This window comes from Ascaphus truei, chromosome 15, assembly GCF_040206685.1.
Source record: "Ascaphus truei isolate aAscTru1 chromosome 15, aAscTru1.hap1, whole genome shotgun sequence".
NCBI classification, from domain to species: Eukaryota; Metazoa; Chordata; class Amphibia; order Anura; family Ascaphidae; genus Ascaphus; species Ascaphus truei.
Genome location: NC_134497.1, coordinates 44,034,048 through 44,106,136, shown reverse-complemented (window position 1 = coordinate 44,106,136; position 72,089 = coordinate 44,034,048). Strand labels below are relative to the sequence as shown.

Genomic DNA, 72,089 nt, shown 5'->3' with positions numbered 1-72,089 from the left:
TTATCGGTTATAATGGTTTTGAGAAGATCATCTTTTTTCAAGCTGTCCCAATGTTTTCTAATATTCTCTTGATTGTATTTACTTCACTGCTGAAGCTGGTGACAAAAGGTACAAAGGTCTCTTGTTCATTTGACTTACAGTTCTTTTTCCTGTAAGTTAGCATATCCAATCTGTTGTTTTTTTTCCACCCTATGCATAGCTTCATCAATGATATTACTGTCATATTTCCTTTCTAGGAATGTTTCTTTTAGTGAACTTGCCTGTGTATATATATGCCTCATTTTCTGTACACTTTAGCTTAAGTTTTATAAATTCACCATACAGAATATTATTAAGTCATTGTTGGTTATGACTGCTAGTTACTAATAAAACATTATTGCAACTAACTGTCTTAAAGAAGGTTTGGGCGAGTACGGCATTATCCTAAATTCTGATTTCTATATCGAGGACTTCTATTTTTTCTTTACTGTATTTGTATGTGAACTTTGAATTGCATTGATTGTTGCTAATTATTTGCAAAACATTTTTTAGTTCACTTTCAGGGCCCTTCCAAATGATAATCACATCATCGATGTATCATTTCCAGAGTACCAGGTTCGTGCCATAGATGTTATTAGACCAAATATGTTGGTCTTAACACCAACCCATAAATAGGTTGGTGCGAACCTGGTTACCCATGGCGTTTCCATGAATCTGGAGATAATATTCTCCTTCATACCAGAATGTGTTATTATGAGGTTTGGCAAAATCCTTTCTGGGTTTTCAGGTACCAGTTCTGGATTTTGCTCTTGCTTTCCATCTGTGGCTGAATCGTCCATCTTTGTCTCTGGCGAATTCCTTTAAAAGAACAGCCCTGTGAGCAGGAAGTTGCCAAGCAAAGTTCCAGTTAATTCTGAGTTCATGCAACGCGCTTATATCTATTGTCTTCCACGTTACCAGACCCAGCTCACATATCTCGACTATCCTTGTCTTCAGCCTCCCTCAACCTCTGCATCCATACCGACTACGCAACTCTGCTGCCAGCCCTGACCTTCGGCATATGACGCACTACTCTATCTGTCCCTCGGCTAAGGCCGGTTCTTTTACCTTCCTACCTCAGCCCTGCGAATCCGCTTCCTGCTTGAAACGAGCAACGTTACATTTTGCTCGGCCCAAATATGGGCGCCGCTGAGGTAGGACGAGCCGTTACCCTGCAAGGGCAGTACTTGGGGGATCATAAGCAACACCTCGATGTGTGATGTGGTGCAGGACTTAGTCACCCTCATAGGCACTCATTAACGTGACTTGAATTCATATTTCTTGGATTCGCCAACTACTACAGAAGGTTCGTTAAAAACGTCTCAAAGGTGGTGGGTCCCATTACAGCTCTTACGAAACAGGGGGCGAATACCAAGAAGTTGACACCTGAAGAAGTACAGGCCTTTGAGAGCCTGAAATCTGCTTTCTCGTCAGCCCTGGTCCTGTTTCATCCCAATCCCACTAAGCCTTTCATACTGGAAGTGGACGCATCAGATGTGGCGGCCGGGGCCATCCTATCCCAACGGCAGGAGATTCAAGGGAGACAACACCCCTGTGCCTTCTTTTCTAAGAAGTTCTCATCTGCCTAGAAAAATTACGATGTTGGGAACCTGGAATTACTTGCCGTAAAATTAGCTCTTCAAGAGTGGCTACATTTTCTGTAAAGTACCACGCAGCCCATCACTATATTAATGGATAACAAGAATTTGTAGTACATTGAAGGTGCAAAGAGACTCGGGACTCGACAGGCGAGATGGGCTCTCTTTTTACCAAAGCTTCAATTTCATTATCTCCTTTCGACCAGAATCCAAAAATGTCAAAGCGGACGCACTGTCTCAACAATTCTCTTCGGAAGACTCTGACGAAAGGGATCATGGGTCCATCATTACACCATCTCAGATTATTTGAGCAGTGTCATCCGCTCTATTACAACGGATTTCGCAAGCACAGGAGGAGAATCCTAAGCCTACATCCTTGTGTAAATCCAAGTTGTTTGTACCCCCCCCAGTTTCATAGTGAGGCATTGCAGTGGGGTCATCAATCCAAGGTGGCTGGTTATCCGGAGTGAGGAAGACCTCGGATTTCATAGAATGCCTCTTCTGGTGGGCAAATATTCATAAAGATGTTAAAGACTTTGTAGTCACTTGTGCTTCTGCGCTCAAACAAAGGACTCAAACATGGACTCTGCCGGGTGGGTTACTTCATCCTCTGCCGGGTCCTACCAGTCCATGGACCCACCTGTCCATGGACTTTATCGTAGAGTTACTGCCATCTAAGGGAATAACAAGGCAGACTCATTTTGTACCAATCAGGAAGCTACCTACTGCCTTCAAACTTTCTGAAATTTTCACCAAGGAGATATTTCGCCTTCATGGTATTCCGACTGAGATAGTCTATGACCGTGGCTCCCAGTTTATTGCCAAATTCTGGAGAGCATTCTGAAAATCAATGGGGATCTCACTCCACTTCTCGTCGTCATACCACCCTCAGTCCAATGGCATCACGGAGAGGACCAATCAATCCTTGGAGCAATTTCCACGTTGCTTCGTCTCTGAAAGTCAGGATAACTGGGTGGATCTTCTTCCTTGGGCAGAATTTGCACTGAACTCATTGAAACACGACTCTACATAAGAGTCCCCGTTCTTCTGTGCCTACGGGTACCATCCTTCTGCCCTCCAATCGTCTGTCTCCCATTCTGGAGTTCCTGCGGCGGATGACAAGGTCCAGGAGTTACAGTCTCTGTGGAGGAGGATTCATGCCAACCTAACTAAAGCCTCCCTTCAGCAGAAGGATCATGAGGATAAGTGTCGGCAGCCAGCTCTGCAGTTCCAGGTTGGAGACCACGTCTGGCTATATGCCAGGAACATCCGTCTGAAGATTCATTCCCTGGAGCCGATATCCCTCTGCATTTAAAGGTCCCGATCACGTGACCGCGGCATGTAAACAAAGCAGAGGCATACCGGCACCCCATAAAGGGGCCTGTATCTCGGGAAGCAGGGGGTCCCCAGACCTAAAACCAAAGCGGTTCAGCTCCGGAGACCCCCTGCACATCTACACTATGAATAAAAATGTATTTTAAATTTATTTATTTATATTCATGTATTTATTTATTTATTTAGATTTATTTATTAATTGTGCTGCTGCTGTGTGTCAATTTTTTTTATTGTGGGTAGCGGGGGTGGGTGAAGGGGGTATTGGCCCCAACGGTGGTTGTTAAGGGCTTGCGGGGGTAGCGGGTGCACTTAACCCCTTCACGACCGTAGCGGCTATTTTGCACATTATTGTACTGTAGGTGTTGGGGGGGGGGGGGCGGGGTGTATGTATTGAATGTATAGGCCAGGTTTATTTTTTTTACATTCAGGGTTTGTTCCGTGGTTTTGCGTGAGACCTCTAGAGACCACCTGTGGTTTTCTCGGGTATCAGGCTGGTGGTTCCACGGGTGACACATGCGGGGATGAAGCTGTGTGGTCCCACTTCTGTGGGGGCACCGCCGACCCGTAGGTGCGGGGATGAAGATGTGTGGTCCCACTTCTGTGGGGGCACTGCGGACCCGTAGTGAGCACCCGTGAGTTCCCCAGACCCCCGTGGGAACAACCCGAGGCCCCGCAGACACCTGTGGGTCTGACCCGGGGCTCCCAGACATCCTTGGGCCTACCGTGGGGACCCAATTGTGGCCCACGGTGACTCAAGGAGACCACCTGGGGGCCATGGTGCTGGCGGGACCCACCAGAAGGCCTCCAGAACCTTTTTGAAAAGGGCTGCTGGTAACCTGAAGGTCTGTCAGGTGCCCCGCCAGCCCACCGGGGACTCGCGTGGGGCTGCGTTATGAACCCTGTTTGTAAAAGGATAAATATTGTATTTATGGGGGGGCACAGGGGGTGGGTAATGTATTTAATAAATATAATGATGTTTATTGTGGGTCACTGTATTGTTTTTATTGTGGGTACTGGGGGTGGGGGAGGGGGTTTCCCCAACGGTATGTGGGTAGGCCTCCCTTGTGGGTAGTGGGTGAGGGGGGTTAGGCCTCACGGGGTGGGGGGTTAGTGTGGGAGGGTATGTAGGCGTCCCGAGTGGTGGGTGAGGGTGGGTTAACCCCTTAATGACTGTAGCAGTTAATAACCGCTATGGTGATTAAGGGGTTAGGGGACATTACTTTGGATGTTTTAATTTTTGTATCTGTTTTGCAGAAGCGGAGGGGCCATGGCCAGGATGGGGGGGGGGGTAACGGTATGTGGGTAGTGGGTGAGGGTGGTTAGACCTCACAGTATGCACATCGGGGGTCCCCCCCCCACATTTACATAAACTGCACTCACAGCAACACAGGCAGGGAGATTTAACAGACACATTAGGGGGAGGAGGCTTTATACAGATTACACTCAAGGCAGGGTGATTTAACAGAAACATTAGGGGGAGGGGGCCTTACACAGATTACACTCAAGGCAGGGAGATACAGGGGATGTACTGTACTGTATGTTGTTTATTGCAGTGCTTCAATGTGTGTACAGTATAATGTTTTTTACAATTAGATAGATGTAATCCTTGGTATTGTAAGGGTTAGCCTTGGTTTTAAATTTTGTTTTCTGGTTGGCACTTATATATTGATTTTTGTTTACTTGATTGGTTAAAATAGTTTACTTGTTTGGAGGTACAGTATTTGTATTTTGCTTGCAATGATATTGTTCACATTCATTTGCAGAATGTATATGGTGCATAGATTTTATGCATCATAAATACAATGTAAATGCAATATATTGATTGGAATGTGATCTACTCGTCACCTAGTCCCGCCCCCAACCCCACTCCTAGTCCCGCCCCCAACCCTAGTCCCGCCCCCAACCCTAGTCCCGCCCCCAACCCTGCTTTAAAATAAAATATATAAATAAAATACATTTAATAAATTCCTAGCCAGAACAACATTCGTTTTTGACATAAATGTCTTTATTGTATTACATTATACTACAATTAGTCCTTGTTACGTGTGTGTGTGTGTAAATGTCGATCTAGCAATAAAAGCCAGGTGTGAATGACTAGTTTCCTGAACCCCTTAACCAATGTCTGGACGTCCCCGCTTCACAATATCTAAAGCAGCAATCCCACCAGGGATCTTACCTGATCCGCAGTTCCTCAATGTCCAGGTACCCTCATTCCCGCAATGTTAGGTGTTCCCTACCTGTCTTCTGGGTTAGGGGGGGTTCCGATGTATTCTGTGTGAAGCTTGAGTCAGATCTAGAAGAAAGCAGTATAGGTTATTTTGGTGTAGTATAAAGCAGTTAAGATATATAGGGTAAATAAGAGATCCAGAAATAGAGTGTGAGAGACACAGGGAGAGGGTGAGAGAGACAGAGGGGGCTTGAGAGAGATAGGGTGTGTGAGAGAGAGAGAGAGAGAGAGAGGGGGGGTGTGAGAGAGAGAGGGGGTGTGAGAGAGAGGGGGTGTGAGAGAGAGGGGGTGAGAGAGAGAGGGGGTGAGAGAGAGAGAGAGAGAGAGAGAGGGTGTGAGAGAGAGGGTGTGGGGGAGAGAGAGAGGGTGTGGGGGAGAGAGAGAGGGTGTGGGGGAGAGAGAGGGTGTGAGAGAGAGAGAGAGGGGGTGTGAGAGAGAGAGGGGGTGAGAGAGAGAGGGTGTGAGAGAGAGAGGGTGTGAGAGAGAGGGTATGAGAGAGAGGGTGTGTGAGAGAGGGTGTGAGAGAGTGTGAGAGAGAGTGTGAGAGAGGGTGTGGGGGAGAGAGAGGGTGTGGGGGAGAGAGAGAGGGTGTGGGGGAGAGAGAGGGTGTGGGGGAGAGAGGGTGTGAGAGAGAGAGGGTGTGAGAGAGAGAGAGAGAGAGAGAGAGAGAGAGAGAGGGGGTGAGACAGAGAGGGTGTGAGAGAGAGGGTGTGAGAGAGAGGGTGTGAGAGAGAGAGGGTGTGAGAGAGAGAGGGTGTGAGAGGGTGCGAGAGAGAGAGCGTGGAGACGGGGCGAGAGAGAGAGGGCAACGGGGATGGGGTGACTGGGGTAACTGGGTGACTGGGTGGGGTGACGGGGTGACTGGGTGGGGTGATGGGGTGACTGGGTGGGGTGACTGGGTGGGGTGACTGGGTGACTGGGTGGGGTGGCGGGGTGACTGGGTGGGGTGACGGGGCGGGTGATGGGGTGACTGGGTGGGGTGACTGGGGTGGGGTGACTGGGTGGGGTGACACTTCTGGTATCCTACACACACACCCATGCATACACATACTCTCCCATGCATGCACGCGCAGACACACAGACACACACACATACACACTCACTCTCTCCCCTGCATACATACACACACACACACACACACACACACACACACACACACACACACACACACACACACACACACACAACTCTCCCATACATGCATGCATGCATACACAAACACACACACACCAATGCATACACACACATGCATGCATACACACACACACACACGACAGGGGGAAGAGGAAAGGCAGCGGGACCGAGCGCCACCACTGCCCTGCTCGCCACCGCCCCCTGTGACCATCTCCAGCCCCACGCGGGACGCCGGGACAGCCCGAGAAGGGGGGGACACCCCCACTGCGATCTGCTGCCCCGCGCGGGACGCCGTGACAGCCCTAGAAGGGGGGGGACACCCCCACTGCGATCTGCTGCCCCACGTGGGACGCCATGACAGCCCGAGAAAGGGGGGACCCCCCCACCGCGATCTGCTGCCCCACGCGGGACGCCGTGACAGCCCGAGAAGGGGGGGACACCCCCACTGCAATCTCCTAGCGGGAGAAGGAGCGGGAACAGGGAGAGAAGTGGGAACAGGGAGAGAAGTTGGAACAGGGAGAGAAGTGGGAACAGGGAGAGAAGGGGGAACAGGGAGAGAAGGGGGAACCGGGAGAGAAGGGAGAGAAGGGGGAACAGGGAGAGAAGGGGGAACACCTGCCTCGCGCGGGGAGTAAGGGGGCTTGCAGGGAAGGGGAGAAGGGGGCTTGCAGGGAAGCAGCAGTGGGGCCGCAAGTCAGAGGATTGGAGAGTACTTACTTACTCTCCAAGTGCTCCGGCCGGAAAGAATGGCTGCTCGTTGGGGGCTGGCTCATATAGAGCCTGGCCGCGCGCCCACAAAGCCTGGGAGCGCGCGCCAATCAGCAGTCAGGTAGGGGAGTTTTTTTTTTCAGCTCGAGCAGGGGAAAATTTCAGCGCGAACGGGGGAAATTTAAAAATAAAACACGTGTGGTGTGCTGCTTACAGTGTTCGACAATTGTATACATTTACACGCTCGGGGCGGGTGGATTTAACCCCCAGGCGAGTAAACATTGGCCCAAGCAGCACACCACACGTGTTTTATTTTTAAATTTCCCCCGTTCGCGCTGAAATTTTCCCCTGCTCAAGCATATATATATTTATTTATATTCATGTATTTATTTATTTATTTATATTTATTTATTAATTGTGGGGCTGCTGTGCGTGAATTTTTTTTATTGTGGGTAGCGGGGGTGGGTAAAGTTAATACCGCTACGGTCGTGAAGGGGTTAAGTGCACCCGCTACCCCCCGCAAACCCTAAACAACCACCGTTGGGGATAATACCCCCTTCACCCACCCCCGCTACCCACAATAAAAAAAACTCACACACAGCAGCAGCACAATTAATAAATAAATCTAAATAAATAAATAAATACATGAATATAAATAAATAAATTTAAAATACATTTTTATTCATAGTGTAGATGTGCAGGGGGTCTCCGGAGCTGAACCGCTTTGGTTTTAGGTCTGGGGACCCCCTGCTTCCCGAGATACAGGCCCCTTTATGGGGTGCCAGTATCCCTCTACTTTGTTTACATGCCGCGGTCACGTGATCGGGACCTTTAAATGCAGAGGGATACCGGCACCTCATAAAGGGGCCTGTATCTCGGGGAGCAGGGGGCCCCCGGACCTGAAACCAACGCGGTTCATCTCCGGAGACCCCCTGCACATCTACACTATGAATAAAAATGTATATTAAATTTATTTATTTATGTTCATGTATTTATTTATTTATTTAGATTTATTTATTTTTTGGGCGGCTGCTGTGTGTGAATTTTTTTTATTGTGGGTAGCAGGGGTGGGTGAAGGGGGTATTAGCCCCAACGGTGGTTGTTTAGGGTTTGCGGGGGGTAGCGGGTGCACTTAACCCCTTCACCCGGGCATGACCCCTGGCTGGGAACGCGGCATGCTCCGGGTGAACAGCGTCGCATTCCAGGAACAAGCCAGGGACAAACCGGTGATTTGTTAGAATAAAGTGTGCCGCAACAGTATTATTTGTGATCTTAACTCGATGCCCAGGACATACTTGAAAACGAGAGGTAACCCTCCATGTATTACTTCCTGGTAAAACATTTTATAAATTAATAAATATCTGCTTCTGCTCCGTCTATATATACCGTACCTTTCATTTTCCCGCCCAAACTTCCTAGCCACGCCCTCCCTCTTGTATGTCCAATCACAGCACCCTACCCACCATCTGCTATTCAGACAATCACTGACAACTGTTCCACATCTGTCTGGTAACACAAAGCTCACTTTCCCGGCAAAACGGAATTAGCCCAAATAAAAAAACGGAGGTGAACGAGGGTCTTCCAGTCTCGTGCCCCCCGCAGTCCCGTGCCTCCCCCCACAGTCCTGTGCCTCCCCTCGGCTAAATGCTTTTCATTCTGGGTTAGAGTTACAAATATAAAATAAAGTTGGGTGTGTGTCTCCTGGACTCTGATCATAGATTTCGGCATCAGATTCCCATATGAACACCTCCCTCAGCCTGGCAATGTGCTTGTGGGGAGGTAACGCCAGCGCATGTGTGACAGGAATCTCTGCCATAGAGGTGTGCAAGTGTAACCATCAGTGGGAAAGGTCCATGTGTTACATACTACATGATGAGGTTGAAAAAAAGACTTGCGTCCATCAAATTCAAACTATGCTAAATTTAGACAACAGATACTTTATCCTATATCTATACTTACAGTATTATGAGGATTCGTCATCCTGGTGGTTGCAAACCGTCTCCTCACCCCAACAAGCCTTCCGTGATGGACACTCAGGATGCGCGGTCTTGTGGTCCCAGTACACGCGCGGACCTTGCGTGGCCTGATTTCCCGTCTGCAGATTCTGACCCAGGGCCCCGCTCTGACGCACGTCGGGTGCGTTCGGCCAGCCTCCCTGCTGACGCGCGGTATAAGCCCGCCCCCGCTCTGGTGTTGGACACGACCGGCGTGGGAGTGACACGCGCTCTAGGCTCCGCCCCCCGGACCTCCGTGACACACAAGCAGTTCCGCCCCCATCCCCGATTAGGCTGTGTCATAGGGTACACCTGTGTGCACCAGCAGCCTATCGGTGGTTACTTCCTGGTTCCGCCCTGGCTGGCTATTGGAAGTCCTGCCTTTATAGACCTTCAGTCTGCTCTCAATCCTTGCTGAGCATAGTCTAGTGTGACGCCGTGCCTTGCTGCATTCCAGTACCTGTGACCTTGCCTTGCCGTTAACCTCTTGTTGCCTACCTAGCTTGTCTTTTGGATTCCGCACCTCTCCTCTCCTGATCCGGCTTCGTACGACCATTCTCCTGTCTCCAGTCCTGACCTTGGCTAAGTACTCCACAAACAATCCGATACTCTCCTATCCTGAACCTGGCTACGTAACCCGACTATCCGATATTCTCCAACCCTGAACTTTGCTACGCACTCCGACGATCCGCAACTCTCCACTCCAGACCTGGAAAGTACTAACTCTAATCTCCTATCTATAACCCTGACCTGGCTTGAATGACTTCTCTACATCCTAGGCGCGCCCGCGTGGCTGTAGGTCGGCGTTAACCAATTCCCTACCTCAGTACTGCGGTCACGCTTCGTTTGTGGTGAGCTACGCGTTACAACTATATTGATCCAGAGGAAGCAAACAAAAAAACAACAGTGACATATCATCCAATGATACTGTATCTCATAAGGGGAAAAATAAATTCCTTCCTGACTCCAAGAATTGGCAATCAGATTACTTCCTGGATCAACATCCTTCCCATGTTTACTTATTGTCACGGTTGTGCTCGCCACAAACCTGGGTCGGACCGCGTGGCTGAGGTGGGGTTGTAAAAGCACCGACCTTAGACCGCGCAGGCTGATCCGGATTGCGCAGTTCGTAGTTGTATGTAGCAGGGTCAGGACTGGAGAAGGCAGCATCGTCAGTGGACAAGCCAGGGTCAGAACTGGAGACATCAGGGTAAATGTTGTTCAAGCAGAAGTTCGGCAACAGGTAGTCAGGAGTTCCCCGCTTCAGCTTAGGAGCGTGAGTGCGGGAGTAGACTCTGCGCGTGCGGCGACAATGGCCCATGGTACTGGTCTCAGGAAATGTTAGGTAGACCGGAGTGGGCACACCGCCTGGCAGCAGTGGTAGATCAGTGCTTCAGCGCAAGAGTCCTGAGCGGGCTGGAGAATCCTCCGCTTCAGCGCAGGAACCAGGACACGGCCTTTGCAATAGAGAATGAGCAGCAGGCCCCGGGAACCAGGGAGCTGAAGACAACACTGGGGAAACCTCCGCTTCAGCACAGGAGACAGGAACAGACCGCTGCGTGACACTAGCAGCCGGTCTCAGGAAACAAGAAGCTGAAGTCAACAAGGATAGTACTCCGCTTCAGCACAGGAGACAGGAACTGAACTCTGCGTGAACTAGGGAATAGAACTAGAGAGATTAGAACACAACAGAGCCAAGCCATAGGGCTTGTGGCAGAACACTTGTGAAAACCAGGAAGGGTTATGCTCGGCAGAGAAGGATTGTGGGGATGCAGTACTTAAAGGCCAGCAGGCCAATCCTTGGAAGATGGTGTGAAAGCACTGCTCCAATGAGTGAGTACAAGGCTAGGTTGCAGTGATAGCTTGCACAGCTGCAGTAGATACCAGAGGGAGTGTTCCAGGACTGCACAGGTCTGTGAGGCAAGGTAAGCAGTAAACTGAGGTGTGGATTCCTTACACTTATTTGGTATATCCCCGTATACATTTCCTTTCTAAAAAGATATCCATCCTTTTTTTTTTTAACAAATTTATTGTATCTGCCATGACAGTCTCCATGGGTAATGAATTCCACATTTTAACTGCCCTTAATGAAAAGAACCCTTTCCTTTGTTGCTGTCGAAATCTCCTTTCCTCCAACCTAAAGGGATGCCCCCGAGTCCCTTGTACTGTCCTTGTGAATAGTTCTTTTGGAAGATCCTTGTACTGTCCCCGAATATATGTTTACAGTTATCATATCCCCTCTTAGACATCTAATTTCTAATGTAAATAAATCTAATGTAAATAAATTTAGCTAGCCTCTCCTCATAAGTTAGATTGTAACTTCACTCTCTATACTGTAGTTCCATAATGACTTTTCTAAAGAGTGGTGCCCAAAATTGTACTCCATATTCAAGGTGTGGTCTTACTACTGCTTTATAATAGGGCATAATTGTGTTTACTCCCATTCCATCCATTGCCCGTTTAATGCAAGATAAGATCTTGTTTACCTTTGCAGCTACTGCATGACTTCGGGCACTATTGCTAAGCCTGCTATCTACAAGCACTCCTATATCCGTCTCCATCAAGGATTCCCCTAATTTATCCCCATATAATTTGTAAACTGCCTGTTTATTCTTGCTTCCCAAATGCATAACCTTACATTTATCTGTATTAAACCTCATCTGCTAGCCCAACTTTCCAGTCTCTCCAAGTCCTTCTGGAGAGAAATTACATCCTGCTCTGATTCTACTACCTTACACAATGTAGTATCATCAGCAAAGATGGAGACTTTGCTCTCGATGCCAACCTCAAGGTCATTAACAAACAAGTTAAAAAGCAGGGGTCAAAGTACCGATCACTGAGGTACTCCACTCACGACTTTAGCCCAACCTGAAAAAGTTCTATCCTTCAACCAGTTTTCAATCCAGGTGCATATATTATTACTGAGTCCAATTTGCTTTATTTTGTACACCAACCTCTTGTGTGGAACTGTAGAAAAAGCCTTTGCAAAATCTAAGTACACCACATCAACTGCATTATCCTGGTCTAAATTCCTACTTACCTCCTCAAAGAAACAAATAAGGTTAGTTTGGTATGATCTATCCTTCATAAATCGATGCTAACTATTACTAATAATTTTGCTTTCCATTAGGTATTACTGAATATTATCCTGTATTAAACCTTAAAGTAGCTTCCACACTGTTGAAGTCAGGTTTACCGGTGTAAGGATCCGTGAGTCTAGCTACCCTCGGCGCGCTTGCTGCTTACCTCAGCCCACTATCGGGTACTCCGCTTCTCCCGTGGCGCATTACCTGGGCCATCTACCAGCCGCCGGACTACAGACATGCGCGAGAATTAATGCAGACTCCTCTGATCCGCTTCCGCGTTGCGACCGCGCGGGGGCGTCATCAGCACACCACGTACGCGCGCTCTACACGTACAGGTAACGCATCACCAATCTCTGTCAGTAAACCTTCCCACACCTGTCTCCTGTACCTCTTAAGCCAATCTCAGCAGGTGTTCCTGATGCGCCACCTCTAGCTTTGTCCTCATTGGTCCCAGTATGTCTTATATGCTCAGCCGGCCCACTGGCTCATCAGCTGAGGATAAACCTTCCTACGTGCGAAGTGTTCACTGCTGTCTTGCCTCCACAGTTTTGTCGTGCTTACTGATCTTCGTTCCTGACCTTATAGCACTCTACCAGTTTAGGGATGCCTTGTGGAAAAGCTACAAAGTAATTGGCACTACCAAGGATCTCAATCACTACAGATGCCTGCGGAACATGTGCACAAGGCAAACAAGTCATGCAAAAGCACAATATTACCCTGACAATCTCCACCAGAATACATCAAACCCAGCGAACTTCTGGAAGGTTATCAACAATATATTCCAGCCTTCTAACCATCAACAACCAAGTAATATCACTAAGGGGGATATTACTCTGACAAACCCCACTGACATTGCAAATGCATTCAATGATTACTTTGTGGGGTGTGCTACTAACTTATTAGCGAAACGCAACCCAAACCACAAACCTGAATCTCTTCCTGGGAGTACCCATATAGCCCCACCCCCTCCCAACACTGCCCACAATTTTCAATTTGGCCCAGTATCCGAAGAGGAGATTACACAAGCTCTCCTCAAATTAAAACTAAGCAGCCAATGTGGACCTGATTTACTACAATCTAGGTTCCTAAGACTTAGTGCCACAGCCATTGCCAAACCAATTGCTTCCATAGTCAACTCTATCCTGTCTGCAGGCCATATCCCTAAGACCTGGAAAACTGCCAGAGTTGTCCCAATCTTCAAAAGCGGGGACAAAAACACTGTCTCAAACTACAGGCCAATCTCCCTTCTCCCAATCCTATCCAAAGTCATGGAAAAATGTGTCCACTCCCAATTAAGCGATTTCTACACCAAGACAAATTTCCCTAGCCAATTTCAATCTGGGTTTCGTCCCAAACACTCCACCGTAACTACCTGCTAAAAGTTTGCAATGAAATCCAGTGTGGAATGGAACGGGGACAACTCACTGGTGCAATATTCCTAGATTTTGCAAAGGCTTTTGATACTGTTGATCATGCTATCCTGCTTAACAAACTCCAGAGCTCTGAAATAGGGAAGTATGCTTTAAACTGGTTTCAGTCCCACCTATCAGGTATATCCCAACATGTTTCCATCTCAGGCTCTAACAATGATATTTGGAACTAAGACTGCATTTTTAAAGCTTCCAGTGACTGAGCTCCAGATCAGAACCAATGAGAACACCACCCTAACTCCTGTTACTAGTTTTAAATACCTGGGCATATGGTTTGACTCTACCTTACTGTAATATTTGGAATGCACATTGATACCATGGCATCCAAAACCTATGCCAAATTAGGTGTACTTTACAGGAACAAATCCTCCCTAAGTCTGCTGGTCAGAAAGCATATTGCTCAGCAGATGCTAATGCCAATTATCAACTATGGAGACATAGTATATGGCTCAGCACCCCAAACCCACCTTAGCAAACTTGACACCCTCTACAATTCAATATACCGTTTTGTTCTCCAATGCAATTACAACACACATCACTGCGAAATGCTCAAAGAACTAGATTGGTCATCACTCGAGTCAAAGCGCAAAGTTCACCTTTCCTGTCTTGCCTTAAATACTTTCTGGGCAAGCTACCCGTCTATCTGAACAAGCTCCTCACCCCTACCACATGCAGCACTCATCATCTGAGATCTGACTCCAAAAGACTGTTCATGGTCCCAAGGCTCAACAAAGTATCCGGCCGTTCCTCCTCTTATCAGTGCACCCCTAAACTGGAACAACCTACCGGAGACTCTCGCATCCACCACCAGTTTAAGTTCTTTCACAACTAAGGCTGTCTCACATTTTAATCTGGTCTGTAACTGTTTCATAAGCTTATAATATATATATATTTTCTTTAACGGTGCATGTAATGTCTTGTATATAATGTATACCTTGTTCATTTATGTAACTGTATTTGTAACCATGTATTATTTGTCTTAACTTTATGCCCAGGACATACTTGAAAACGAGAGGTAACTCTCAACTACTTCCTGGTAAAACACTTTATAAATAAATAAATAAATCCTCCGGACTCCGCTCTTCTGTTCCCCTGACCTCGGCTACCTACGACGATTCGCACCTCTCCATCCCGACCTTGGCAAAGTACCACGATGATCCGCTTCTTTCCAATCCAGACCACGGCTAAGTACCTCCTACGATCCGCTCCTCTCCAACACCGACCTCGGCAAGTATTACTGACCATCCAGACCTCTCCTACCCCGACCCGGCTACCTCGACCAATCTACACTCCAGACCCGCCCACGCGGCTGTGGGTTGGTGTAATATCTAATCCCCACCTCAGCCTCGCAGTCACGCCTTGTTTGGGGTTAGCACTCCGTTACAACCGGTCTGCAATTCCCCAGTTGTGATCTAGCTCCCTTTTAAAATATAGGCACATCTGCTTTATGCCAATCTTGTGGTACTGAGCATGTGGAAATGGAGTCTTTGAATATTAAATGTAATGGTTTGGCTATTAATGAACTTAATCCTTGAGAACTTTTGGATGTATGCCATCGGGGCCAGGTGCCTTATTTACTTTAATATTATTACGCAACCTATGAACTTCTTCGTCAATTAACCAATTGTTCATTAATATAGAGGTTGTGGCTTCCTCCGGTGGCGCTACAATTGAAATTGATTCTTCCCTGGTAAACACTGAGGCAAAGAATCTGTTTAATACCTCTGCTTTTTCCTTAACTCCAATAATCTGCCTGCCCATATAACACTGAAAGGGTCATATATTCTTTTCTCATATTTTTTTTATTATGGTACTTAAAGAACTTTTTAGGGTTTATCTTACTTTCTATTGCAATCCTTTTTTCATTATCCATTTTTGCTAATTTGATTGCCCGTTTGCAATTTTTGATACATTCCTTATAATTCTGATATGATGCCTCCGTCCCTTCTGACTTCAAGAATCTAAATGCCTGCCTCTTCTTTTCCATTTTCTCCCCTACCTGTTTATTTAGCCACGTTGGTTTTGATTTATTTCTTTTATACTTATTACCCAATGGTATACAGTGATGAGTGTGCTTAATCCCACTCCCAGTCATCCATGGGTGTCAATCCAAGTTCATCCCCCTCCTCCGGTGACACGAGCTGAAGGTGGCACAGCAGGAGGGGGATCCTGGCTGACCCCCGATTCCCCGAAGACAGCTGAATCCGGTGTGGTAGAACCACCAAAACACAAATCCCCAGGACTACCTTCCAATTGAGAGGGGTATTGGAAGGCACTCCAACGTCTATGTCCAGGGCCTCATGCTGTATAGCACTCTGGCCTCCCTAGCAGGAGTTTCCTCCCGCTCCCCCACACCCTGCACGGTGCTTGCAATGGGGGTAGGGTGTGCTTGGGGGGAGACAGCAACAACAGAGGGTGGCTGTACCAGGGTGGCCATACAAGAGTGGCGTTTTTCTTCTCTCTGTTTTTATTTATTTATAAAATATTTTACCAGGAAGTAATACATTGAGAGTTACCTCTCGTTTTCAAGTATGTCCTGGGCACAGAGTAAAACAAATAATACATGGTTACAAGTACAGTTACATAAATGAACAGGGTATACATTATATACAAGACATTGCATGCACAGTTAAAGAAAATATATATTATGAGGTAATGAAACAGTTACAGACCAGGTTAAAATGTGAGACAGCCTTAGATTTGAAAGAACTTAAACTGGTGGTGGATGTGAGGGTCTCTGATAGGTTGTTCCAGTTTTGGGGTGCACGGTAGGAGAAGGAGGAACGTCCGGATACTTTGTTGAGCCTTGGGACCATAAACAGTCTTTTGGAGTCTGATCTCAGGTGATAAGTGCTGCAAGTGGTAGGGGTGAGGAGCTTGTTCAGGTAGCTGGGTAGCTTGCCCATGAAGAATTTAAAGGCAAAACAGGAAAGGTGAACTTTGCGCCTAGACTCTAGTGTTGACCAATCTAGTTCTTTGAGCATTTCGCAGTGATTTTTATGGGGAGAGGTCCAGAAGTTGCTGCCAGAGCAGGGGCAGTGACCTCTCCTAAGGCCTTAGGGGGAAGCTGAGTCCTCAAGGGCCCGCTGTGGTGGGCACAGTGGTACAGGGTGTTTTGGCAGAGGGAGGAGTGGGTGCAGGAGCTGGGCCAGATCTTTTGTTCCCTTTGGGACAGCTCCTGCGAGCGTGCCTCAGCTCCTTGCACAAATAGCACCTAACCTCCTCCGTGCCATAATACACCGTGTACATGATGCCCTCGTAGGGCACCCCAAAAGACCCCTATGCATACTCTGTGCTCCCTGGCAGCAGCAGTTGCATCTGCTGCCAAAAGGAGAGCACGTGCCTCAGCGCCCTATCGCTGCAGCCCAAATGTATTTTAGTTATGGGAGACAATGTCTCCCAGAGCTAGCAGGTGCGGATGCATGAGGCAGTCTGGGAGGAAAGGGGGCACATTAGAAAGTATGATTCTAGTGCTGAACCCTTCCAGGGGTTCAATGGGGAAGTAGGTCCCTCCTACTGCAATGCCCCTCTGCACCAGGGTGTGGGTGGCAGCCAGCATACGTAGGAAGAATACGCACTTCCCGTACATCTGGCTGGCTGCCACCACTGCAGAGGGACACACTACATCCGCCACAGCCCTAATATAAGCCTCAATGCCCTGGCTAGGTGATATAGGGCACCTCACCCCATGCTTCCCGCTTAGACATGGTGTGGCCCCAGCGTTGTTGTTGCTGGGGTTAATGCCTGCAGCTGCCACCTGCGCCCATGATGTAACTGGGGCTGCAGGGGTTAAGCGACCAGCAGGAGCTGAGGGAGTTGCAGCCAGGGCACTGGATGTATACAGAAAGGATGGGGGAGCACAGTTGTGGGAAACAGGCAGTGTAATGAGTCTAGTAATAGAGCGGTTATACCCTGAGCGAACGTAATAGCTCAGGTGGCAGATGACCAATTGAAAGGGCGAATATACATAAATATGTATATGTGGGTGAGAAGGTAAAAAATTGTAATATATAACTTACACGGCCTTGTGTAAGCTCAGTCTCATCAAGGTTTCTTTGGGGATCCCGTGCTCTTGCAATGATCCTTTTTCTCTCCGCGATGTGAGTTCTTCTTCTTGATGTATGTCCTTATTGCTTCGTGGTTCAGGGTTTCCACTCCAGGAGGATTTCCTCTCATATAAACAAAAGAGAGGATATGGTTAAGGCATATGTGTATAGAGGCGTCAATGGGGGGGGGGAGGATAGGGTATTGATAAACCACTAAAATAGATTTGTATGATCTAACACTCACACGGGCCAATGTGAGTGTGGTCCTATCTTGGTGTCTTGTTCCTGCCCTTTTAGGGATATTACCCAATTGGTAGCAGGTGGTGATGAAGGGGTGGGGACAATGATAAAAGATATAATATCACAATACTCACACGGGCCAGTGTGAGTACACACTCCTAGCGGTTTCTTTATACTTCTATTCCTGGTGTGACTGACGCTGAAGATAGCTGGTAACATATACAAATGACACTATGGTCTGGAGGCTAAAAACTAATTTTAATAAAAAACAAAAAAATAATATAAAAACAGAAACCAAAGGCTTCTGTGGGGAAGTAAAAGCAAAGGGGGGCAGTATGGTGTATATTGGTAGGGGATCTCGCCTTCCGCGTCCGGATGGGGAGCTACAACTGCACCTCTGCCTCCTCTGTGGTGTGCTGTGAAGTGTCCCAGATGAAAAAAGAGCAACGCGTTTCGTCCGGAACTGGACTTCCTCAGGCTCTGTAGATCATTTGTATATGTTACCAGCTATCTTCAGCGTCAGTCACACCAGGAATAGAAGTATAAAGAAACCGCTAGGAGTGTGTACTCACACTGGCCCGTGTGAGTATTGTGATATTATATCTTTTATCATTGTCCCCACCCCTTCATCACCACCTGCTACCAATTGGGTAATATCCCTAAAAGGGCAGGAACAAGACACCAAGATAGGACCACACTCACATTGGCCCGTGTGAGTGTTAGATCATACAAATCTATTTTAGTGGTTTATCAATACCCTATCCTCCCCCCCCCATTGACGCCTCTATACACATATGCCTTAACCATATCCTCTCTTTTGTTTATATGAGAGGAAATCCTCCTGGAGTGGAAACACTGAACCACGAAGCAATAAGGACATACATCAAGAAGAAGAACTCACATCGCGGAGAGAAAAAGGATCATTGCAAGAGCACGGGATCCCCAAAGAAACCTTGATGAGACTGAGCTTACACAAGGCCGTGTAAGTTATATATTACAATTTTTTACCTTCTCACCCACATATACATATTTATGTATATTCGCCCTTTCAATTGGTCATCTGCCACCTGAGCTATTACGTTCGCTCAGGGTATAACCGCTCTATTACTAGACTCATTACACTGCCTGTTTCCCACAACTGTGCTCCCCCATCCTTTCTGTATTCATTGCTTACAAGGGTCCTGGATAGATCCTGCTGGGGTTCCGAGTCACAGGAGGACATCACTTGAAAATCACACTCAGGCAGTATCATACTCCGCTTTTTTATATTTCAGCTTATCTGACCTAGCTCTACAGAGATAGCGCCCGGGTACCCCCTCCAGGGCACTGGATGTACCAGGCTGAGGGCTGTGGCCATGGTTGGTGCTCCTAGGGACTTTAGGTCTTGGGGTCCGGTGCCAGGGTGCAGCCCCCATTGATCTACTATCTCTCCTCCCCTTAGGCACGATATTAAAAAGCCTCTAGGTCAGAGGAGGAGGTAGTGCCTAGGGTGAGAGGTGCAGGGAGGAGCTGTCCCGTTAAGAACTAATTAACTACCTCTCTGCTAGGGAGGAAAAAAAGGCCATTTTTAAAATTGCTGCAGTTTTTTTCCCCTCCATTATTAATTCCTCTCTCCCTAGAAGGAGCTGCACCACAGTATTCTTTACTTTAACAGAGCTCCCAAATCCAAATGAAATACAAAATCAACTTAAAAAGTGAATGAGAAAACCAAGCAACCAGTGGTGGGGGAGGGGATAGGGGTTGAAACTGCCGTTACCAGCCCAGCCAAAGTATAGCTGTGCTAGGTTGAAATCACTGCAGCCTCTGGGTGAAAACAAAAAAGTTTTTAAACACCAAAATAAACCCCAAACTCCCTATAAAAACACAGTGCATTTCCACACCAAAATATATCAAGTGAAATAAATTTAGAAAACAAAAACCCAATTTCAAACCAAATGTTTGGGAGCTCAGTTCACACGCTTCCTGAGTGGTGGTGTGAGAGGAGGAAGAGAAGAGGAAGAAGTAGAAGTAGAAGAAGAGGAGGAGGACCCCAAATTGGATTACAATTAACAGATGAAGAAAAGAAAGAAGAAAATAATTTATTGTATCTGAGGACCTGTCTTCTTTGTTCGAGAGCTTCCTGAGACCCCGGGAAATCGGAGGATGAAGACATCTAAAGGTAAGAAAACCCATTGAATGTATGTTATTTTTATTTTGCAGGTTTTTTCATTGTATTTTGTTTTATTTGTATTTTATTTCATTGCCCATTGATTGCCAAAGTATTTATGTATGCCACTTATTGCTATAGTGTTAAAGCATGCCCATATTATATTTGTTTAATTTTGCTGCTGATTTGTTTCATTTTAAATGAGCAAATGCATTATTATCTATCTGGATAATAGTCATTTTGCCCATTACTGTGCTGTATGTATTGGGGGGGGGGGGGGGATGTATTTATTTGAATGTATTGCATATTTTATTTTTTATGCACAGGTTGATACCGTAGGCCAGCGGGGACCCCCAGACACCCGCAGGGGCCACCCAAGGACCCCATTGGTGATTACCCGTGGACCCCCGCCAGACTCTGGTATCAATCCTGTACAGAATAAATATTTGTGTGGGGTTACAGGGGTGGGGGTAACCCCGCCCCCACCCTCTTCTGCAGCCAGAACCGGCCTCTGCTCTCCTCCCTGCCGGCACCCTCCGCTCTCTGCTGTGCCCGTCCCCCCCTGCTCTGACGTTCAAAACTGGGACAATCAGCAAAAAACGGGACATTTTAAAGAATGTCGGGCAACTGTGACAAACCTTAAAAAATTGGGACATCTGGTCACCCTAGACATACAGTGTGTAAAGGCGGCTGCATTAAAGTCCTTCACAGGGGACGTTAGTCTGTGTCTCTGTCCTCCACCTCATAATTCACAGGACATTCTAGGACATTTGGTTGTGGCCGTTTCGTCGCGACTAACAACATCGCTGGCCACTTCGCCACTAAAAGTAAGTGCCTAAACCCCCTACCCTAAAACCCCTATATCCTAAGCCCCCCCATACCCTAAAACCCCCTACCTCAAGCTCTTGCCCTAAAACCTCCTACCATAATAATAGAAAACTTCTAAAGACTAAACCAAGTGGGAGCAGAAAGGAAGGAGCAGATAAGATAATAGTACAGGCTAAAAAAAAACTTAAATGTATGCTTGCGAATGCAAGAAGCCTGACAGATAAAATGGGGTAGCTTGAATTAATAGCTGCAAGGGAGCAGTATGATATCATAGGTATTACTGAAACATGGTGGGATGAAACTCATGACTGGACAGTTAATTTAGAGGATTGTTCTCTTTTTCGGAAGGATCGAACAAATAGAAGGGGAGGTGGAGTATGTTTATATGTTAAATTGGATCTAAAACCTAATATAAGGGATGATGTCTATGAAGGGAATGATGAAAATGTAGAGACTTTATGGATAGAAATTAGCGGTGGAGATAAAAGTATAAAGAAAATGTTTGTGGGAATATGCTATAAACCACCAAATATCTGTGAGATTGAGGAAGCTAAAATACTTTTACAAATGGAGAAGGCATCAAAACTGGGTCATGTTTGCATAATGAGGGATTTTAATTATCCAGACATAGACTGGGGCAATGAGATTAGCGTTACAACAAAAGGAAACAGGTTTTTGGGGGTGCTTAAAGACAATTATATGACCCAAATTATTGAGGAACCAACCAGGAGAGGGGCAGTTCTGGATTTGGTCATATCAAACAATGTAGAAGTAATAACAAATATTCAAGTCCTGGAACATTTGGGTAACAGTGATCATAACATGGTCTCATTTGAAATAAATGATCAAAAAACAGATTACTTGGGTTCAACAAAGACCTTAAACTTTAGAATGGCAGATTTTAATAAACTGAGGTCTAATCTAGTAGTAATACAATGGGATGATGTTTTTGCAGGGAAAATGTAGAAGATAAATGGGCAGTCTTTATAACATTGTTAGAAAAGCACACTTATCAGTGTATACCCTTGGGTAATAAGTATAAAAGAAATAAATCAAAACCAATGTGGCTAAATAAACAGGTAGGGGAGGAAATGGACAAGAAGAGGAAGGCGTTTAGATTCTTTAAGTCAGAAGGGACAGAGATATCATATCAGAATTATAAGGAATGTAACAAAAATTGCAAAAGGGCAATCAAATTAGCAAAAATGGATAATGAAAAAAGGATTGCAATAGAAAGTAAGGTCAACCCTAAAAAGTTCTTTAAGTACCTTAATAACAAAAAAATGAGAAAAGAAAATATAGGACCCTTTCAGTGTGAGATGGGTAGGCAGATTATTGGAGATAAGGAAAAAGCAGAGGTATTAAACAAATTCTTTGCCTCTGTGTTTACCAGGGAAGAATCAAGTTCAATAGTAGTGCCGCAGGAGGAAGCCACAACCTCCATATTAATGAACAATTGGTTAACTGAGGAATAAGTTCATAAGCGACTTGAAAAAATTAAAGTAAATAAGGCACCTGGCCCCAATGGCATACATCCAAGAGTTCTCAAAGAGTTAAGCTCAGTAATAGCAAAACCATTATATTTAATATTCAAGGACTCAATTTCCACAGGCTCAGTACCACAAGATTGGAGTAAAGCAGATGTGGTGCCTATATTTAAAAAGGGAGCTACAGTAGATCACAACTGGGAAATTACAGACCTGTAAGCCTGACTTCAATAGTAGGGAAACTACTTGAAGGTTTAATACGGGATAATATTCAGGAATACCTAATGGAAAATTATTAGTAATGGTCAGCATGGATTTATGAAGGATAGATCATGCCAAACTAACCTTATTTGTTTCTTTGAGGAGGTAAGTAGGAATTTAGACCAGGGTAATGTAGTTGATGTGGTCTACTTAGATTTTGCAAAGGCTTTTGATACGGTTTCACACAAGAGGTTGGTGTACAAAATAAAGAAAATTGGACTCAGTAATAATATATGCACTTGGATTGAAAATTGGTTAAAGGACAGACAACAGAGGGTTGTCATAAATGGAACTTTTTCAGGTTGGGCTAAAGTCTTGAGTGGAGTACCTCAGGGATCGGTACTGGGACCACTGCTTTTTAACTTGTTTATTAATGACCTTGAGGTTGAGATCGAGAGCAAATTCTCCATCTTTGCTGATGATACTAAATTGTGTAAGGTAATAGAATCAGAGCAGGATGTAATTTCTCTTCAGAAGACTTGGAGAGACTGAAAACGTGGGCAGGTAAATAGCAGATGAGGTTTAATACAGATAAATGTAAGGTTATGCATTTGGGATGCAAGAATAAAAAGGCGACTTACAAATTAAATGGAGATATATTGGGGGAATCCCTGATGGAGAAGGCTTTAGGAGTGCTTGTAGACAGCAGGCTTAGCAATAGTGCCCAATGTCATGCAGTAGCTGCAAAGGCAAACAAGATCTTATCTTGCATTAAACAGGCAATGGATGGAAGGGAAGTAAACATAATTATGCCCCCTTACAAAGCATTAGTAAGACCACACCTTGAATATGGAGTACAATTTTGGGCACCAATCCTAAGAAAAGACATTATGGAACTAGAGAGAGTGCAGAGAAGAGCCACCAAATTAATAAAGGGGATGGACATTCTAACTTATGAGGAGAGGCTAGCTAAATTAGATTTATTTACATTAGAAAAGAGGCGTCTAAGAGGGGATATGATAACTATATTCAAATATATTCAGGGACAATACAAGGAGCTTTCAAAAGAACTATTCATCCTACGGGCAGTACAAAGGACTCAGCCCCATCCCTTAAGGTTGGAGGAAAGGAGATTTCACCAGCAACAAAGGAAAGGGTTCTTTACAGTAAGGGCAATTAAAATGTGGAATTCATTACCCATGGAGACTGTGATGGCAGATACAATGGATTTGTTCAAAAAGAGGTTGGACATCTTTTTAGATGGGAAAGGTATTGTCAGGAATCAACGTTCTCCTCGCTTTCCACACAGAGCACCCCCTCTCTGCAGGGAGTCCCTGCACCCACAAAACAGTCCTGCCTTACCGTTCTCCACGGCTCCTCGCCCCTGCCGCCGTCGCGGGATCACTCCCCTCGGCGATTCCTCTGCTCAGCGCTGGGCGCACCCACGCCCTCCTGGACGCACACCTACACGCACGCCAGCCTCAGACGTTATGTGCATGCATTCCCAGCTTACAGAGCACACGCCTAACAGAGCACTTTTAACCACTGCTCCTGCAGTGAGGCGTCGCCCCCAAGCATCACACAGTTCCATGCAAATCAATGATTACACTCAGCTGGGCTGTAACACCTCCCTCCTATCAGGGAGGACTCCTTGCAGTCCTCCAGGCCTGCCCCTTTTTCCCATTGGCCTGCCCAGCTTTATTATGCCTGTGCTTCCCATCACTCGTCGCTCGACATAGTTCTGTATGGAAGCTTTTGACTACTCTCTCAGTGACTCCTCAGGTATTGACGCGGATTGGACGACTACCCTCTCTGGCTCTCGACTTCGGCTCTACTTGGACTTCGTGACTTCTGGCATCCCTGTAACACGGCTTATACCTTCGATCATCCACAACTCTCCTATCCCTGATCTTGGCAACGGCAAATACTACTCCTCCTCTACTACCGGTACCGGCAAGTATTGTCTTCATTACTATACCTGGCCTGGCAACACTAACAGATAATAGAGAGGAGTGCTGCACACCTTAAAAGAGAAAAAATGATACAATTACCGGTGCTCCAATGTTAGAACGATAGCCTGCAGTCAGTCCTGAGTACATAGAAGAAGGAACAGAGGGCACAGCGGATTCTGCAAATTCAAACTCATTTATTGAGCCAACACAACGTTTCGACCGTGGAGGTCTTTTTCAAGTGACAATGGCAACACTAACACGACACTCCGGACGCACTCCCTTTGCTGCGGGTGCGTGTATCCTTATGTCCCACCTCAGCACAGGGGACGGGTCTGGTCTGCGGGCAGCACCGGTGTAACAATATGTCGAGCCCACAAGACGCAGACCAGACCGAACTTCAACAGTTTCTCTCTAATCTGCTTCAGCATAACCAGGCCATGGCAGAACAAATTGTGACACTTACACGCCAGGTCGCAGTACTCTCAGACAGGGTACCGACCGCGACCCCGCCAGATGTAAGCCCCCACTCCGCAAGCGCAATTAGCAGCTCAGATGTAAGGATTCCTCCCCCCAAGACTTATGCAGGTGAACCGCAAGATTGTAGGGGTTTCCTAAACCAGTGTGAGGTGCAGTTTGAAATGGCTCCCCATCTCTACAATACTGATCGCAAGAAGGTAGCCTACGTTTATAACCTCCTCACTGGCAGCGCCCTGGCTTGGGCTTCCCCGGTTTGGGAGCGACGTTCTGACCTTACCCAAGATTACCCGGCATTTAAAGCCGAGTTTCAACAAGTATTCGATTCTTCCGCTCGTCGGGAGATGGCATCTGTTTCTCTCCTCCAGATCACTCAGGGACGGCGAATGGTGACGCAGTATGCTGTGGAATTCCGGACTCTAGCAGCAGAGACTAACTGGGGACAAGAGGCTCTCGTCTCCGTGTTCTGGCAAGGCCTGGCAGATCCCATCAAGGATGAACTCTCTCGCCAATCCAGGCCGGATCAATTGGAGGTCCTCATTGATTTGGCTGTCTGAGTGGATCAACGTATCCAGGTACGCCGCTCAGAGCGTCAGCGCACTCGCGTCCATAACTTTCAAGTTCCGTTCTCCAGTACTCCGAGCAACACTCCTGCAGTGGAGTTGCCAGAGCCAATGCAATTGGGGGTACAACGCATCCGCACACCGATACGGCAGTTCCGCCACGCCGGGGGATTGTGTTTCTACTGCGGATCCATGGAACATCTGGTTCGGGAGTGTCCACTGCGTCCGTGACGGGAACACCCAGTGAGTACAGAGGGGCTCTCTCTGTGTGTAATGTCTCCACGTCCCCTTTCTAAAGGTGAACTCCCTAAGAAACTTACATTTCCAGTCTCCCTTTCAGGCGATAAGTTCAAGACTTCTACCGCCGCTTTCATTGACTCAGGAGCTGGAGGAAACTTTGTGGATCTTGAATTCACCAGGTTAAACCGCATACCACTCGTGAGAAAGAAGGTTCCCATCGCACTCGTCGGTATCGATGGACGTCCTCTTACCCCGGCCCACATCTCCTTAGAGACGGCTCCCTTGCTTCTGTCCTCACATCTGCACAAGGAGATCTTAGTTCTCTATGCCATTCACGCACCTGGGATACCCATCACCCTTGGTCTTCCTTGGCTACAGCTTAACAATCCTCTCATTGACTGGACTTCCTCTGTCCCCATTTCCTGGAGGCCGAGGTCAGGCGAGACTCATCAACTGCTGGCCAATACCTCTGTTCCCGAAGTTATTCTACCTTCCGTTTACCATCAATTCCGGGACGTTTCAATAAGGTACAGTCAGACCTCTTGCCGCCACACAGGACTTACGATTGTCCGATCGATCTAGTTCCAGGTTACTCCCTACCCAAGTCCAAGACCTACCCCTTGTCGTTACCAGAATCTCACGCTATGGATGAATATATCCAGGAGAATCTCAAGAAAGGCTTTATTCGTCACTCCAATTCCCCAGCAGGGGCTGGGTTTTTCTTCGTCAAGAAAAAGGACAGGTCGTTGAGGCCTTGCATCGACTACAGGGGTTTAAACCACATCACTATTAAAAATCGTTATCCCCTTCCCCTTATTACCGAACTGTTCGATAAATTACAGGGGGCCAAAAAAATTTCCAAGTTAGATCTACGTGGTGCCTATAACCTGGTGCGCATCAGGAAGGGGGATGAATGGAAGATGGCCTTCAACACGCGTAGTGGACACTACGAATATCTAGTAATGCCTTTCGGCTTATGTAATGCTCCCGCTGTCTTCCAGGATTTCATCAACGACGTCTTTCGTAAGGTACTCAATATTTTTGTTATTGTATAATTGGATGATATCCTGATTTTTTCCAAAGATCTCCAGGACCATATACGCCACACCTCCTACGTCCTTTCCCGTCTCCGTGAACACCATTTGTACGCCAAACTGGAGAAGTGCACCTTTCATACGACCTCTACTCCGTTCCTGGGGTATATCATTTCCGATGAGGGGTTTATGATGGACTTTGTGATGGACTCCGGTAAACTTCAAGCCGTCACTGAATGGCCAAGACCCAACTCTCTCAAAGCCATACAACGTTTTTTAGGGTTCGCTAATTACTATCGTAGTAAAAGGAACTGATCCTTCTGCTTGGTCACCCGAGGCCATCTCCGCCTTCGAGACACTCAAGGAAGCCTTTATATCCGCACCTATTCTCCGTCATCCCAACATCGAACTTCCCTTCGTCCTGGAGGTCGACGCTTCTAATTGCGGCGCTGGTGCCGTTCTTTCCCAGAGACCCACGCCCCAAGATAAGTTACATCCCTGTGCATATTTTTCCAAGAAATTCTCGTCTGCCGAGAGGAACTATGACGTGGGTAACAGGGAACTTCTGGCCGTGAAGATGGCTCTTCAAGAGTGGAGACACCTGCTGGAGGGGTAAAGAGCCGTTTACTATTCTCACGGACCACTAGAACCTTCTTTACATAGAGAATGCTCGACGCCTTGGTCCACGACAGGCTCGTTGGGCTCTTTTTATTCCTCGATTCGATTTTCACCTGTCCTATATTCCCGGGACCAAGAACGTAAAGGCAGACGCACTCTCCCGTATACATTCTTCTGAAGAGAGGCCAGAGGAATCGTTGGAGACTATCCTTCCACATGAGAGGATTCTCGCCACGTCTACTTTCAAGAATCTTGACAAGATTTTGTACTCCCAGAGACGCATTCCCAAGGACTTGGTCGTTCCCGACAACAAACTCTTTGTACCATCCAAATTTGTTCCAGAGGTCCTGTCTTGGGGTCACTCCTCTAAATCTGCAGGTCATCCAGGTTTTAAGAAGATGTGACAGGGTGAAGTCAACCCCTATCAGTTATGCCTGGGAAACATATGTCTGAGTGCTTCATCCAGCACTCATAAGGGTTAACTCAGGTGGAAGCTAGCTAATCATGATGTAAGCTGACACCTGAGAGCCAGCAAGGTAGATAAGGATCTTGTTACCAGCAGTAGCTGCCTGTCTCAGATGAGAGCACATGGATAGATGTGCTGCTAGCCAGAAGGATACAGCACACTACTTACTGCAGCCAAAGTAAGATTTCTTTCATTTGTTTGCATGACTGCTTAAAAAGACTCTTACGGTTTGGGTATGGTTTAGCCAGCCAGCCTGCTAGCTAGGACTGCTGTGTTGGTCAGATTTCTCCCAACGTGGAGCAGGATTTATTTGCTTAAAGGGACAGTGTACCCGCATGTTATGTTGCTGTGGAGAAATAAAGCCACTGAACGTTTTCAATTATCCTGAAACTACACGTGTGGACTGTTCCCTGACCTCGGCTACAGGCCGTCCTGCCACAGGTGGTGTCAGAAATGGGATGTTGGACGGGCCCTGTCCACACACAGAAGGAAAAAAAAAATGGAGACAATTTTTTCTCAGTTCCTTGAGCAACAGCTCCAGCTAGCAGAGAAACAAGCTGAGCAACAGGCCCAGCAATCTGAGCGACAGGCCCAGCAAGATGAGCGACAGGCCCAGCAAGATGAGCAACAGGCCCAGCAAGATGAGCAACAGGCCCGGCGAGAGGAAAAGCTACTCCAATTGCTGGCCAAAGGCCCAGCCCCAGGCAGATCAGGGATTCCAAATAACCCACCGGTGATGCTGCCTAAAATGAAGCCAAACGAAGACCCAGAGGCATTTCTCCTCACTTTTGAAAGGGTAGCCACGGCCCACGGCTGGACAGTTGATCGCTGCATAACGACTCTGGCTCCACTCCTCATAGGGGAAGCTCAGGCAGCCTACCAGGCTCTACCAGCAGACGAGGCCATGGACTATCAGCAACTAAAGGCTGCTATTCTGGATCGCCTAGGCCTCACTCCAGAAACCTACCAACGGCGGTTCCGGACAGTCAAATATATAAACAGAGACAGACCCCGGGTCGTAGCCCACCGCTTAGTAGACTTATATACCAGGTGGATACAACCGGAAAAACATGACAAGGCAGAGATCCTTGAACAGTTTGTGCTCGAGCAGTTCATACAGATACTGCCCCCCTCATCCCGCTCCTGGGTAAAAAGACACGCTGCATTTTCCCTGGATTCAGCGGTCCGCTTGGTGGAAAACTTCCTGGGCGACGACACCCAACAGGATAGCTGGGAACGGCCGGTGCAAACACCAATTGCTTCCGGTGTGTCAGGGTTCTGCTCGCCACAAACCAGGGTCGGACCGCGAGGCTGAGGTGGGGTTGTAAAAGCACCGACCTGAGACCGCACAGGCTGATCCGGATTGCGCAGTTCGTTGTCATATATCGCAGGATCAGGATAGGAGAAGACAGCGTCGTCGTTGTACAAGCCAGGGTCAGGACAGGAGACATCAGGATAAACATTGTTCAAGCAATAGTTCGGCAACATGTAGTCAGGAGAGCCCCGCTTCAGCTTAGGAGCGCGGGGTTGGCCTCTGCGCGTGCGACGACCATGGCCCATGGTGCTGGTCACAGGAGATGGTAAGCAGACCAGCATAGCACACCACCTAGCTGCACGGGTAAACCAGTGCACAGCGCAAGAGTCCTGAGCGGACTGGGGAATCCTCTGTTTCAGCGCAGGAACCAGGACACGGCCTCTCTAGATTAGGGAAAGAGTAGGCCCCAGAAACCAGGAAGCTGGAGATACACAGGGAAACCTCCGCTTCAGAGCAGGAATCCAGGAGACTGAAGGAAACAGGGACGAAACATCCGCTTCAGTGCAGGAATCCAGGAGGCTGAAGGAAGCAGGGACGAAACATCCGCTTCAGTGCAGGGATCCAGGAGACTGAAGAACGCAGGGACGAAACATCCGCTTCAGTGCAGGAATCCAGGAGACTGAAGAATGCAGGGACGAAACATCCGCTTCAGTGCAGGAATCCTGGAGGTTGAAGGACGCAGGGATGAAACCTCTGCTTCAGCACAGGAGAACAGGAAGCTGAAGTACGCAGTACGGAACCTCCGTATCAGCATAGGAGAACAAGCGGCTTGAAGGGTACTGAAGGACGCAGGGCGGAACCTGGTATCAGCATAGGAGAACAAGCGGCTTGAAGGAAGCTGAAGGACGCAGGGCGGAACCTGGTATCAGCATAGGAGAACAAGCGAGAGCTTGTGGCAAAACAGTAGTGACATCCAGTTAGGACTATGCTCGGCAAGGAGCATTATGGGAAAGCAATACTTAAAGGCCAGCGGGCCAATCCCCGGCGGGGGTGTGAAGGTACTGCTCCAATGAGTGAATGCAAGTATAGGTTGCAGTGATATGCTGCACAGCTGCAGTAGATACCAGAGGGAGTGTGTATTGCTTTGGTGAGTGAATCCAGGCTGCAGCAAACATCAGGAGAGCTGTTCCAGAACTGCACTGGTCTGCAAGGTAAGGCAACCAGTAAACCGCGGAGCGGATTCCTTACACGGTGATGCTAGAGGCAGGAGAGCAGACAATCGAGGCCCCAGCTCGGGACATCCAGTCAACCCGATCGGAAGACCCTTTCCCATCTCTGAGGGTTCCTGGTACAAACTCCCGCAGAGACGCCCATCCTGGGTCCGAGGCCACTGGATCACTCAAGGGAGGCCGCCACCCACAGTATTCCCCGAGAACCTGGACTCCTGTCACCCACCCGGTGGAGAGGATAACCCCACCAACCAGAAGGGAGGACCCCATCCAACAGCGGAGAGGTCCAAACACCGAGCCCCGTCGAGAGCTTCCGCTGACGACCGAGGTTGCGGATTCAGGAGATGATGAGATGGTCTGTTCATATGGCAGAACCACTCCACAGCTTGTCTCCGAGGGGACCACAATCCGTGGTTAGTCCCAGCATCTCTGGAGGGGACAAAAGTAAACGCCATGCTGGACTCGGGCTCTGGAAAAACCCTGATCCTAGAGGGCCTAATTCCAAGCAATAGATTATCTTATGATTCTCCTTGGAATATCGAGTGTATCCATGGGGATACAAAGAGATACCCGACGGCGAACGTTCTACTGCGTATCCAGGATCAAGAGGCCAGCCTACTAGTGGGAGTGTCTCCCTGGCTACCTGCTCCTGTTCTACTTGGCCGAGACTGGCCCTACCCCGAAACATTGTTGACCCCTACTCCTACGGAGCCTACTTCTCTGGTACCGGAGAAGCCCGGAGACTTGTTCCCTTTTTCCCAGAGATTTTTCCCCTTAGATACCATGTCCCAAAGACACGTAAACAGAGACATGCGGAAAAAGAGGACTGGTTAAGAAAGGCTGGGACTCTTGGTAACATTAGTCAGCCCAAAGGACTGCAGGTCATGGCCGGGGATGACCAGGGTGGGGAACAGATAGATACGGGAATTTTGCCAGACCTGGATCTTCCTGACTTCCGTCAGAAGCAGAGGGAGGACCCAGCTCTGGCTAGACAATATGAGAAGGTGGTACAGGTCAACAACAAGCCACTGAACGTTTTCATTTATCCTGAAACTGCACGTGTGGACTGTTCCCTGACCTCGGATACAGGCCGTCCTGCCACAGAAGACTACTGATCTCATTCGTCGGAATTTCTGGTGGCCAAGGATGTCTCAAGATATTCTGGAGTTTACCCGCGCATGCCCCACGTGTGCTCAAAGCAAGACTCTCCATCAAAAGCCTCAGGGTTTTCTGTTACCCCTTCCAGTTCCCGACCGCCCCTGGTCCCACATTTCTATGGACTTCATCGTGGAGTTGCCCAGGTCCAGAGGAATGAACACTATCTTGGTGGTCGTGGACAGGTTCTCGAAGATGTCCCATTTCATTCCACTTAAAAGATTACCCACCTCCCCCGCCCTTGCTGATATCTTTACGGAGCAGATTTTCCGGATTCATGGGATCCCTTCGTCCATTGTGTCTGACAGAGGTTCTCAGTTCGTATCCAAATTTTGGAGAGCTTTTACGAAGAGATTGGGCATCTCTTCTTCCTTCTCTTCCGCCTACCATCCTCAGTCCAATGGACAAACGGAGAGAATCAATCAATCCCTGGAGAAGTACCTGAGATGTTTTATATCCGATTTCCAGGATGATTGGGCTCAACTCCTCTCTTGGGCAGAGTATGCCGTCAATTCTGCAAAAAACGAGTCCACCCGGGAGTCACCCTTCTTTATAAATTATGGGTTCCACCCTCCCTGTCTTCCCATCCCCAATATTCCTTCTGGAGTACCAGCCGTAGATGAACGCATTTCTTCCCTCCAAACCGCATGGTCCAGGATTCAGTCTACCCTTCTCAACTCCTCCCGCAGATCGAAATTACAGGCCGATCATCGTCGTCGTTCGGCACCGTTACAAACCAGGTGATTTGGTATGGCTCTCCTTTAGGAATATCCACCTCAAGGTACCATCTCCTAAACTGGCACCTAAGTTCCTGGGACCCTTCCCTATTTGTGAACAAATCAATCCTGTGGCATTCCGGCTCCAACTACCACCCAGTATGAAGATTCCCAAAGTCTTTCATGTCTCTCTCTTAAAACCATTTATCTCCAGTCACTTCTTTCCGGATCAAACTCGTAAACCGGATCCCATTACGGTACAAAATAACGAGGAATACGAAGTTCACTCTCTTTTGGATTCTCGCCTATCCAGGGGTCAGCTCCAGTTCTTGGTGCAGTGGAAGGGCTTTGGCCCTGAAGAGAGATCCTGGGTACCTTCAAAGGACATTCATGCCCCGGCCCTTCTTACTGCTGCGGCACAGTTTATTCGAGCATTTGCCCGTTCTGTGCCGCAGCAGTAGCCTGGCGCGCGCCCGAGTGTAACGGGCGCGCGCCGAAGCAGCGGAAGAGCGCCCTCCGATCGGGGCGCTCTCCCTCCCGCTGCCGGGTCCGCCGGGTCCCCCGGAACCCCCTGCCGCCGTCCCGCAGATCGCGGGACACCAGGGCTCCCTCGGGGAGCCCTGGACGCGCGTGCAGGGGGCGCAGGCTCCCGAAGACGCGTGACCGCGCGAGTATGACGCGCGGCACGCCGAGGGGCGGCCACTAGCAAGCCGGGAAATCTCCCGGCTTGCGGATCTGGCCGCACTGCGATAAAGTGTGTCGCCAGTGTAAGTCCTTCAGGAAGAAGTTTCCAGAGAAACCGTTCTTGGACCGTCCTGAGGCCATTCCTGAAGAGGGGGGTACTGTCAGGAATCGACGTTCTCCTCGCTTTCCACACAGAGCACCCCCTCTCCACAGGGAGTCCCTGCACCCACAAAACAATCCTGCCTTACCGTCCTCCACGGCTCCTCGCCCCTGCCGCCGTCACGGGATCACTCCCCTCGGCGATTCCTCTGCTCAGCGCCGGGCGCGCCCACGCCCTCCTAGACACACACCTACACGCACGCCAGCCTCAGACGTTATGTGCATGCATTCCCAGCTTACAGAGCCCACGCCTCACAGAGCACTTTTAACCACTGCTCCTGCAGTGAGGCGTCGCCCCCAAGCATCACACAGTTCCATGCAAATCAATGATTACACTCAGCTGGGCTGTAACATCTCCCTCCTATCAGGGAGGACTCCTTGCAGTCCTCCAGGCCTGCCCCCTTTTCCCATTGGCCTGCCCAGCTTTATTATGCCTGTGCTTCCCATCACTCGTCGCTCGACATAGTTCTGTATGGAAGCATTTGACTACTCTCTCAGTGACTCCTCGGGTATTGACACGGATTGGACGACTACCCCCTCTGGCTCTCGACTTCGGCTCTACTTGGACTTCATGACTTCTGGCATCCCTGTAACACGGCTTATACCTTCGATCATCCGCAACTCTCCTATCCCTGATCTTGGCAACGGCAAATACTACTCCTCCTCTACTACCGGTACCGGCAAGTATTGTCTTCATTACTATACCTGGCCTGGCAACACTAACACCACACTCTGGACGCACTCCCTTTGCTGCGGGTGCGTTTATCCCTACGTCCCACCTCAGCACAGGGGACGGGTCTGGTCTGCGGGCAGCACCGGCGTAACAGGTATACAGGGATATACCAAATAAGTATACATGGGAAGGATGTTGATCCAGGGATTAATCCGATTGCCAATTCTTGGAGTCAGGAAGGAATTAATTTTTCCCCTTAATGGGGTTTTTTGTTTGCCTTCCTCTGGATCAATAAGTAAGTATAGATATAGGATAAAGTATCTGTTGTCTAAATTTAGCATAGGTTGAAAGTGATGGACCTACATCTTTTTTAAACCTCATCTACTATGTAACTATAAACCCTAAAAGTCCCTTAAATTAGCCCCCTACCCAAAACAGTAATACAACTTACATTATAAGTGGCTGGTGGTGGAGGGTCCGTCTGCACCTAATCCCGGTGGCCAATTGTTCGGCCCGAAACTATTCTGATTCACAGCTAAGTGAGACTTATACAGTTTCAGCATAATGGGGAACACACATTTTATTAGAACACACATCAAGGAAATATAAAAAATTATTAAGAACAACATTTTTCTTTCAATAAAACTACAATAAGAATTATACAAATAACCTGCATTTAAAAAGTTATAATTTTTTTATCCTTTTAAAATGTTCGTTTTAGGCACTGTGAACTAAAGTTACTTTTCATTGTGAGTTAGCGTATCATAGATACACGTGTGCACTTATATGCGAGTGTCTTAGTCGCTGGTTATCCCTAAACATGCCTGGCTTTAGAGATAGGTCTCTTACCTGTGTGTGTCCTCTTGTGTGTGTTCAGGTTGGATAAGTCACTAAATCCCTTTCCACAATCCCCACAAACATGCGGTCTCTCCCCTGTGTGTGTCCTCTTGTGTGTATCCAGGCTGGATAACCGACCAAATCCTCTCTCACATTCCCCACACACATGCGGTCTCTCCCCTGTGTGTGTTCTCATGTGTCTGATCAGGCTGGATAACAAACTAAATCCCCTTGCACATTCCCCACATGCATGCGGTCTCTCCCCTGTGTGTGTCCTCTTGTGTTTGTTCAGGCTGGATAACTGACTAAATCCCTTCCCACATTCCCCACATACATGCGGTCTCTCCCCAGTGTGTGTCATCTTGTGTGTGTTCAGGTGGGATAACCGACTAAATCGCTTCCCACATTCCCCACATACATGCGGTCTCTCCCCTGTGTGTGTCCTCATGTGTCTGATCAGGCTGGATAAGTCACTAAATCCCTTCCCACATTCCCCACATAAATGTGGTCTCTCCCCTGTGTGTGTCCTCTTGTGTGTGTCCAAAATGGATAACAGACTAAATCCCTTCCCACATTCACCACATACATGTGGTCTCTCCCCTGTGTGTGTCCTCTTGTGCAAGTCCAGGCTGGATAACTGACTAAATCCCTTCCCACATTCCCCACATACATGTGGTCTCTCCCCTGTGTGTGTCCTCTTGTGTGTGTTCAGGGTGGATAACCGACTAAATCCCTTCCCACATTCCTCACATACATGCGGTCTCTCCCCTGTGTGTGTCCTCATGTGTATATTCAGGTGGGATAACTGACTAAATCCCTTTCCACATTCCCCACATACATGTGGTCTCTCCCCTGTGTGTGTCCTCTTGTGTGTGTCCAGGGTGGATAACCGACTAAATCCCGTCCCACATTCCCCACATACATGCGGTTTCTCCCCTGTGTGTGTCATCTTGTGTGTGTTTAGGTGGGATAACTGAATAAATCCCTTCCCACATTCCCCACATACATGCGGTCTCTCCCCTGTGTGTGTCCTCATGTGTATGTTCAGGTGGAATAACTGACTAAATCCCTTCCCACATTCCCCACACACATACGGTTTCTCCCCTTTGTGTGTCCTCTTGTGTGTGTTCAGACTGGATACATCATTAAATCCCTTCCCACATTCCCCACACACATACAGTCCCTCCCCTGTGTGTGTCCTCTTCTGTAGGTTCTGGTCTGATAACCAAGTCATACTCTTCCCACTTTCACCAAGATCTTTTCCTGTGGCAGCTGCTAATATATATCTTTTGGAAAGAGAAGCAGTTCCATTGTTTATTAATTGCCTTGACTGGTTGAAAGATGCCTTTTCTGTCATATTTATTGGAATGTTGCAAGATTGTTCTGTCTTCATCTTTTCCATATACTCATTTGGGTGTCTCAACTTCAGATGTTTGAGGAGGTAATCCTGACTGCTAAAAGCAACCTTGCAGTGCTGGCATGGGTGGATTATTGGTGCTTGGCTTTGTACTACTGTAGATGAGACAAAAAAAAGTCACTGTTACACAATCTGTCTTACAAAAGGCCATGGAGGAGAGGTAAGTTGGCATATCACAAAAAGTTCAGGATGAAAGTAAACTGTAGATGTACATTATAAAAATGATGCACATGTGCAGCATTAGGGCCAGGAGAGCAGATGTCGTGGATCATACATATAAAGTGGATCATAATATTTAACGATTTAAAAGTAAATCCTACTAGCTGCAAAACACCAATTAAAGTGGCAGACATCTTTTCAAATCCTTTAATAGATATTAAGTCGATAGTTTTAGTTGTGAAGGTATAATGAAAAACTATTTGTACAATGAATAGAATACGTGTCTCATTAGAAGCTCACACATCACTGACCGGGTGTTCCCGTTACCGCACCATGTACCAGGTCTCTAATAGTTATAGGATGACCCAACTTTCTGCTAAATCTCAATTGTTAAATCAGGAATCAAATGCCAATTTATTGTTTTTGAAATCACAGATGTTATTCAGACTTGATTAAGATATACCAATATTATCCAGTGAATTCCACAACTGTGTTAATTTTTTAATATAATTGTTTAAAGGGTTTATTTTTTAGGGAACAAGGAGTCTGTACTTGTGTTACTGATTCTCCCCCACACAAACATTGCATTTATTAAACACAAAAGAAGAAAACCTATTTCACACCACCAACAGGACGCAACGTAAAACTAGACGGCTACATAAAGGAGCTGCAGATCGAGAGTTTCCACACTAGCCTCAGCAGAAAAAAAAACAATGTACAACCTATCCCCCACGGAGTGATCTACCATCAAGGAACAGGGAAACAACAACATCACCATCAAACCAGCAAATAAAGGAGGTACAGTGGTGCTTATGAACACAAATAAATATATAGAAGGCAATAGACAACACCTACTACAAGAAACTCACGTATCATCCAACCCAGGAATATATAAAGCAACTCATGAGTCTCATCCAATCATTCCCTAGCCACCTGCAACCACAACTGAAGCAATGAATACCTGACAACCCAGGAGTTGGGATCTTCTACATGCTTCCCAAAATCCACAAACCAGGAAACCCCGGCAGACCTATTATAACAGGTATGGCTACACTCACAGAAAAAATATCAGGCTTAGTAGAGAATATCCTCAAACCTTTAGTCAGAAGCACCAACAGCTTCATTCAAGATACCACAGATTTTCTCAACCTTAACAACATCAACCAACTACCATCCAACACACTGCTAGTTACCATGGATGTAGAATCCCTTTACAGCAACATCCCCCCACAAGGATGGTATTAAGGTGTGCCTGCAATTCCTTACAACATCTCCCCCGGATCAGAAATACAGCGCTGATGTAATTACCAAACTGATAGAATACATCCTCACACACAACTACTTCAGCTTCAACAAGGAAAGGTATCTACAACTAATGGGGACTGCAATGGGTACCAAGATGGAAACGCAATATGCCAATCTTTTCATGGCAAATCTTGAACAAAGATTTCCAACTACATGCCCCCACAAACCCTACAAAATACTACAGATAAATTGTTGACCTGTTTATAATATGGACAGAGGGTGAAGGAAACTTAAAACAGTTCCACGAGTCCCTGAACTCATTCCATCCATCAATTTAAACTCAAAATGGATTATTTGGCAAACCTAGTAAACTTTCTAAATAACACTGAAAAATGGCAAACTACACACATCTGTATACAAGAAACCAACAGACAGATGCAGTTACCTCCACAACTCCAGCTTCCATCCCACTCATAACAAACAAAAGACTGAAACAGGCATCTCACAACCCTGGCCGAATCGTTCAGATAGAAGGGGTACAAACCAAAGACTATTGCCAAAACTATTACATTTGCACTAAAAGCCCCACGAGAACACCTTTGGAGTCCGTGATCCGCGACATGCTCGACGTGCCCCCTACTTACCCCAACCTGCAATCGGGTGCCCCGCTCCTTCCTCCGCTTGTAACACTTCTCTCACTCCCGCCGGTACCATCCTCCATATTCGAGGTGCGCGTGCATCCCGCGCTACTGTAAATACAGCTCCCACTGGTCCCGCCACCAGATTACACTGGCGCAGTGACGCCACCGGCATGCACACTCGGTGCGCTGTCAGCACGCACACGCGCCGCATCACCTTTCCTCATCAAGGATACTTCCCACACCTGTCTCTTCCATCCAGACAGCCAATCACAGTCAGGCTTACTGACATGTCCCGTTCAGCCTGTTCCTCATTGGACCTTGCTCCCTATACATGATCAGCCTGCCCTCTGGCAAAATCAGCTGAGCATAATCATTTCCTATATGCTAAGTGCTTACTGCGATTCCTGCCTCTTTTACCTGTCTTGTTACTCTGGTTCCTAGCTCTCCTCGTCTGACCTTGGCTTTTCATCTGGACTCCGCTCTTCTATACTCCTGACCCCGGCTTACCAATGACGATCCGCACCTCTCCAATCCCAACCTCGGCAAGTACCTTTGACAATTCTGACCTCTCCAACCCTGACCCTGTTACCTCGACCAATCGACACTCCAGACAAATCCTCGCGGCTGGAGGTTAGTGTTATATTAATCCCCACCTCGGCCCTGCGGTCACACCTTGTTTGTGGTGAGCACTCCGTTACAAACACCTGCAACAATACAGACAGAAAAAACCTACCACACGCATACCACTGGTGGCCTCATACAACCCTACCCTAGAGGGTATATGAAAAATAATCAAAGATCTGCAACCCATGCTGGCAGAGGATGTGACATTAAAAGAAAATCTTTCCCAAACCTCCCATTCTTGCGTTCCGGCAATCACCAAACCTCAAACAGAAATTAGTAAACAGAAAACTTTATAACGAACTTAAAGACACTGACAATGGAACAAAACCATACAACAACACACTTTGCAAATTCTGCAAACATATATGCCAAGATCCCACAGCTATTCATTTTTGCCATTATTTTTCTCTGTTCTAATCTGTGTGTTCTCTCCATAGATTTTGTGTGTGTTTGTGTGTGTTTGTATATATATCGTCAGTTATATTATGCATATTTTTTACCAATATAATTGCTGTTCATCTATGCTTATAGTTTTATATATTTACCATGTTACTGTTTACAGTTCAGTGTTCAATGCTTTGCGTCGTTATCCCCGCCCCCTTCCCTTGTTTGACCAATCCACTTTTGCCTATATGACACTGTCAGGAACTATATATATATATATATATATATATATGGGACTATGTAGTACGTTAGATCACTACAACCCGAGGAAGATCGTATCCACGATGGAAACGCGTAGGGTGGTCCCCCTGATGTTTGGAGAACACTGAGCCATTTGCGTTCCCTGCTATGAGACACCGATGCCAATTGATGCTGCCGCTGTGAGACCGCAGGAATCGGAGAGTTCCCCTTTGCCGTGACGTCACCTGATGTGATCAGCTGTTCGTTCCGAAGCAGGAATGCACAGATCCTCCAGCTACACGCCACAGCTAGTGAGAGGCATGGCCGAGACTGCTGTAAGACCCAGAGTGGTCAAATTGCTTGTGTCTTTTTGGGAGCATGTGAGTTGAATGAGCTCACTGCTCATATATATGTTTTATTAAATTGTATCACACTATATACCCTTTTCTTCTTTTCATAAATGGTCCGGGAGTATTCCTGTCCTAATACTGCTCCAGATCAGAAATCTGGAAACGCCTGATTTATTCTTCTACCACGTGAGGCGGCACTCATTCGTTTAAATGGTTAAATAATTGTTATTATACACTTTTGCACTATGTTGTTTTCTTTCCTTTTTTTATATGCCTTAGGGGAGCTTTGGGAGTGTTCTTGTTGGTGCTGCGGGCAGGGCAATATTGTAACCTCTAGAGAAGATGCAGAGACTGGATTAGCCATCAGGAGAAAGCAGCAGTGAGAGCACCCGGTGTTGCAGTAACATTCCTGTTGGGTTTCTAATAGCTAACTGCTCTACTCCACCCCCTATAAATACGACCAAAGAGAGAAAAGACCCCACTGCGAGAGCACTTGGTAGGTAGATATGATGACTAAAGAGACACTTGGAGCTTGAGAGCTCAGGGTGATAACTTCAAACACAATATGGTGAGATGGTGTATAATTAGTTGTATAAAATAAAATACTTTATTCAGAGCTATGCTCAAAGATAAAAAAGGTGAAGTAAGAAAACAACCATATTGTATGTCCTCACCATGTGAGGACACAAGCCTAAGCGAAAATAATAGTTAAAAACAATATACCTGTATTCTGCAACTGAGTGAAGGTGTAACATAATACTCAATGAATGGTGGTACAAAGTCTTCAGTAATAGAGGGAATCAAGTTGTTCCCCATACTCAATACTGGTTATTCAGATACAACCAATAGTATAGGGGTCTGTCTGAGCCAGAGAGCTAGGACCTGAATTCCAGCTGGACTAGAGTGTGCAGGTACGTACATGGACCGATGATTAGGGCAAAGACTGGGTTTATGCCCTTAGGTCTCTAGATATGTGCCTGTACCGGGTAGGTGTATATTCTTGATAAGGGAGACTATATACATTCATACAATGGCTCTGTATTCCCCTCTGTATTCCTCACCAGTAACTCAGTATTATGGTTTAGCCTATCCCATAGCCTCTCTTGTATTCCCAGTAAAATCAACCCCACACTGATGAGACCCATCAAGGTCGAAACAGCTGTCTGTGGGTGGTTTTCTGGGTATGCACCTTAACCCTGGCTGTACTCAAAGCTGTGACCATGCAGCAAGCTTAAGCCTATAGGGAACCATGTTAAAAATGGTTATTGAGGCAAAAAGTGACACTGTGTGCTCATTTGCATGTCATTTCCCAGAATCCCTTGCTGCAGTGGAAGTGCTGTATGCTGGGTGATAATGGGGAAAGGCGGGGTTGCAGACCTGCCTAAGACATGCAGATGAGCATACAGTTATATTTGCATATTTGCTTTCCTGTGGAGGGTTTTTGTCACTTTTTTTACTCACCATAACTTAACTCAGTATTATGGTATATATATATATATATATATATATATATATATATATATACCATAACTTAACTCAGTATTATGATATATATATAGACATAGACATGTATATATATAGACCTGTTATCAGGATTTCCCTGGTTACTACATAAGAGAGCACACCGCAATAATAGTCCAAAAAAATGTGTATTGTGAACACACGGCCGCCAACGTTTCGGTAGTGCCTCTACGAGGACCGAAACGTTGGCGGCCGTGTGTTCACAATACACATTTTTTTGGACTACTATTGCGGTGTGCTCTCTTATGTAGTAACCAGGGAAATCCTGATAACAGGTCTATATATATACATGTCTATGTCTATATATATACACATGTCTATGTCTATATATATATATATATATATATATATATATATATACACATGTCTATGTCTATATATATACACGTCTCTCCTTTCTTTTTATTTATATATATATATATATATATATATATATATATATATATATATATAGTGACAAATGCCCCTCTTTATGTAGCGCTGACGTCTGTCTGGGTTCTTCACGACACAGTCTTCTAGGGTTATTTAGAGAAACACAAGGATAACACGTAGCATTATAGTGCGTATCTCAGGCTTCTGCCTGTTTTATTTCATCCCAGTAGGGGACTGCAGCATTAACAAATACACATTGGAGGCACTCTGCCTAAAACCTTTAGCAGCTCACTCATATCAGTGACACTCAATATTTCTTACACACCGTCTCTTAAGAAACAAACTCATAAAACGAAATGTCTACTCCTGTCAGGAGACTGACTAAATAAACATTGTTCCAGCCCTTTCTAGCTGGTTGCTGCCAGCTAAGCTGGTTATCAGCTTTAAATAACATATTCATGTATAGCTAAATAACATTGAGTCTTATCTGTTAGATGAGGACAACGTCCCAAGAGTTTCTGTGCAATCTTTCCAGATACTGCGTCCTCCCCGAACTGGATGCAGGTGAACGACGATAGCCCCAGCCTCCAGGTAAGAGAATGAAGCAGCCAAACTAACTGCAATAAATACCAGTTCCTTAATTAGGAGAGCAGGTGAGGGAGAACTAGACCCTTTGTAAACTGTGGCCTGGACTTTCCATCCACCAGCCTGAGTAAATGTGAAGATGTGGAATGGATCCTTTTGCACTATTCCTGCACTTTCGGACCTAAATCGAGCAGAAAGCTGCCTAATATCCTGGGACTATGTCACATATCCTCCTCCCCAGCTCACACCTACTGGGGTGAGCGGCCATGGACCTCACTGGGGTGAGTGTCCTACCTGAAATACTTGAGCTAACTCCCCAAAGCAATATTAAGCATTCACTTAACATGAAATATGAACCTTTTTCCTAAGACTTTTATTTGAACCCTCTTGGCAATTATGGACAATAGTTTCGTCATAACACTATCTATTCTTGGCGAACATATTTTGTTGACTTCTAATAGGGAACTATTTTCAGGATATGATAAATATTATCTGAATATACTCACGAAACTGGACAGTTTCTATCACCTCCCTGGGTTTTTTCTAGTCTAGAATATGAACCACATTATATATTTACAAACCAAAAGGGCCATTAAGTTATTTTTTATACTATATTGTAAGCAACAATTTTTTTTTTTTTTTTTTTAAGAAGATCCAGCCTTGTAATCTTTTTAAGGGCCGGCAACCCTATATATTCATTTGTAGTTTACCTACATTTCCAACAGATACAACCTTGCAATATTGTTAAGGGCCGTCAACCCTATATACTAATTTGTAGTTTTACCTACATATTCAACGAAGAGAAACAATATAACATTGCAATATTTATAAAATGCATATTCTAGAGGTCTAATATATAGCATATACTATAGTAGTGAATTATGTTGCAAGGGTAAACGGTCTGTGACATAGTCCGCACATGTAACCCAATCGGTTAGTTCCACCACGTCTTTTTTTTTCCTTTTCTTGACTTCCAGTCCATTATATTCTCAGACTTCATTTTAACACTTTCTGCCTCTTGCACATGGTCAGACTGTCTAATGTCTACCCTGTGGCATTTTTCCTTTGCAGTCGGCAGACATGTAGTCTTGGGCCTCTCATACATTTATTCAGGCGGAAGTACTGCTGGATAACCAGTGATGCGTTTCTCAGGGTTTGATAGCGAATACTGTTCTGTCTCATCCTAGTCAGAGACTGAATTTTTATAGTGGCTTCTTTCATAATAAGGAACCTGGTTCGTACCATCTAGGAACGATAGAATGATTGAAGAACACAGGCTGCTTTATTCCGGCGATTAAACTGACGAATTTTCATCCCTCTGTAGGCAGCCAATAGAACGACAGCTGCGGCGGGTTTACAACTATAATTTGCTCTTTCCCTTCTTCCTTGGAAAAGAGCTTTGCAGTGCTTCTGAATTAATTGAATGTTTTTCTCAACTGTCAATACGTTTAGTTCATCCGCGAGAGAATTCTGTTTTGTGCGTACATCGCGCAATTCTGTTCTCGGAGCCTCCATCTCTTCCTGGTGCTGGCTCTGAGTGTGCATCAACGCATCCTTCATTACATTTTGGAGCTCTGTCAATTTCTTCGTTAGGGTCCCAGCAGCTAACCTTTCCCAGGTTTCTTTCTTCGGGACATACTGACTGTTGGGGAAGGAGCAGCTTCTCTGCTCCTCTAGCTTCAGTTTCTGGACTCTCATATGCTCCCTCTCATACAGAGTCACCTGGTCTTTAAGCTCCGCCTTCAGCGATGCTCTGGCGACACTCAGTGTGGCCTTCAGCTCCTCATGCTGCTCTGCGGGGACATGTTCTTGCAGCATTCGCTCTGCATTCTGTAGTGCTTCCTGCACTTCTAACTTTTCCCGGGTCAACTGTACTTTCACTTTTTCTGCTTGATGAAGCTTCTCCTTTCCTTTACTGGCATGGTCAGTCAAATCTGAATTTTCAGACTTTCATTTTCTCTTTTTACGGTCTCTAAATTAATCAGGATCTTTTCTTGTGAATCCTATAATTTACAGACCTCTGTGCTGAGAGCGTGGGCCTGTTTCTGGGAGACTTCCTGCTCTGTGATGAGATTGCAAACATCTCTCCAAGAGGCCTCATAGCAGTGTTTCCAGTCAGCAATCATGTTGTGCAGACTTCCTCTGTAGCTCAGCTTTGGCTTCTTGCTCTTTATATAATCGTTCGCGGAGGAGGCAACAGTCCTGCCTGGTACTTTGCAGCGCTTTTTCAGTGCGGCTCAAGGAATCCTCAAATGCCCCGCTGAAGCGACCAGTCCATCTAGGCTGCAGGACATCTCGGCTGTTTTCGAACACCCGCTTTCCTGACGTCCCAGGATCCTCTGTAAATATTCTGCAACTTCCTCTGCAAGTTGAGGAATTCTTCTGTTTGTCTTTACATTTTGAAGTTTCGAAGGCATCAGTGGTACTGAAGGTACACTCTCTGTAAATGACTTCTGCATTTTCCTTGTATCCAGAGCGCGTTGCTTGCTGCTGCGGAGGCTGTCCTTGTTGCGGGGCCCCATAGGAATTCTCCTTCTCATATGACCTGAAGGGACAGTGTTTGGTGTGGCCGGGCACATTACACAATAAACACAATTTTTCCTCCATTTTCACTTTTCAGGTGTATTCTCCACCCTGACATCTGGAGGCGCTATTACATCAATCCTTCACACCTTTCCCCGTATATGCTATAGGCCCAACTGGTAGTCATACACAGTGGGACAGACTTTACTCGCAGTCTGTACTTTACAGCGGCTGGGCGGCCATTTTAAACCTTCGTATTTATTTGCAAACCCAGAGACCTTTTAGTGTCGATCCACATTCTCTACCATATGTGACATATCCCCCCTCCCCGAACTGGATGCAGGGGAGCGGCGATACCCCCAGCCTCCAGGTGAGAGAATGAAGTAGCCAAACTAACTGCAATAAATACCTGATCCTTAATTAGGAGAGCAGGTGAGGGAAAACTAGACCCATTGTAAACTTTGGCCTGGACTTTCCATCCACCAGCCTGAGTAAATGTGAAGCTGTGGAATGCATCCTTTTGCACTATTCCTGCCCTAAATCAGACAGAAAGCTGCCTAATATCCTGGGACTATGACACACACACAGCTGAACCCCGTTATAACGCGGTCCTTGGGGTCCACAGAATGAGACCGTGTTATAACCGGGATCGCGTTAACCGCGCGAGGAATCTTGATCATCTAAGGGGATGTGTGTTGTGTCATGTGACCCTCCTCTGCGACGCCGCACACAAGGAGAGAGCGGACAGCTGCAGAGAGGAGAGCATGTGGACGCAGAGAGGAGAGCACGTGGACACAGCGAGAAGAGAGCCGGCAGCTGCAAAGAGGAGAGAGATCTAGATGCTGGTAAGTCCTTGCGCGGCCAAATGGAGGTTTTTAAAATCGGGAGCCACGCTCAGACCGTGTTGTAGCGGATGGCGCTATAACGGGTTTGAGCTATATAAATATATATATGATTGAATTCATTTTTGATTATTAAAGCTCGGCTATCACAGGATACCTCTACATCTATATATCTATACACACACACACACAATGGTGATGGGGACAATGCAAACACAAACATGATGCAAAATCAAGGAATGTGATTCCCTCCCTTTAAGGTGACATCACAGCACCCAAAATAAGGGCATTCATCACATGGTACATCCACCACCTCCCTTCATTACCGTAACGGTAAGCCACTGAGGTAATGACGGGGGGTTATTAATGTATTTATTTATTACTGGGTTACCATTTATCGCCAATGTGGATCTCTGGGCCCCACATTGAGAGGGCCTAGTTATCCACAGTGATATTCAATGGTTTTATATGTAAACTATATTTTGAATGTTCTTCCTTGTGTTGTTTTAAACGTGTATATATTTTTTGTTAATGTTTAAAACCACATTTGTCTAATAGGGATATTGGACATTAGTCTAGAAGGGTGGAGGAGGTAGGGGATGTGGGTGATGACAGTAGTTGCCCCAGGGAGGGTGGATAGGCTTCCCGTGGAGAGTGGGGGGGGGGGGGGGGGTGAGGGTGGTGGTGAACGGGTTAACCCCTTAATTAACTTAGTGACTAGAATGGCAATACTTTGCTGGCCACTAATGGAGTCAACATGGTTAGGTAATGGTTTTTTTAAATAAAGTATTGACCTCTTTGCTGCCTGTGGTATATCTTGGTAACCACAAGCATGAAACAGGTTAATGTTATTTCGATCATAGGTTTCTGTAATAGACATAACAGAAGCCTATGATAGAAATATAAACCCAATGCGGTATGTAACACATTATTAACGGTCGCTTTAATTCCAATATCTCGTGATTTGCCCAAATATCGCACTAAGTAAATTATTACCACAATCTTGATATATTCCACCTTAAAATTGCGGTAATAATACCCGTTAGTTTATTATATCCCCGGGTGCGATATTTACTGCACTTAACAGAATTTGATGTATCTGAGCCGTCGCGTTTTGTTTATGCCTGTGGGACAAACCAAGAACTAACCATGCTCTATAAGCCACTAGGTTGGCACAGGGAGGTAGGTAGTGTAATGTAATGTTTATATTATCCCCTATGTGGTCAGCTAGTCATGGAAACTGATGACTAGTTGACTAGTAGACTACCAAGGGGTTAATATGTACTGTAAAGTATTATAATAACTATTTTATCATCTATTCCATGTTGGTTTAGCTTATATTGCCCATGTATATAATGGGCAGTATATTGGACAATATATACATAGGAAAGACAGGGCTAACGCCAGCCTGGAGTAGGTGAAAGAATATTTGCGGTATTTCTGCTGTTCATCCCGTTGCGATAAATATCAGAACTGGATGTATGGCAGTTTTTACTTGAAAATGCGGTGTTATGCCTGTCTTGTATTGGATCTGATGCTTTTAACAGATCCGATAAAAAGTCCTTTATTTTTGGCGATGCAACGCGGATTCATTGCACGATAATAATAATAAGGCACTGTTTTTACAGGTGGTAATACAGCATTGTGTGTTACCGCAACTTTATGTATCCGGCCCTTTGACTCAAGTCAGGTTTAGTGATATTAAGTTCTAGTTGACCCAAAATGGTGTATGTAGATCAATATTTGCAATTTAACATCAGTAATAAGACAATATAGGCATACCCCGGTTTAACGACACTCATTTTAAGTACACAGTAGGCAAACAGCAGCTCGCGCATGCGGCTGGCGGCACGTCCTGAACAGCAATACCGTCTCCCTACTGGTACCGAAGCTGTGCGCAAGCGGGGAGACTATAGAGTCTGTTATAAATGTGTTATTTCTCAAACAATCCAGGGGAAGCATGTAGGGGATAAAAGACAAGAGAACACACAATATAAGTGTAGATGTAAGGTAAAAATGGAATAAGGCACGTGATGATTTCTTGGCTCATATGTCTTGCCTACTCACAAGATATCAGTGGATAAAAGGCAGTTTGCAAGAAGGGCTGCTACCCGTATGGAATGTATGTAGTCAGGATCCCCCCTCAAAGGCACAGTCCGCGATGAGATGAATTATGTGAAGGATGAGAAAAGGCTACATAGTGCGATCAGGCTGATATTAAATTCTTTATGTAAAAAAAGTATAAAATGCGCACTTACAATGTGCAAGTTTAAAACAAGCATGTATCACTTAATGAGTGAAAGCGAAGGCTCACCGCACTGCTCACCACCTCCCCTGGGTTCTTCAAGCTTTCCCCGCTCGTGATCCGAGACTGGAGCTTCTTTCCTTGCGCCCGTCGGAGCATGTGACGTCACGGCTACAGGGCTGGTGAACTACGGATCGCCACCAAGATCAAAAAGGTCCACTCAACGCGTTTCGCCCAGTTGAAAAGAACTGTATCCGGCTTCGTCCGTTCTTTTCAACTGGGCGAAACGCGTTGAGTGGACCTTTTTGATCTTGGAGGCGATCCGTAGTTCACCAGCCCTGCAGCCGTGACATCACATTCTCCGACGAGCGCAAGGAAAGAAGCTTGAGATTGTTTGAGAATTATCACACATCTTGGAACCCGTGAAACAGGTCCCACCAGAGGGTTTGAGCTGGGTCATCAGACTTACACTTTTATTTATTTTATTTAATCACTATTATGTTCACTGTGTGTAATTTATATTAGTTCTACACCTTTATTATTTTAAATTTAAGTTGTTCGTGCCTTTATATTCACTTTTTCACTAACAAATGTGTTATTTACATCAGTTATGCACGTATATAACGATTGCAGTACAGTACATGCATCGATAAGTGGAAAAAGGTAATGCTTCACTTCAAGTACATTTTCGCTTTACATACATGCTCTGGACCCATTGCGTAAGTTAATGCGGGGTATGCCTGTAGAGATGTAAAAACCACCCAACACACATATTCCTGATTACCTTGTGCTGGTGCGTTACTTTTCCACAGCGTACCCCACTTCATACCAAGCTCTTTCCCATATTCATCTCCATACCAGACCAGAAGCTCTGTGTGTGAGGGGAGGTCTGTGCAGGTTCTGTAGTAGATTTCCCTGTGGTCCTGCAACGCCACAAGGTTCTGTTCTTCCTCGTTTCTCGCACAATTTATAAACCTAGAATTGGGACAGTTAGTGAGGTCTCAAAGTAATGTCTATTTTATAAAGGAAGAGCTGAAAAAAAGATACAAGTTGTTAATAATGTGACTTGTCTTTTCTTTCTTCTCTACAGTTTTTGAGGTGGACAGAAGTTAATGGAGAGCAATGTATATATATATATATATATATATATATATATATATATATATATATACATACACACACAATGGCTCACTTGTATGTACCCACAGTTTGAAAGGAATGGGAGCCACAGACCACACCAGTGACTCACTAGCTTCTTAATACTTTTTTTTTTTTTTTTAAACACTGTTGAAATTAAAAAGTCCCCGACACGATGACACAAGTGCCACAAAGGCGAGTTTTCTTCCGGTGGAACAAAACACAAAGTGGGGTTGATGTAACAAGGTGATGTAGCAGGAATGTGTTCCATTAGCAACCTGAGCGTATAACTGTGACGGTTCAGGGGATTCCTTCCCCTCCATGTGTCCCTGGCGCTGCGCTCCCTCCTGCCTCTGATATCCCTTCCTTGCCTCCGCATTCTGTTCTCCCTTCCTCCTCCCGCATCCGTCCCTCTGCGGCATCCCCTGACGCTCTCCCAGCGTCTGCACGCGTTCCCCGCAGGGCGAGCGCGCGCCTTCTCAGACTCATGTTTCCCTCTGCAGTACTGCCCGCTCACAGTCTCCCTCTGATCCCGCTCCGGTCCCCTTACCTCATGCAAACTCTCCTCCGGTCTCTCCCCCCGCCCTCGGCGGATGCCCCCGCGGCGCAGGCGCTCCGCGCGCCTCTGCACACACTCCTCTTGTAAACCTTCCCAGACCTCTGGCTCCGCCTCTCATGCTGTACAAGCTATCTCCCTCTCTGTTTCACCTGTCTCCTCCCTCTCTCCTCACCTATCCCTGCTGCCTCTCACTTCACCCTCTGCTCCTCCTTTCTCTCCCATTGGTGTTCCCTCCTTTATAACCCCTGTCTGTCCTCTAGCTCTTTGCTCTGCATAGTTTCTTGTAACCTCTGTGTGTGCAGTCCTATGCTTGGCTCTCCTGTCTTCCAGCGTTTGTTCCTGCTCACCCCTGGATCTCCCTGGCTTGACCTCTGCTTGTACTGGATTACCCTGCTCTCTCCTGTCCTTGAACCCTGCTTAAGGACACGACTTTGCTGACTTCTGTTATCCCTGGACTCTGGCTCACGGACATTACTATCCTGCTCTCTATTGCCCTAGACTCTGGCACACGGACATCACTATCCGAACTCTATATCCCAAGGCGTTGCAAGTATACTCTAACCATCTATCTACAGGCCCGGCAACGCACTACCACACTCCGGGCACGCCCTCACTGTGGTGGGTACGTGTTTTAACCCTACCCACCTCAGTACTGGGGACTGGCCAGGTCTGCGGGCATACAGGCGTTACATTATGCGGAGCCCAACAAATGCAGACCCCCTGAGGTGGGTCAAGGTGTTTCTTTGGAACATTTACAATTTGTGAGCAACCAGCTGACCACTGTTTCCCAGCAATTTGCTAACCTCTCCATCCAGGAAACTTCAGTGGCTCCGTCACCGCCTGTTGCTATGACTTATGGTAATGCTGGATCCCGTATTCCACTTCCCAACCGGTATGATGGGGACCCCCTCGCTTGCCGCGTTTTCCTAAACCAATGCGAGGTGCAATCCGAAATGTCTCCCTCTCAGTTTCCTACCGGCCGCTCTAAGGTGGCTTACATTTACGCCTTGCTCACCGGCTACGCCCTCGCTTGGGCTTCTCCCCTCTAGGAACAGAAGTCTGAATTAACCGAAGATTACCCAAAATTTAGGCGTGAATTCCAGCAAGTGTTTGACACTCCCGCACGACGGGAGACGGCCGCTTTCTCTCCCTTTCATATCTCACAGGCTCGAAGATCTGCTGCCAAGTACGTGATCGAGTTCCGTACCCTCGCCGCGGAGACTCAATGGAATGATGAGGCACTCGCCGCCGCATACTGGCACGGTGTCTCCGACACCTTGAAGGATGATCTTGCTACTCATGCCCGGCCTTTCTCCCTGGAGGAACTGATTACTCTCAGTGTAAGTATGGACCAGCGCACCCAGGAATGACGGCATGAGAGACACTGTTCCCGTTCTCTTTCTTCCCCTGTTGTCTCTCACAGGTAGCCCTCTTCACCCCTCCTGGCATTGGACGCCCCAGAGCCGATGCAAATCGGTAGCCAACAACTTCAGGCCACGGAGAGAATGCGACGCCGTCAGAAGGGACTCTGTTTCTTCTGTGGTTCTTCGGAACATCGCCTCCAGAACTGTTCCGAGTCCGGGAAACTAAAACACCAAGTAAAGGTAGAGGGGCTTCTACTGGATATTGTTTCTTTTTGCCCCTCTCTCCCTGAGGATCTCCCAAAGAAGTTCATGCTTCCTGCTATGCTGGAGGGCCCTGACCTCCTACTGGAAGTAAAAGCTTTCATTGACTCTGGATCTGGCGGTAACTTCCTGGATCAAACCTTCGCCTCTGAGAACCAAATTCCCCTGGTCAAGAGAAAAGCACCCATTGGTCTCGAGGCTATCGACGGTCGCCCGCTCCAGCCAGCATTCATCATCTGGGAGTCCATTCCTCTCACTTTGACCTTGGCCGACGGTCATAAGGAGGTAATAGTTTTTGATATCTTCCATTCTCCCACCGTTCAGCTTATTTTAGGATTGCCTTGGCTTCAACTCCACAATCCGCGCATTGATTGGACCGGCACCTTGCCTATCTAGTGGCCTTCCTCCGCTGAGTCAGTCTCTACGTCTCCTCCTGTTGCGGTACTCGCCAGTTTGGATTCCGTTCCTTCCAATTTCTCGATCCCGACCGTGTATCATGAGTTCCTGGATGTGTTCAACAAAGTACAGGCTGAAGTTCTGCCTCCCCATCGTCCATACGATTGTCCTTTCGATTTAATTCCAGGAACCATCCACCCGAAGTCGAAATCTTACCCTTTGTCCGTTCCAGAAACTGAAGCTATGACGTCTTACATCCAAGAAAACTTTGAGAAAGGATTCATCCGCAATTCTACCTCCCCCGCTTGGGCAGGCTTCTTCTTCGTGAAGAAGAAGGATGGATCGCTAAGACCCTGTTTCGACTTTCGCGGACTCAACAAAATCACGGTAAAGAATCGGTACCCCCTTCCCTTAATTTCTGAACTTTTCGATCATCTCCAAGGAGCCTCTATCTTCTCCAAGCTTGATTTAAGAGGGGCCTAAAACCTCATTCGCATAAGGGAGGGGGACGAGTGGAAAACCGCGTTTAATACGCGATCTGGACATTATGAGTATCTAGAAATGCCCTTTGGTTTATGCAATGCTCCTGTCGTCTTCCAAGAGTTCATGAACGACATCTTCCGGGATGTATTGGGAACATTTGTTATCGGATACTTAGATGACATTCTCATTTTTTCTAAAAACTTAGATGAACACATTCACCATACTCTAGGCTCCGTGCTAACCGCCTATACGCCAAGATGGAGAAATGTTTGTTCCACAAGACGTCTACTGCCTTCCTATGCTATATTATCTCTAACCAAGGTTTTTCTATGGACCCAGAGAAATTGAGGTCTGTTCTCGACTGGCCGCTGCCAAATTCTCTCAAGGCCGTGCAGCGTTTTCTCGCCTTTGCCAATTATTACAGGAAATTCACCGTAATTTTTCTACCATTGCTCTCCCCATCACTGCCTTGACCAAAAAATGTGCCGACCCCACGTCTTGGTCTCCAGAAGCCGTTGACGCACTCGAGATTCTCAAAAAAGCCTTCGTCTCTGCACCCATCTTACGTCACCCGGATACCTCCCTTCACTTCACATTGGAAGTTGACGTCTCGGATGTGGGAGCCAGTGCAGTTCTTTCTCAAAGATCCTCTCCCCAAGAAAAACTCCATCCCTGTGGTTATTTTTCTCGGAAATTCTCGTCTGCCGAGAGAAATTATGATGTTGGGAATCGTGAGCTTTTGGTCATTAAATTGGCTCTTCAGGAGTGGAGGCATCTTTTAGAAGGCACCAAGGAACCTATTGCCATCCTCACCGACCACAAAAATTTGCTGTATATGGAATGGGCTCGACGGTTAGGACCCGTCAGTCTCTTTTTTTTCCCGTTTCAACTATACCATTTCGTATATTCCTGGTACCAAAACTATCAAAAGGGACGCTCTATCTCGCCAGTTCGCCACGGAGAACGAATCTAATGAGTCCACGGAACCAATTCTTCTTGCCAAGTGCATAATCTCTGCCAATAATTTCGATGTGTTGGATGAAATCAACAAAGCCCAGGTTCACATTCCCAGCAGGTTCAGGGTACCAGAGGGACGCTTATACGCAGCTCCACGATTTCGCCACAAGATTTTACTTTGGGGACATTCTTCTAGATCGGCCGGTCATCCAGGCTTCAAGAGGACAGCGGATCTTATTAAACGGACATTTTGGTGGCCTACGATTAACAAGGACATATTTTATTTCACTAGTAAATCACTAGTAAATCTGCCCATCACAAACCTTCTGGCCTTCTCATGCCTCTTCCCATCCCGGAGCAACCTTGGAAACACATCTCTATGGACATCATTGTCGAACTTCCCAACTCTAAGGGAATGAATACCATTCTTGTTGTGGTAGACATATTTTCCAAACACTCACACTTTATTCCCCTCAAGGGTCTTCCTAATTCTGCTACTTTGGCCGAGGGAGGGGGGCAGTACTGAGGGAGGGAGGGGGGGCAGTACTGAGGTAGGGATGGGGGGCAGTACTGAGGGAGGGAGGGGGGGGCAGTACTGAGGGAGGGAGGGCAGTACTGAGGGAGGGAGGGGGGGCAGTACTGAGGGAGAGGGGAGGGGGGGCAGTACTGAGGGAGAGGGGAAGGGGGGCAGTACTGAGGGAGAGGGGAGGGGGGGCAGTACTGAGCGAGAGGGGAGGGGGGCAGTACTGAGGGAGAGGGGGCAGTACTGAGGGAGAGGGGAGGGGGGCAGAACTGAGGGAGAAGGGAGGGGGGCAGTACTGAGGGAGAAGGGAGGGGGGCAGTACTGAGGGAGGGGGGGCAGTACTGAGGGAGGGAGGGGGGGCAGTACTGAGGGAGGGAGGGGGGGCAGTACTGAGGGAGGGAGGGGGGGCAGTACTGAGGGAGGGAGGGGGGGCAGTACTGAGGGAGGGAGGGGGGGGCAGTACTGAGGAAGGGAGGGGGGGCAGTACTGAGGGAGGGAGGGGGCAGTACTGAGGGAGGGAGGGGGGGGGCAGTACTGAGCGAGAGGGGAGGGGGGCAGTACTGAGGGAGAGGGGAGGGGGGCAGTACTGAGGGAGAAGGGAGGGGGGCAGTACTGAGGGAGAAGGGAGGGGGGCAGTACTGAGGGAGGGGGGGCAGTACTGAGGGAGAGGGGGCAGTACTGAGGGAGGGAGGGGGGCAGTACTGAGGTAGGGAGGGGGGGCAGTACTGAGGGAGGGAGGGGGGGCAGTACTGAGGGAGGGAGGGGGGGCAGTACTGAGGGAGGGAGGGGGCAGTACTGAGGGAGGGAGGGGGGCAGTACTGAGGGAGGGAGGGGGGGCAGTACTGAGGGAGGGAGGGCAATACTGAGGGAGGGGGGGGGAGTACTGAGGGAGGGAGGGGGGGCAGTACTGAGGGAGAGAGGGGGGGCAGTACTGAGGGAGGGAGGGGGGGCAGTACTGAGGGAGGGAGGGGGGGGCAGTACTGAGGGAGGGAGGGAAGGCTGTATCAGTACTGAGGGAGGGAGGGGGGGCAGTACTGAGGGAGGGAGGGGGGCAGTACTGAGGGAGGGAGGGGGGGCAGTACTGAGGGAGGGAGGGGGGGCAGTACTGAGGGAGGGAGAGAGGGAGGGGGGCAGTACTGAGGGAGGGAGGGGGGGCAGTACTGAGGGAGGGAGGGGGGGCAGTACTGAGGGAGGGAGGGAAGGAGGGGGGCAGTACTGAGGGAGGGGGGGCAGTACTGAAGGAGGGAGGGGGGGCAGTACTGAGGGAGGGAGGGGGCAGTACTGAGGGAGGGAGGGAGGGGGGGCAGTACTGAGGGAGAGAGGGGGGGCAGTACTGAGGGAGGGAGGGGGGGAAGTACTGAGGGAGGGAGGGATTGGGGCAGTACTGAGGGAGGGAGGGAGGGGGGCAGTACTGTCAGTACTGAGGGAGGGAGGGGGGACAGTGCTGAGGGAGGGAGGGGGGGCAGTACTGAGGGAGGGGGGGCAGTGCTGAGGGAGGGAGGGGGCGCAGTACTGAGGGAGGGAGGGGGGCAGTACTGAGGGAGGGAGGGAGGGGGGGGGGCAGTACTGAGGGAGGGAGGGGGGGAAGTACTGAGGGAGGGAGGAGGGAGGGGGGCAGTACTGAGGGAGGGTGGGGCAGTACTGAGGGAGGGAGGGGGGGCAGTACTGAGGGAGGGAGGGAGGGAGGTAGGGGGGGGCAGTACTGAGGGAGGGGGGGCAGTACTGAGGGAGGGAGGGCAGTACTGAGGGAGGGGGGGCAGTACTGAGGGAGGGAGGGGGGGAAGTACTGAGGGAGGGAGGGAGGGAGGGAGGGGGGCAGTACTGAGGGAGGGAGGGAGGGAGGGGGGGCAGTACTGAGGGAGGGAGGGGGGGCAGAACTGAGGGAGGGAGGGGGGCAGTACTGAGGGAGGGAGGGGGGGCAGTACTGAGGGAGGGAGGGGGGGCAGTACTGAGGGAGGGGGGCAGTACTGAGGGAGGGAGGGAGGGAGGGGGTGGCAGTACTGAGGGAGGGAGGGGGTGGCAGTACTGAGGGAGGGAGGGTGTGGCAGTACTGAGGGAGGGAGGGTGTGTCAGTACTGAGGGAGGGAGGGAGTGGCAGTACTGAGGGAGGGAGGGAGGGGGTGGCAGTACTGAGGGAGGGGGTGGCAGTACTGAGGGAGGGAGGGGGTGGCAGTACTGAGGGAGGGAGGGAGGGAGGGGGTGGCAGTACTGAGGGAGGGAGGGGGTGGCAGTACTGAGGGAGTGAGGGAGGGGGTGGCAGTACTGAGGGAGGGAGGGAGGGGTGGCAGTACTGAGGGAGGGAGGGAGGGAGGGAGGGACGGGGTGGCAGTACTGAGGGAGGGAGGGAGGGAGGGGGTGGCAGTACTGAGGGAGGGAGGGAGGGAGGGGGTGGCAGTACTGAGGGAGGGAGGGGGTGGCAGTACTGAGGGAGGGAGGGAGGGAGGGAGGGGGTGGCAGTACTGAGGGAGGGAGGGGGTGGCAGTACTGAGGGAGGGAGGGTGTGGCAGTACTGAGGGAGGGAGGGTGTGTCAGTACTGAGGGAGGGAGGGAGTGGCAGTACTGAGGGAGGGAGGGAGGGGGTGGCAGTACTGAGGGAGGGGGTGGCAGTACTGAGGGAGGGAGGGAGGGAGGGGGTGGCAGTACTGAGGGAGGGAGGGGGTGGCAGTACTGAGGGAGTGAGGGAGGGGGTGGCAGTACTGAGGGAGGGAGGGAGGGGTGGCAGTACTGAGGGAGGGAGGGAGGGAGGGAGGGAGGGACGGGGTGGCAGTACTGAGGGAGGGAGGGAGGGAGGGGGTGGCAGTACTGAGGGAGGGAGGGAGGGGGTGGCAGTACTGAGGGAGGGAGGGGGTGGCAGTACTGAGGGAGGGAGGGAGGGGGTGGCAGTACTGAGGGAGGGAGGGGGTGGCAGTACTGAGGGAGGGAGGGGGTGGCAGTACTGCGGGAGGGAGGGAGGGGGTGGCAGTACTGAGGGAGGGAGGGAGAGGGTGGCAGTACTGAGGGAGGGAGAGAGGGGGTGGCAGTACAGAGGGAGGGTGGGGGTGGCAGTACTGAGGGAGGGAGGGAGGGAGGGGGTGGCAGTACTGAGGGAGGGAGGGAGGGAGGGGGTGGCAGTACTGAGGGAGGGAGGGGGTGGCAGTACTGAGGGAGGGGTGGCAGTACTGAGGGAGGGCTGGGGGCGGCAGCCAGAAAAGGGGGGGGGCGGCAGCCAGAAAAGGGGGGGGCAGCAGCCAGAAAAGGGGGGGCAGCAGCCAGAAAAGGGGGGGGCAACAGCCAGAAAAGGGGGGGGGGAAGCGGCCAGAAAAGGGGGGGGGCAGCAGCCAGAAAAGGGGGGGGGGCAACAGCCAGAAAAGGGGGGGGGCAGCAGCCAGAAAAGGGGGGGGCAGCAGCCAGAAAAGGGGGGGGGCAGCAGCCAGAAAAGGGGGGGGGGGCAGCAGCCAGAAAAGGGGGGAGGGCAGCAGCCAGAAAAGGGGGGAGGGCAGCAGCCAGAAAAGGGGGAGGGGGCAGCAGCCAGAAAAGGGGGGGGGCAGCAGCCAGAAAAGGGGGGGGCAGCAGCCAGAAAAGGGGGGGGGGCAGCTGCCAGAAAAGGGGGGGGCAGCAGCCAGAAAAGGGGGGGGGGGGCAGCAGCCAAAAAGGGGGGGGGGCAGCAGCCAGAAAAGGGGGGGGGCAGCAGCCAGAAAAGGGGGGGGCAGCAGCCAGAAAAAGGGGGGGCAGCAGCCAGAAAAGGGGGGGGGCAGCAGCCAGAAAAGGGGGGGGGGCAGCAGCCAGAAAAGGGGGGGGCAGCAGCCAGAAAAGGGGGGGGGGCAGCAGCCAGAAAAGGGGGGGCAGCAGCCAGAAAAGGGGGTGGGGCAGCAGCCAGAAAAGGGGGGGGGCAGCAGCCAGAAAAGGGGGATGCCCGGCTTGCCTGCACAGGATAGAAACTGTAGTGTGACCGGGATAGCAATACTGGCTGTCCTCCCCTGCCAGCAGCCCTGGAGGGATATAATGTGCTGGGCAGGAGGAGACATGCAATGTTCTGGTAGTAATGAACCCTAACCCAGTGACATCGCTGGGCCAATAGCCCGCGAAGCGTCGTTGTCATGACTCTGCTTCGTGCTGATTGTGTGCTTTCAGCCGACAGTGAGCTGAGAAACAGGCTCTGCTGTCGGCTGAAAATCCCAGCGCCTCAGCACGCCTGCGGGCGCTCGCGGGAGGCCCTCTAAAGACATCCTCATTGAGGATGACGGGGCTCCTCGTGGAGCGTCAGCGCGGCTCAGCGCGGCTCAGCACGGCTCCCCCCTCTGGACGTAGCCTTAGACAGGTCTGCAACGCTGCCTTTAAATAAATAATAATAATAACATGTTTTTGTATAGCGCTGCTAGTTATACGTAGCGCGTTACAGAGACATTTTGCAGGCACAGTCCCTGTCCCGTGGAGCTTGCAATCTGTTTTTGGTGCCTAAGGCACATGGAGATAAAGTGACTTGCCCAAGGTCACAAGAAGCCGACACCGGGAATTGAACCAGGCTCCCCTGCTTCAAACTCTCAGTGCCACCTTCCATTATCACCTCCCACTGCAGCAAGGGATTCTGGGAAATGACATGCAAATACATACACATATATATATTAGAGAAAAGGAGAAAAGAAGCGCCCGATCCTTGTATAAAATCAGATAAACAAAGTTTTAATATCTCATGGACAAGACAAATGCACACTTACAATTTGTCTGATAAAATAAAGCATGTTATGGGACCTGCCCATGCACCAACTGAGGACTCCTCGGTCTCTTCTTTGTGTGTGAGTGTCAGTATTGCCTCCAAAAAGCATGTTGCTGTCAGCTGCTGTCTCCAGGGGAGTAATCCTTAGTGTTCGGGAGCATTCAATCTCCACATGCGGCCGCCATTAGCCTTTCTTCTCACACTTGAAACCGGAAAATAATCTTCAGGCAAGTCCTTGCCTCCTCACGCTGGTGCTGGGAGCTGCCCTGTCACCGTAGGTTCACTGCCAGATATCCCTACGCGTTTCTTCCGACTCTGCGGATTTCATCAGACAAATTGTAAGTGTGCATTTGTCTTGTCCATGAGATATTAAAACTTTGTTTATCTGATTTTATACAAGGATCGGGCGCTTCTTTTCTCTTTTTCTCTAATAGGTACTGTGGGAGTTCGGTGAGCCCAAGAAGAAGCAGCCTGGACCTTTTGCAAATCAACTTATCATGGACACATGTGGACTTAAGTATTTTTAATATTCACTGCATTTATGGGCTCATATTCGTGTATACAATTTTTTTTCATTGCTTATCACATGAACCCATTTTTATTTTTGCATTTTTTAGTTAAGTCCCAGTGACACTCAGTGTCATTTTTACTTACAATCATTGGCAATACAGGCATACCCCGCATTAACGTACGCAATGGGACCGGAGCATGTATGTAAAGCGAAAATGTACTTAAAGTGAAGCACTACCTTTTTTCCACGTATCGAGGCATGTACTGTACCGCAATCGTCATATACGTGCTTAACTGATGTAAATAACGCATTTGTAACAGGCTCTATAGTCTCATCGATTGTTAACAGCTTCGGTACAGGTAGGGAGCCGGTATTGCTGTTCAGGACGTGCTGACAGGCGCATGCGTGAGCTGCTGTTTACCTATTGGGCGATATGTACTTATTCGCGAGTGTACTTAAAGTGAGTGTCCTTAAACCGGGGTATGCCTGTATATCTTTTTTATTGCTTTTTTTTTCATTTTTTCTTCTATTTTTATATGTTATGCACACTTCTTTTTGCTTTTTTGTTTTTATTAAATAGTCATTTTTAGTTTTTCCTGTCAGAATACATTTAGTTATTTTCACACTACTGTTTATTGGGCATATCTGCCTGGTGCAATACTTGCCACATCTGTCAGGGCTGCAGCAATTTAGGTGTAGTGTGTGAAGGGCGCTGTCTATATTTTCTGTCACACATATACACACACACACACACACACACACGACTCAACAACTGCTTACCTGCGGCGGTGTCCGCTGGCATCTGCAAATTCATCTTTTCCCCCTGCAGCTCCAGTTAAAAATGCCGCCGCATTGCCATGGCAACGGGACGCTACATAATGTCACGCGGAGCAACGTGGGAAAAGATGAATTTGCAGGGGGAAGACAGAGAATGCCGCACCATGCCATCGCACCCCGCACCAGGTACGTTTTGTGAGGAAGGGGGGGAAGGGAGGGTGGAGGGGGGGAAGGGAGGGTGCGAGTGGGTTGTTGCCCAGTTTGTTGGGCCGTGTGTGTGTGTGTGTGTGTGTGTGTGTGTGTGTGTGTGTGTGTGTGTGTGTGTGTGTGTGTATATATATATATATATATATATATATATATATCATAGTTACCAGTCCAAGAACCAATAAAGGAGACAGCATACAGCAAGGAGTAATCCAAAACTGATGTACATCACTTTTGGATTACTTGGACTGGTAACTATGCTGCATCATTTTATGGGCCAGGCATCTGCTGTGTGTCCCCAGTACATTGCTCTCTGGTGCAGGGTTTATGAGCCCTGTGCTAAGGGAACCAGACCCCCACACCCCCCTCCCCCTGTGTGTTATCTAACCTCTTGTACTGTATGTACTGTATCTGTCATTATTAGGATCTCTGGGGGGGGGGGGGGGGGGGATAAAGGGGCGTGTCAGAAGCTGCGTCACCCGTTACCCACAATCCCCGTGTTGTTAGCAGCAGTGGCCCTGATCACGTGATACAGGCGGCGCGCTCCGGTAAAGGAGGTTCCCTGAGTTACAATGTGTGGGGTTCTTCCCCTGCAGCAGCGGGGCTCGCTCATTGGTTAGCGCAGGAGAGGCTCAGGGGGCGGGGCAGCTATACAGGCGGCGGCGCGCGGACACTCACCGCAGAGGGGGGATCCTGCCTGACTCTCCCGGCCCCTCCCAGCTGCTGCATGTGTGGGAGACGCTGCTGCTGCTGCTGCTGCTGCTCCCTGCCCGGCTGAGAAGGGATTGCTTCCTGCTGCTCGTGCGCCTCCGGTCTAGAGCGACCACGTGACTAACAGCAGCCAATCACAGCAATAATAACAACCAGCACCAGAGGGGTTAATGTAAAAGGGGAAGAGACACCATGAGACTGTTCCTGCCGGGGGCGTGGCTTACAGAGTGTCCCTGCCGGGGGCCTGGCTTAGAATGACGTCACGTGATGAGCAAAGCCAGATGTTCATAGCAAATGTCAGGAAATGTTTTATATAATTATTAATTATCTTTATCCCATGTGTCATTAAAAAGAAATTGCTGGGTGTGGAAAGGTGCAATGTTACAGTAACCACACACCTGAAGTGTATTGCAGATGCCGTTCATATCATAAGACTACATAGTTACATAGTAGATGAGGTTGCAAAAGACGTCCATCAAGTTCAACCTATGCTAAATTTAGACGACAGATACTTTATCATACTGTATATCTATACTTACTCATTGATCCAGAGGAAGGCAAACAAAAAACCCCAGTGACATATCATCCAATGACATCTCATAAGGGGAAAAATAAATTTCTTCCTGACTCCAAGAATTGGCAATCGGATTACTCCCTGGATCAACATCCTTCCCAAGTATACTTATTTGGTATATCCCTGTATACCTTTCCCATCTAAAAGGATGTCCAACGTTTTTTTTTTAATAAATCTTTTGTATCTGCCATCACAGTCTCCATGGGTAATGAATTCCACATTTTAACTGCCCTTACTGTAAAGAACCCTTTCCTTTGTTGCTGGTGAAATCTCCTTTCCTCCAACCTCAAGGGATGGCCCCGAGTCCTTTGTACTGCCCGTGGGATGAACAGTTCTTTTGAAAGCTCCTTGTACTGTCCCCGAATATATTTGTATATAGTTATCATATCCCCTCTTAGACGCCTCTTTTCTAATGTAAATAAATCTAATTTAGCTAGCCTCTCATAAGTTAGATTGTCCATCCCCTTTATTAATTTGGTAGCTCTTCTCTGCACTCTCTCTAGTTCCATAATGTCTTTTCTTAGGATTGGTGGCCAAAATTGTACTCCATATTCAAGGTGTGGTCTTACTAATGCTTTGTAAAGGGGCATAATTATGTTTACTTCCCTTCCATCCATTGCCCGTTTGATGCAAGATAAGATCTTGTTTGCCTTTGTAGCTACTGCATGACATTGGGCACTATTGCTAAGCCTGCTGTCTACAAGCACTCCTAAATCCTTCTCCATCAAGGATTCCCCCAATATATCTCCATTTAATTTGTAAGTCGCCTTTTCTTCAAATGCATAACCTTACATTTATCTCTATTAAACCTCATCTGCCATTTACCTGCCCACGTTTCCAGTCTCTCCAAGTGCTTCTGAAGAGAAATTACATCCTGCTCTGATTCTATTACCTTACACAATTTAGTATCATAAGCAAAGATGGAGACTTTGCTCTCTGCCAACCTCAAGGTCATTAATAAACAAGTTAAAAAGCAGGAGTCCCTGTACCGATCCATGAGGTACTCCACTCACAACTTTAGCCCAACCTGAAAAAGTTCCATTTATGACAACCCTCTGTTGTCTGTCCTTTAACCAGTTTTCAATCCAGGTGCATATATTATTACTGAGTCCAATTTTCTTTATTTTTTATACCAACCTCTTGTGTGAAACTGTATCAAAAGCCGTTGCAAAATCTAAGTAGACCACATCAACTGCATTACCCTGGTCTAAATTCCTACTTACCTCCTCAAAGAAACAAATAAGTTTTTTTTGGCATGATCTATCCTTCATAAATCCATGCTGACTATTACTAATAATTTTGTTTTCCATTACATATTCCTGAATATTATCCCGTATTAAACCTTCAAGTAGTTTCCCCACTATTGAAGTTAGGCTTACAGGTCTGTAATTTCCCGGTTGAGATCTAGCTCCCTTTTTAAATATAGGCACCACATCTGCTTTACGCCAATCTTGTGGTACTGAGCCTGTGAAAATGGAGTCCTTGAATATTAAATATAATGGTTTGGCTATTACTGAGCTTAACTCCTTGAGAACTCTTGGACGTATGCCATTGGTGCCAGGTGCCTCATTTACTTTAATTTTTTCAAGTCGCTTATGAACTTCTTCCTCAGTTAACCAATTGTTCATTAATATGGAGGTTGTGGCTTCCTCCTGCGGCACTACTATTGAACTTGATTCTTCCCTGGTAAACACAGAGGCAAAGAATTTGTTTAATACCTCTGCTTTTTCCTTATCTCCAATAATCTGCCAACCCATCTCATACTGAAAGGGTCCTATATTTTCTTTTCTCATTTTTTTGTTATTAAGGTACTTAAAGAACTTTTTAGGGTTAACCTTACTTTCTATTGCAATCCTTTTTTCATTATCCGTTTTTGCTAATTTGATTGGCCTTTTGCAATTTTTGTTACATTCCTTATGTAACCATGCTGTAAAATGGATTACAGTCATCTCTCCTGCTGACAGTAAGGCCTGGTAAGTTATGGGCATGCCAGCAGTAATTATGGAGGTTTGCCCTCACACCCTGGTGAGGTGCCCTATGTATGGATGGGAGTGGTCACATGCTCTGAATCCATGATTAGTGATGTCAGAGTTGTGTCAGCCCCCAGAGGATACATAAGGCACAGCACTGCTCAAAAGTTGGAGTCTGAAGTGTGGTTCAGAGGTTGTTGCGTACAGGCATACCCCACATTAACGTACGCAATGGGACCGGAGCATGTATGTAAAGCGAAAATGTACTTAAAGTGAAGCACTACCTTTTCCCCACTTATAGATGCATGTACTGTACTGCAATCATCATATACGTGCAGAACTGATGTAAATAACGCATTTGTAACAGGCTCTATAGTCTCCCTGCTTGCGCACAGCTTCGGTACAGGTAGGGAGCCGGTATTACTGTTCAGGACTTGATGATAGGCGCAGTCGTGAGCTGCCGTTTGCCTATTGGGTGATATGTACTTACTCGCGAGTGTACTTAAAGTGAGTGTACTTAAAGCGGGGTATGCCTGTAGTTGGTTGTAGAAGGACCAAGTCTGAGTGTAGACTTGGGAGAAGCAGCTCATGAGCCTGTGACCAGGGACATGGCACAGGGAATATCTCCCTAAGGGGAGATAGGGAATCCACCAATTTGGGAAAGGACACCTTTCAAAGGGAAGTGCGGTGAACATGAGCGGCTGAGTACAATCGCTGTGAGGGGCAGCTGGCCAGCCGCAAGTCAATAAAGATGATCTTGTTAACTCATACCCTCGTGTGTAAGTGTGGAGTGATTACACAGAGGAGTGCACCACAGAGGAGTTCCTCACCAGGACCATCCACAAGCGGACGCTGGGATCCTGATGAGGTGGAGGCGCTGCACTGGATATAGGTAGGACTCAAGCACACTACCTCAGCTGCCTGTCTGGGTTGGCAATCCCCACACAACATCATGCGGGAGACTCAGGAGTCCTGTTGCCAACAGGTGCACCACCAGACACTACACTGTAATGGGGACTGGTTAGACCACAGGGGCCAATGTGAGATTGGGTGGGTCAGGCTAGGCCAGAAAATCCGTTACACTTATAATTCTAATATGCTGCCTCCGTCCCTTCTGACTTAAAGAATGTAAACGCCTTCCTCTTCTTGTCCATTTTCTCCCCTACCTGTTTATTTAGCCACATTGGTTTTGACTTATTTCTTTTATACTTATTACCCAAGGGTATACACTGATAAGTGTGCTTTTCTAACAATGTTTTAAAGACTGCCCATTTATCTTCTACATTTTTCCCTGCAAAAACATAATCCCATTGTATTACTACTAGATTAGACCTCAGTTTATTAAAATCTGCCTTTCCAAAGTTTAAGGTCTTTATTGAACCCAAGTAATCTGTTTTTTGATCATTTATTTCAAATGAGACCATGTTACTGTATGATCACTGTTACCCAAATGTTCCAGGACTTGAATATTTGTTATTACTTCTACATTGTTTGATATGACCAAATCCAGTATTGCACCTCTCCTGGTTGGTTCCTCAATAATTTGGGTCATATAATTGTCTTTAAGCACCCCCAAAAACCCGTTTCCTTTTGTTATAATGCTAATCTCATTGCCCCGTCTATGTCTGTATAATTAAAATCACCCATGATGCAACCATGACCCAGTTTTGATGCCTTCTCCATTTGCAAAAGTATTTTAGCTTCCTCAATCTCACAGATATTTGGTGGTTTATAGCATATTCCCACAAGCATTTTCTTTATACTTTTACCTCCATTGCTAATTTCTATCCACAAAGTCTCTACATTGTCATCATTCCCTTCATAGACATCATCCCTTATAGTGATTGATAGAGAGGGGGGAGGGGAAGGGGGGGCCTTGCCCTCGCGATGTGGCTTCCCACGAAAGTTACTTTTATAACATAAGCAGGGACAGGACAAATGAAAGGAGCAGGCATCCTCCCCCTCCCCCCCCTTACCGAACCCATAGTGCACCTACCACGAAAAAAAAAAAATTCGCGCGCAACTTTTACTTAACTGTTTTCTTTTTATTGTAATAAGAAAAAAAACATTACAATGTGTAGCCCCGGTAAGAAATGAGGGCTATATACCTTTCTCCTACTGGTGTAAGTCCTGCTAAGGGCAGGCCGCCAGTAGTTATCATGGGTTTCCCCCGCTTCAAGCACTGCCGTGATTGGTGGAGGTAGGCCCCCTGACTCTGTGTGCAGGCATGAGACACAGGGGAGGGCCTGCTGACATCATGAGGGGTGGGGCTGACTAAACTTAGTCCTGCCTGTTCCTGTAAGTGACAAGCAGTTCTGTCCTGAGAGTGCTGGAGTGTCTGACCTGAGAGGTCATGATGAGAGTGACACCTGTGCTTGGAGGAGAAACTCAGGCCCAGCCTGAGTAGAGCGGATAGAACTATGGTCCACGACCTAATGCCCCTCACCCTGCTCAGGGGGTGAGGGGGGGAATCTTGCCTCACCCAGAGGGCATACCCTTGGGGTGGGTGTCGGGGGTATTGAAGCCCCATACAGCCCATCCTGCAGGGGTACAGCCTGGAGGAGAAGGAGAGGAGGACAAGACCCTGTACACTGCACATGAACTGCGACTGTGTATGAACTGCTGCTGATCTGCTGTACAGAATAAAGAGACATTGCTGCTTTTATATCAAGACTGTGTGAGACTGAAATCTCTCGCCCTGAGACCAGGGCTTCTCTGGGAGGATTTCACCTTATCCCTTAAGGCTCGCCAGAGATGGAAGCACTGCACCACCGTTGCTAAAGAAGATGGAGGCATATACCCCAGAAGCCTGTCCCTGTTATCCCCTATACCACCGCGGTAGACTCAGGCCCTCCTGTTCCTCACAGGTATGCACCACCCACATACATGTAACCAGCCCTCACTACACCCTATGGGTCCAATCTGTGACCGGGGGGGGGGGGGGGGGAACATGGGTTACAAATGCAATCTGTTTATTTTAATATTTTCAACAAAAGACAAAGATACCCAATGGTACATCATAAAGTCTTAGGCTGCGCTTATAGTGCCGGCTGCGGCTACGGATGACGTCTCTCGTCTTCGTAGCCCAAGCGAAAGTTGTAATTTGAGTTTGGGAGACATCTCTTGCTACAAGGGGAGTGACAGAAGGAAGAGGGGGGGGACAAGAGCAAGGGGGAAGGCTGAAACGGAGAGAGGATTTGTAATTTCTGTTTGTATGCTGAATTTACTTTATGTTACGGAAGAATTTACTATTTTAAAGTTGTTCATATAGTGTGTTTCACTTGACAGACACACACACACAATCAGGGCCACCAACAGAAATCCTGGGGCCCAGGACAAATGAAAGGAGCAGCCCCCCCCCCTCTCCAACCCATAGCGCACCTACCAAGGAAAAACAAATTTTAGCGCGCAACTTTTACTTAACCCCTCAATACATATCAAAATACACACCCAACCCCCCATTACATATAAAAATACACCCCCAAGCCCTCAATACATATACATTACACATATACTCCAACCCCCCCCCACCCCCAATACATCTAAAAAATACCCCAACCCCCCCAATACATATATAAAATACAACCCCAATACATATAAAAATCAGACTTACCTTCGGGATGATCTCAGGTCAGGCCGGTTGCTGCAGGGGGGGGGGCGTGCTGCAGGGGGCTGTGTATGCAGGGGGCGGCAGCTGGCGGTGCTGCGGGGGGAGGGCAGTGGCTGGCGGTGGGCGGGGCGGGGGCCAGGTGGTTGGCAGAGCTGTGGGGGGGCGGTTGCGTGGGCCTTGCGGCTGGTGGTGCTGCAGGGGGGGGGGGTGGCCCGGCGGCTGGCGGGACTGCGGGGGGCCCGGCGGCAGGTCATAGCAGCGCCAGGCCTCCCTCTCACGCCGGAAGCTTAGCCCAGCTGACTTCCGGCGCTGCCGTCAGAGAGATTAGGCACCGGGTGCGCACACGAGCAGCCATTGCGGGACTGACAGGTGCCTGGGCAGGGCTGGCAGCAACTGCTGTGACCTGCCGCTGGGCCCACACAACTGGCCCCCCACAGTCCCGCCTGGCCCCTGTCACTGTCCGGCCCCCCGCAGTCTCACCACCCATCGGCCCCCGCTGTCCCGCCAGCTTCCGAGCCACCGCCACCCACTGCCCCCCCACAGTCCCACCAGCCACCGGCCCGATCTGAGATCATCCCCAAGGTAAGCCTGATTTTTATATGTATTGGGGGGAGGGGTTGGGGTATATTTGTAGATGTATTGGGGGGTTGGGGTATATTTGTAGATGTATTGGGGGGTTGGGGTATATTTGTAGATGTATTGGAGGGGTTGGGGTATATTTGTAGAAGTATTGGGGGGGGGGTTGGGGTATATTTGTAGAAGTATTGGGGGGGGGGGGTTGGGGTATATTTGTAGATGTATGAGGGGGGTCCTGCTCCTTTCATTTGTCCTGGGCCCCATGATTTCTGTTGGTGGCACACACAATCACACACAATCACACACACACACACATACATTCACACACACAATCACACACACACACACTCACACAAACACTCACAATCACACACACACACAAATATATATATATACACACAATCACCCCCCCCAACACACACACACACAATCCCACCCCACACACACAATCACACAATCCCCCCCCACACATACACAATCACACACACACACAAACACACACATATATATAAAATCACACAATCCCACACACACAACCCCCCCCCACACACACACACAATCACACACACACACAACCCCCCCCCCCCATACACACACACACACACATATATATATATGTATATATATAAAACATATTACCATCCTTGCATCAGGCAAAAAGAGGCAGCACTCACATCCAGAAGATAAAAAATATATAATAAGGGATGTATAGACAGACAACCGAAACGTCGGGATCGGTTGTCTGTCTATGCATGCCTTATTATATATTTTTTATCTTCTGGATGTGAGTGCTGCCTCTTTTTGCCTGACGCAAGCATGGTAATATGTTTTATTTATTCTTTATGGGACAAGCACCACCATTGTACTTCATTATATATATGTAACCCTTATTCCCCCCTCCCCCCCAGACTCATCTGTGGTGTCTAGGGTGCGTGAGGGCAGATTACATGCGTAGTGGTGGTGCATACCTGCGTGGAACAGGAGGGCCTGAGCTTCCCGCGTTGTTATTGGGGAGACAGGGCCAGGCTTCTGGGGTGGTAGCCTCCATGCTTTAGTGGTGCAGCGCCTCCATCTTCTATACTCCCAGGGATATGGGATAGGACCCGTACAGAAGAATGAACCCTGGTCCCAGGGTGAATGCTCCAGACTCACACAACAGTCTTTGTATAAAAGTATTGTCTATTTATTTGTCAGATCAGCGACTCCAAATGTAGTGGCGACCAGCAGCCACAACAACAACAGCAAAGTCCCGCTAATTACTCCGCTCTCCGCCCTTCACAGGTCTTTCCTCCTCTCCTTTCCTCCAGGTCTCTCCTTCGACAGGATGGTCTGGGTTGGGGCGTCAATACCCCGCAGCCCACCTCAGAGGTTATCCTCTGGGTGGGGAATGGATTCTCCCCATCACCCCAGCCTGGGGGTGAGGGGCATTGGTCCACCGGGTCTATGGCACTATCAGCTCTACTCAAAGTGGCTGAGTCTCTCCTCTCCTCTCTCTGCTTCTGTACGACTGCACAGGTGAGACCGCACTGTCTCCTCCAACTCCTCGGACAGAACAGACAGTCACTTACGGGAGCTGGCTGCTAAATAGACTCAGCCCCACCCCTCATGATGTCAGCAGAACCTCCCCTCCGGCTCATGCCTGCAGCAGAGTCAGGGGCCTGCATCTACCACTCAGGGCAGGGCTTGGAAGGGGGAAAACCCATGATGACTACTGGTGCCTGCCCTTAACAGTACTTACCACAGTAGGAGGAAGATAGGTTTAGCCTGTGCTGTTTACAGGGGGCTACATATATATATATATATATAAACAGAGATCAAAATGTTATGAGTCATTACTGACACAAGTGGACTCTCTTCCCATGAGCGCTAAAGGCCATGTCTGTACATACTGTGCTATATGTATGCACACACAGCTGTCTCTTACACATACTAATACTCCTTGTTTTTCCATCCCTATACACCAATAGGGACCACATAGTATCCACACACACTTTTAGTTGTGCTACAATCTCTCACATTTCCACACCTATCCACACCATTTATATCCACTCCCACTCCACACACACCTTTTGTAAAGCACTGTATATACTGTGGGCTCTCCATTCATTTATATTCACACAGATACACACACACTCTTACATCACTTGCTTTCAGGAACCTTTTGACACTTCTAGCCATAAAACACATCCACACCGGGGGGAAGGACTAGCACAGATAACATTCCAAGAGACACTGTTTTTAAGTATACCTCTTGCTTGCTTCATTCATTGTAACATCGCCGGAAGAAGAGATCACTGTATCTCGAAAGCTCCCACAAATAAAAGCATTTCGTTAGCCACAGAACGGTATAATCTATTTATTTTTTGATTATATATTTATATATATATATATATAGTTAAGTTATGGTGAGAAAAAAAAGTGACAAAAACCCTCCACAGCAAAGCAAATATGCAAATGTAAATACAACTGTATGCTCATCTGCATGTCTTAGGCAGGTCTGCAACCCCGCCTTTCCCCATTATCACCCAGCACACAGCACTTCCACTGCAGCAAGGGATTCTGGGAAATGACATGCAAATGAGCACACAGTGCCACTTTTTGCTTCAAAAACCATTTTTAACATGGTTCCCTATAGGCTTAAGCTTGCTGCATGGTCACAGCTTTGAGCACAGCCAGGGTTAAGGTGCATACCCAGAAAACCACCCACAGACAGCTGTTTCGACCTTAATGGGGCTGCAGTGGAAGTGCTGTGTGCTGGGTGATAATGGGGAAAGGCGGGGTTGCAGACCTGCCTAAGACATGCAGATGAGCATACAGTTGTATTTACATTTGCATTTTTGCTTTGCTGTGGAGGGTTTTTGTCACTTTTTTTACTCACCATAACTTAACTCAGTATTATGGTTGGCCTATCCTTTAGCTTCTTTGCATACCCAGTTAATCAACCCCACACTGATGAGACCCATTAAGCCCATTAAGCCGTCTGGAGGAGCGGGGCGGGAGGTAGGAGAGGCGGTGGGGCTAAGCTCCGGGTGTCCCGTGGAGTCCGGTCTAACTGCGGGGTTCGGGGATCCTCCCCCCCCGAGCGCGCTGTCTCTGAAGTGCGCCCGCAGCGGCCTCCCGCGGCCCCGTGGGGAGGCCTGAGCAGCATCTCTCCGCTAAGGTCCCCGCTTGCCCCTCCCCCCTCCCGAGACAGAATCAATTTAATAAAGCAAGCTCCATATCCCCATCAGGCGATCCCGGCAGGGGAGAGTACCCTCTGGCTGCAGGAACTGCGAGTCCCACCACGTGGCTGCAGGGGAGGAAGCGGCCATCTTAAAGGAGCACTCCACTGAGGCACCATCTCCCCTTAAAGGGATATACGGCTGGTTGTCCCAATTACCAAGAATTTGGCCCTGCTGCCTGAGTCTCAGGGTGCCACAACCCTCTACCTCCCCAGCAACATTGCACGGAGCGTAATAAATAAATAAATAACTACTCAGCGGCTCCAGAAACACCCCAGAAGTTCTGCAACATTCTCAGACCTTCCCCCCTCAAATAAAAGGGAATAAAAACAATAAAGAGGGGATTCTCAGACTTCCGGAGACGTCCCCCAAAGCAGGCGCAATGCTGCCAAAGAACAGCGGACCCAAAACACGGTCACTAAGTTCTTTGCACCCGCGCAATGCCAGATGGAGCCGGCCGCCGAGATCCAAGAGGGCGTCGCGGACCCCGACCACGCCGGGACAAGTGCGGAGCAGATCCAATTTGAACTGCCTGAACACGGACTACACAAAGATTTCTTTGAGGCCCTATTTAATAAAATCAGAAGGGGGTTCCAGGAAGATTTGGCCTCAGCCATAGAAGGCCTCAGATCTGACGTAGATAACCTCACCGCACGCGCGGACACACTAGAAGCAAAGGTAGCGGAGGTCTGCAATACTCAATCGACAACAGAGGACGAGGTGAACAGGCTTGATAACCTCGTGAACGAGCTAAGGGATGCCCTCGACGACCAGGAAAATAGACAGAGGAGACAAAACATCCGCATCAGGAATGTGCCAGAAACAATCCTGCCGGACGCCATACAAGCTTACCTGAACAAGATTTTTCTGAAACTGGTCCCAGATCTGCAGGAACATGAGCTACTGATGGACCGCGCCCATCGTGCCCTGGATCCCAAATCCCCAGACCCCAACCGCCGCAGAAACATCATAGTCAAAATGCATTCTTACACCGCAAAGGAGCGAATCATGGCAGAGGGGCGGGTGACATCCAAATAGGGGAAGGCACCATGTAGATCTTTGCTGACCTGTCCGCCTTCACAATCAACAAACGCAAAGAGATGAAACCCTTAACTACTATACTGAGAGCTCAAGGCATCCGCTATAGATGGGGATTCCCCTTCAAACTGGTGGTCCCCAGAAATGGATGCTTTCTAACCATTGTGGAACCAGAGGATATCCAGGACTTCCTTAAGGCTCTCGGAATACCCCCTCCACAAACCCAACAGCCTCCCCCCAGAGCGGCCAACAAACCTACCCCCTCTGAGACCCCCCGTGCTTTGGAACGGCTGGCGAGCCAGAAGCAACACTAGAGCCAACTAACCTCGTCTCCCGCTATGGGCCGGGAGCGCCAGCTCCCCACCAAAACCTGCCTACAGCCCTTACTGCTGCGACAAACCCACGGAGGACCAACGAGGACCTGGGGGAGGAAGGAAGGCTGCCAGAGGAGCCCCCCCGAAGAGAGGCCAAGATCACCCATCTACCTGATGTTCCTGCTACCTCCAATCTCGGTAACTGGCGCCGCAGCACCGCATCCCCTGCGGAGAAACGCAGAGACAATCAGCGACAGATCCCCCAGCGCACTGCCGTCTAGAACGCAGCCAAGACCCCCCTCCACTATCCCTCATTCCCCCCTCCACCACCACAACCCTTACCCCCCCTCATTCTCCCCCCCTGTCCCTTCCCCTACCATTTCTTCCCCTACCATCCCACCTCCCCTACCCCCCAACCCCTCCCCCCTTACCTGCCCCTCCCAACCCTCCTTCCATCATTTACCAGAGCCGGGGACCTGCCGCGGTCCTAGAGGGCGACCTACACAAGTCCGGTCCAATCCGGAAA

At 48.1% G+C, this 72,089-nt stretch overlaps 1 protein-coding gene across 3 annotated transcripts; it reads right to left on the bottom strand.

The window, feature by feature from the left end:
- Positions 1-34,258: 34,258 nt before the first annotated feature.
- On the bottom strand, positions 34,259-60,396 carry LOC142466884 (uncharacterized). Of its 3 annotated transcripts, XM_075572461.1 has the most exons (3): positions 60,228-60,396; positions 48,466-48,656; positions 34,259-36,045 (listed from the first exon to the last, which is right to left on the bottom strand). In XM_075572461.1, exons 2-3 carry the CDS (start codon positions 48,506-48,508, stop codon positions 34,511-34,513), a joined length of 1,578 nt encoding a protein of 525 aa, XP_075428576.1. In that variant the 5' UTR covers positions 48,509-48,656; positions 60,228-60,396; the 3' UTR covers positions 34,259-34,510. The 3 variants fall into 3 exon arrangements, with proteins under 3 accessions (XP_075428576.1, XP_075428578.1, XP_075428575.1); XM_075572463.1 differs by lacking the exon at positions 48,466-48,656 and having other exon boundaries at positions 34,259-36,042; positions 60,228-60,395; XM_075572460.1 differs by lacking the exons at positions 48,466-48,656; positions 60,228-60,396 and adding an exon at positions 38,413-38,541.
- Positions 60,397-72,089: the final 11,693 nt, after the last annotated feature.

Excerpts from the sequence above, each read along its gene's own strand:
- LOC142466884 (XM_075572460.1), bottom strand. The coding sequence starts at position 38,464 with ATGAAAAGCCAAGGTCAGACGAGGAGAGCTAGGAACCAGAGTAACAAG. Across the intron at positions 36,046-38,412 it reads GAACCAGAGTAACAAGACAG|TAGTACAAAGCCAAGCACCA; the intron begins GTAAAAGAGGCA and ends TCTCATCTACAG.